The sequence below is a fragment of the Canis lupus genome, chromosome 28 (assembly GCF_048164855.1).
Source record: "Canis lupus baileyi chromosome 28, mCanLup2.hap1, whole genome shotgun sequence".
Lineage (NCBI taxonomy): Eukaryota > Metazoa > Chordata > Mammalia > Carnivora > Canidae > Canis > Canis lupus.
Window position 1 is genome coordinate 28,461,391 of NC_132865.1, and position 72,089 is coordinate 28,533,479.

The window sequence follows — 72,089 nt, forward strand, 5'->3', positions numbered from 1 at the left end:
TGTGCAAAAGATGTATTCCCACTAATTTAGTTAGTTGTCCTACTAATTAATTTTTGCTTTTATTGTTTGTGCTTTTGATGTCACATCCAGAAAAGTTGCTGTGAAGACCAATATCAAGAAGCATTTTCCCATCTTCTTCATAGTTCCAGGTCTTATGATTAAGTCAAATCCAGTTTGAGTTCATTTTTGTGAGTGATACAAGTCTAATTTTATTCTTCTGTATGTGGTTATTCAGTTTTCCCAACATCACTTATTGAGGAGACCACCATCTTCCCATTTCCCATATTCTTAGCTCCCTTGTCAAATATGAGTTGACTATATATGTAAAGGATTATCTCTGGGCTCCTTAATCTATTCCATTTGTCTTGTGTGTATTTTTACAACAGTATTCTACTGCTTTGATGACTAAAGCTGTTTTATTTCAGTCTCAGCCTGTTGATAGTCGTGCTATAGGTAGGAATGCCTGGTGTCCTCACCTAGGCCCATATTACTTGTGAAAACCCTCATAACATTTCCCTGACCAGAACTAGTGTTGTGGCTGATTCATCCCTTGTGGTTCTAATTATAATTGCAAGATGTATGTCAACAACCACCGGAGAACTTTGAAAAAACAAGGTTTATTTCTCACAAGTCCTGTAGGCTACAGGGCACACTTGAGGCCACACAGTAAAGTTATGAGGTGAGAGAGAGAGACAAAGAGACAGAGAGAGAGCACAGACCTGGGGTTCTATGTCTATTGGAGTCAAGGGTAAGGTGCCTAGTGTTTCAAGGGTTCACTCTTTATTGGTTAATTTAAAACATAAAAGCAGTAATTAAAATGCAGACAGGGAAAAGCAAGCAATTTTCTAGGCCACCCAGGACTTTCTAAAAAGGAAAATTCATGGATGGGGCATCCTGGTTCTTTATCTAGTAGTGTAGCTGGCAGTGTGTTTATTCAAGATGGATGTCTTTGAAATAGATGCCTTAGCAATCAAAAGTTTAATGTCAGTCACTTAAATTATAATTTAAAAACCTATTGCCCTGCACTTGGCACTAGGGCAGTTTAGTATATAGTTTGAAATCAGGAAGTGTAATGCCTTCATTTTTGTTATTTTTGTTATTTTTGTTGTTATTTTTGTTATTTCTCAGAATTGCTTTGGTTATTTGAGGTCCTCTTTGGTTCCACACTAATTTTAGGATAGTTTTTTATATTTCTGTGAAAAATGCCCTTGGAATTTTGAGAAGCGTTGCATTACATCTCTAGATGGCTTTGTGTAGTGTGAACATTATAAGAATATTAATTCTATTCATCCATTGGCATGGGATATCTTTCCATTTGTTGGTGTTGTCTTCAATTTCTTTCATCAAAGTCTGATAGTTTTCAGTATACAAAAATTTCTCCGGGGATCCCTGGGTGGCACAGCGGTTTGGTTTAGCGCCTGCCTTTGGCCCAGGGCACGATCCTGGAGACCCTGGATCGAATCCCACGTCAGGCTCCCGGTGCATGGAGCCTGCTTCTCCCTCTGCCTGTGTCTCTGCCTCTGTGTGTATGTGTGTGTGACTATCATAAATAAAAAAATAAAAAAATAAAAAAAAAGATTTCTCCTCCTTGGATAAATTTGTTTCTATTGTTTTTGATGTTATTATAAATGGAATTGTACTCTTTATTTCTTTTTCAGGTTTTTCCTTGTTAGTGTATAGAAATGCAACAGATTTTTGAATAGTGATTTTGTATCCTCCAACTTTACTGAATTCATTTATTAGTTTTAAGTTTTTTGGTGGGGTTTTTAGGGTTTTCCATATATGATATTATGGAAATACTGACAATTTTGCCTCTTCTTTTTCCATTTGGATGCCTTTATTTTATTTTATTTTATTTTATTTTATTTTATTTTACTTTATTTATTTTATTTTATTTTATTTTTGCCTGGTTGTTCTGTCTAGGATTTCTAATACTATGTTGAACAAAAGTGAGCATCCTTGTCTTATTCCTGATTTTAGAGGAAAACTTTGATTTTCACAACTGAATATGATGTTAGCTTAAATAAATAAAATCAGAAATGAAAGAGGAGACATTGCAACTGATAGCACAGAAATACAAAGGATCATAAAACTATTACAAACAATTATACACCAATAAATTGTATCAGAAGAAATGGATAAATTTCTAGAAATATACAATTTGCCAAGACTGAATCATGAAGAAATAAAAAATTTAAACAGACTAATAATAAGTGATTGGCATTATTATTGACAACCTCACTTGTCATATATGGCCTTTATCCTGCTCTAGTATATTCCTTCTACACTCAATTTGTTGAGGGTTTTTTATCGTGAAGGGATATTTGGTCAAGTGGTGGGTTTTTGTTTTTTGTTTTGTTTTTTTTTTTGCATCTGTTGAGATGATCATAGGATTTTTATCTTTAGTCCTATTAATCTGGTATATCACATTTATTCATTTGCATATATGAAACATCCTTGCATCGTAGGGATGAATCTCACTAGATTATGGTGCACGATCCTTTTAATGTGTTTTTATATTTGGTTTGCTAATATTTTATTGAGAATTTTTGTATCTGTATTCATCAGGGATATGGGCCTGTAATATTTTTTCTTGCAGTGCCCTTATCTGACTTTGGTATCAAAGTAATGCTGGCCTTATAAAATTAGTTTGGGAGTATTTGCTCCTCTTCAACTTTTTGAAAGAGTTTGAGAAAGATTAGCATTAATTCTTCTTTAAATATTTGATAGAATTCACCATTGAATTCATCAGAAACCATCTGATCCTGGGCTTTTCTTTTTGGGAGGTTTTCGATCGTCCATCACTCATTATTAGTCTGTTTAAATTTTTTATTTCTTCATGATTCAGTCTTGGCAAATTGTATATTTCTAGAAACATATCCATTTATTCTGATACAATTTGTTGGTGTATAATTGTTTATAATAGTCTTATGATCCTTTGTATTTCTGTGCTATCAGTTGCAATGTCTCCTCTTTCGTTTCTAATTTTATTTATTTAAGTCTTCTCTTTTTTTCCCTAGATAATTTTGTTTATCATTTTAAAAAATCTCTTAGTTTCATGGATTGTTCTACTGTTTTTCTGGTCTCTATTTCCTTTTTTTCTGTTCTGATCTTTATTTCCATCTTTCTGCTAACTTTGGGTTTAATTTGTTCTTTTTCTAATCTCTATGGCATAGTTATCTGAAATCTTAATATAGGCATTTATCACTACAAACTTCTCTTTTAAAACTGCTTTTGCAGCATCCCATTGGTTTTGTTATATTGAATTTCCATTTTCATTTGTTTCCAGGTACTTTTTATTTCCTATTTGATTCCTTCTTTGGCCCATTGGTTGTTCAAAAATGTGTTGCTTAATTTTCATATATTTGTCAGTTATTCTGCTTTTATCCTGTAATTGATTTCTAGTTCCATACCATCATGGTCAGAAAAGATACTTGATATTATCTCAGGCTTTTAAATTTTCCACAACTTGTGTTATGGCCTGACATATGATCTATACTGGAGAATATTTTGTGTGTGTATGAGAAAAATGTGTATTCTGCTGCTTTTAGATGGAATGCTCTATCTATGTGTATTAGGTTCTTTTGGTCTGAAGTATGGTTCATGCTCAATGTTTCCTTGTTGATCTTCTGTCTGGATGATCTGTCTGTTGTTGGAAGTGAGTTATTAATGTTCCCTTCTATTCTTGTTTTGTTGTGTATTTCTCTCCCTTCTGACCTTTAATATTTGCTTACTATATTTAGGTGCTCTGATGTTGGATTCCTATATATTACAACTGTTATATCTTCTGGATGAATTAATCCTTTTACCATTATGTAATTACCTCCTTGTCTCTTGCTACCACTTTTGGCCCAAAGTCTATTTTGTCTGGTATAACTATAGCTACCCCTATTCTCTTTTGTTTCCACTTGTATGGAATATCTTCTTTCATTTCCTCACTTTAAGCCTATGTCTCTCCCCAAAGCTAAAGTGAGTCTCTGGGAGGCAACATATAGTTGGATCTTTTTTTAGTCATCTAGCCACTCTGTCTTTTGATTGGAGAATTCAATCCATTTAAGTTGGAGTAAATATTAATAGGTAAAGACTTAACTAATGCCATCCTATTGTTTTCTGGTCTTTTGTGGTTTCCTTGTTTCTTTCTTGTCTTTCTGCCTTCCTTTGTGAATTGATGATTTTCCATAGTGATATTATTTGATTCCCTGCTATTTCTGTTTTGTGAATCCCCTGTAGATTTTTGCTCTGTGATTACTATAAGGCTTACATAAAGCATCTTAGAGATATAGCAGTCTCTTTTACATTGATAACAACGTAACTGTGATCACATACAAAAATTCTACCCTTCTTCTTCCCCCCTTAATTTTATGGTTTTAATATTACAATTTACCTCTTTTTATATCATGTTTATTAACAAGTTATTGTAGCTATAGTTATTTTTAATACTTTTGTCCTTTCACCTTTTTACTGGGGTAAGTGGTTAACATTCCACCACATTACAGAATTAGAGAATTCTGAATTTGCCTATATATTTACCTTTACCAGTATGTTTTATACATTCATAGGCTTTCATGTTACTAATTAATATCTTATCATTTCAGCTTGAAGAATTCCCTGTCAGCATTTCTTTTAATGCAAGTTTAGTGGTTTCAGCCTTGTTTGCCTGAGAATGTCTTTATCTCTCCTTCCTTTCTGAAGAATAGCTTTGCTGAGTAAAGTATTCTTGATTGGCAATATTTTTTCTTTCATCACTTTAAATATATCATTCCATTCTCTCCTGCCTTATAAATTTTCTGCTGAGAAATCCATAATAGCCTTGTGCAAGGTTACTTGTAAAGTATAAGGTTTTATGTGGGGTTTTGGTTTTATTTTGGTTTGAGTTTTTTGCTGCTTTTAAGATTTTCTCTTTGTCTTTGATTTTTGTGAGTTTCATTTTAATGTGTCTTAGAGAGAACCTTTTCAAACTGATTTTGTTTGGTGACCTCTGAGCTTCTTTAACATGGATACCCAAATCACATATAATATTAAATTGACATATAATATTAAATTAGTTTCAAGTGTACAGCATTATTTCTTTAAATAGCTTTCTGTCTCTCCTCTTCTCCTCTGGAACTCTAGTTATTCACAAATTAGTCCTTTTGATGCTATCCCTTAGATCACATGGACTTTCTACACTCTTTTTCATGTTTTTTTTTTCCTTTCTACTCTTCTGACTGTCCACAGGACGGAGAGGTGGAAGGGGTGGGTGAGGCATGTAGGGCACTAGGTGTGCTCATAGGCCAATTGAGAGGCTCTGCAGGCAATACATTCTCAGTGGCACATGTACAGGCTTCTCTAATGTGATCCATGATGCAGTTAGGATCTGTATCCCTTTAGTATACTCTGAGATTTCTATTTGACACTCTCTTTGCCTCTTCTTGCCTGCCAATCATGTAGCTCATGACTCAGTACTCTGGATGGAGTAACAGAGAAATAGGCCCCTTTGGCAGCCTCCATACAGCTGGGAAGGTGGGTACTCACCCACTCTTTCTCTTTCCCATGGGAGATATCATGAGCCAAAGAAGATTTTTCTCGGCCTTTAGCTGTGTCACCTTGGGAGAGGGATGACATAGATAAAGTCAAATTGTCCCTCTTATACACTCTAGTTCCTCCAAATTTGTAAATATTTTCTCCAGTAGAGTGCTGGAAGCTCTCTGGAAACTGGGATTTACACAAAGGCTCTCTCGTCTGTGAGTGATTGTCTACGAGTGTTCTCCAGGGGTTCCCAGAACATGGCCAATAGAAGCTGAGAAGTTCATAGGCCACTGCACATTCTACAGCTAGGCTTGAGGTCTGTTTGCCTATCACCCAATGCGTGACTTATCTCAGATCCCTGGGCATATGGTGCTGGATCCTACAACTCTCTCTCAAAGGTATTTTTGTTCATAAATGAATGATGAATTTTTACTATTGTGGGGAAAAGACATGAGGTATCTTATGTCTATGCTGAAGTCACTCTTGACCATTAAATTTTGGCTTTCTGTATTAATCCTCCTTTAGGAAGAGAAGGTACTGACCATGCAAATATGAGTGTTTTAGTTCAGTGGCAGTTATATATCAGTTACTAATAACTGATAATTCTTAAGTCAAATTTAAATAGTGACCATACAAAACAGTTGTGAACAAAAATGAAATAAAGACAAGTAGTATAGTATAAAGGAAAATCAGGGCATGGGCTTTAAAAATCAGACCTGAGATTAAATTCTACCCGTTCTAATTTATAAACTGTGTGACCTTGGGCAAGTCACTTGATCCTTCAGAGTCCTAGCTTCCTCATCAGCAAATGTGGATTGTGACACAAGATTCTTGGGAAAGCAAAAATGGTGTATTTCTAATTCAGATGTCAGTCTATGCTTCCTTTCCTTTTCATGATATGACACCAGCCCCCAAGTTCTTGTCAGTCCCACTGGGGCTGAAATCCCATGGTCCTCTTCCTAAATTCTTGTTTCTACTCAACATTTTATCTCTTGTGCATCCTGCCTCCTGTACCATTTTCTTTTCCACCCCATAAGAAGCACAGCACTTTTCCTCTCATTTCTTCAAAGCACCACCACTCACACAGGGCTCTGTACCTAGGAGACACGAGCAGAATAATAGCAGAACTTAAAAATAAATATTAAAAATGTGGTGAGCTATTTTCTGTTCCCAATCAACTTTCCTATTAAAATTGCTTCCTCTTACTCCCAACATTTTCCTCATGTCTCCTTCTTTAACTCCCAACTACCAAAGTTTCTGCTATATTTCTTTTGAAAATCAGTGTAATTACCTTTTCTTCTCACTCCCAAGGACATTCTTGTTATGTCCGGAGAGGCTGATTCTGAGAAGAATTTGGTGGTCAGCGATTAAAGTAATGTTGTTTTCTCTTAGCTACATTCCTAAAGTTCCTGTAAGAACAGACATTCAATTAGTAGTAGTTATTATCATTATGTGGATAGATCCCCAAGGTAATGACCTTGAAATACTATTCTCATCTGAATATATAAATTCTTCTACATTTCTTAAAAAGCCAGTCCCTGTACTTTATGGTTGCCCTTCCAAATTACCATTCCAGAGATCACAGAGAGTAATTCAATGCTTTTGTTTTTTAGAGTACTGAAAAGTAACTCACTAACATTATTACATTTTTACTTATGTCCTAACAAATGACATTTTTTTTCCCATGTTTTGCTTCAACAATCATTTATTTGTCTGCATTAGGTGTATTCTGCTTTGGATTTCAGAGAATCATTCCTGGACATTCTGAACCTGTATGCTTCCTCTTGAATTGCTGATACTATCCCAATGGCCAGGGTATGTTATGGGATCTGGGCCTGGGAAATAGTACATTCCACTCCCTAGCCACAGACACTGGTCAAGGAATAGACATAATAGACATGTCAGTATCAAGTGAACCAGACCAAATGAGACTTAATTCTAGATACTTTCAAGGAAAACCTGTGACTTACCCCTAGCTTCAGGAAAAGTTGTTGAGTCACAGTTCCTAGATGTCAGCTCTCACTGGTGAACTGTCTCAATTGAAAAGACACACCTGCTTTAGGGCTTCCCAGGATAGCCTGCATTTGATAACTCATTCATGAAGTGGTATAAAGCCACCTTGCTTCCATATGGGACAACCCTGAAGGTCATCTCAGATTCTTCTTTCTGTTCTTTTTTTTTTTTTTTTTTTTTTTTTTGGTGATTGGTACCAACATAAAACTGAAAGTCATCTTCTAAATCTTCCTGTACCCAACTCACAATATCCAATAAGTGCTTCCTATGCATCAAAACCTATATTAAGTGCTTTTTTTGTATTGCTTTCTTTAGACCTCACCACTGACCTCTAAGATAATGACTGTTCTTATCTCCACTTTACAAATAAGAAAAATTCAGTTTAGAGATACTAAGTACATTTTCAAGGTCACACAGTGAGTAAATGAAGAAAACTGATTGAGACTGACTTCTATCTTCTCTAGGACCCACACCCTGAGCCAATTCTTTATAGTGCTTTTGCATCAGAAAAGCCAACACATTCTGCTTTTTTTTTTTTTTAAAACACATTCCTATTTTTAACTTTGCAACTTTATCCAGTCACTTTTGGAGAGGAATATTAATTATCTGGAGGCAATTTGTAAGAAAATGTTCTTGTTTGCCATAGGAATGGAGATTCATTCAAGTTACCTCATGCATAGTTAACATGATACATATGCTAACTAATAATGGACTCAAGGTCTCTTAGAATCTAGAAATAGACATACAGTCAGGCCTCTTTGAAAGACAAAATGGATATTTAGGAACCAAGAAACTCCAATCTCCAGCTTATGTTTTTGCTTTTTTTTGCTTTTTTTTTTTTTCTTTAAAGATTTTATTTATTCATGAGACAGAGAGAGAGAGGCAGAGACAGGCAGAGGGAGAAGCAGGCTCCATGCAGGGAGCCTGACGTGGGACTTGATCCAGGGTCTCCAGGATCAGGCCCTGGGCTGAAGGCGGCGCTAAACCGCTGAGCCACCCAGGCTGCCCCATGTTTTTGCTTTTTATCTAAGGTTTGTTGATGTTCACTCTAGTTCTCATTGATTGACATGGCTCAATTCTTTCTCTGTCATTTCTTTTTCTGTGTATATCTTTCCATTTATACTTCTGCTAACTCTTGTATTCCCTCTCTATATCTATAAGTCAAATTCCTGAAGGATAAAAATGGTATATTGTTTAGAGCCTTCTAGTCAGATCTTCTCAAATACTGTTGACTGCCTGTGATTGTTGCCCTTGGGTAAATTCCAGTTCAATAAGCTGTGGCTGAGAATATGAGGTTAGGGAAGACTGGACACTAAAGGTAAAGGAAATGGCCACCTATGCCTAAAGACACTCTGGGAAAGGTGCCCTCAACCAGCAATGACAGTAGAGACATTTTTCGTTGAAGAAGACTGAGAAGAGGCAGGCATCCACAGGTTTGACTTGCCCAGTATGATGTGGAACAATTAATTGGGATTAAGTGCATATTTTACTCTTTATTGCTAGGGTAAGACTTCCCACACATTAGAAGAAATGATCTAGTTCACTTTTTTATAATCACTACTTTATACAGTAGTTTCAAAGTGTGATATAGGTCATGATTTCAAATGTGTTTCTTATATAGGCTTATAGGATATGATCATTGAAAGGGACCCTAAAAGCCATCTACTCCAGGATTTTCCTCTACGGTAAATATGACATTATGAAATAGTCTGTATTGTTAACAGATTTACTTAATGTAATCAATGTCAGAGGAATAATATGATCCCATCATTGTTTTAGGAAGATAATCTAGACAATGAGGTTAATGAGATATCAAAGGAAAAGAGACTGAAAGAGAGCAGTTAATATGCTTTGCAGTAGTTTGGATAAAAGATATTAAGAGTCTTACTAAGAAAGAGGCAATGAGAATGGAAAGAAGCACAAACCAGAGGTATTTGTAATAGGTAAAAATCAAGGTGCTAATGACAATGAGATAATGACATGGAGTGGAAGGAGTGGCAGGAGTGACAGATACTATGACATGAAGATAAGTGTTGATTTTAGGGACTATGGTGCATGTAGTTAAGGAAAGAAATACAGGTGGAGCACAGGATTTTTCTGTAGGAAAAGGATGGCATCTGACACATGATTTTGAACATGTTGCATTTGAGTTTTCTTCAAGTGATCCATGTGGAACTTTCCAGAAGGAAGTATAAATCTGGGTTTGGAGCTTAGAATAGAGATTGGAACTGGTCATATACATTTGGCAGCATATGGTCTATTCTAGCCTTTCCACTTTGAATATTACTTCCAATAAACAAAACATGCCAAAAATAACGTGCATTTATTTCTTCTTCTGATCTCTCAAATACAGGTTAACTCTTCTTTTTAATTCCTTAAAATATGCCAAATTGTTGAAAAAGAAAAAAATATCCCAAAAGATTACATACTAAATGATTTCATTTTTATAATATTTTTGAAAAAACAAGATAATATAAAATTTTAGAAATGGAGAACAGATTAATTGTTGCCAGGGTTTGAGCAGGGGCACTGGAGGGCAGTAAATGTAGCTATAAAGTTTTATGGTGATGGAACTATTATGTATCTTGATTGGTGATCTGTCAACATACACCTGTGATAAAATTACATAAAGCTAAACATATACACATTAGTACAAGCAAAACTGGGGAAATTAGAATTAACATTGATGGATTGACCAACATTAATATCCTGGTTGTGATATTGTACTACAGTTTTCAAGATGTTATCACTGGGGGGAAACTTGGTAAAGTGTACATGGGATCTCTGTATCATTTGTTGTCACCGCATATGAATCTACAACTATCTTAAAATAAAAAGGTTAATTTTTTAAAATAGATAACTATAGATAACTTTGAAAAAATTCCCCTTATCTTTCCTCCATTTGCTTCCTTGATTCAGGAAAGATTTGTGTCAAGCTCCTGGAAATAATTGGGTTTAAGGAGAAAGGAATGCCCCCTGAGTCTAAGAATAATTTGACCTGATTGAGAAGGAGTGGGGTGAGGAAATTTGGAGGAAAAAAAAAAAAAGAAAGAAAGAGAACAAAGGAGCAATTGAAGAGTCCTTAGACATCACCAGATAATTGGGACAGGAATAAGGGATGGTTCATCTTCTTAGAAGGAAAGATGATGCTTGAGGAACCAAAAGTTACATGGTACCTAAGCCATGGTCCACAGACTACCCAACCCTCTCTAAGGTGTTCACAACCTACCTCTAGCCTATGCTAGCTGTCATAACCACCAGGGACTTAGGAGAGCACCCCTTGGTTAGCATCTAGCACTTTGTTCAGTGAATGTACAAAGTAATGCTTATCCCTAACCCAATATCTTTTGGCCTTGTCCAAATTACCCCCCAGTAATGTTCCAACATATCTGTAAAGCCAAAGAAAGGAGAGTGGAACCTAGACATCCAGTGAAGAGAGATATTTGAAGGAGGTGCTCTTCCATCTATATTTAGGGAATGATGTTAAACAGGGCCAATTTGAGACTACCACCCTTCACTCTCAGAAAGATTCAACCCAGCCAGGTACCCAACAGTACCTTTCTGTTTCTTTAGCATTTATCTTAAGCCTATAGAAAGTCTGTATTCCAGTTTTGTATCATTCTTTATGTCTTTTGTTATGTAAGTCTCCTTCCAATACTAGTGAATTTCTTATCAAATTGGAACTCAGCAAAGAGATTTTTTTATGTAGTCACATTAGTTTATTTATATACCTCTACCTTTTATAGTGCATTAGGACTATGTGTATTTTGTTTTCTGAATTTCCATTTGGGGAGACTTCTACCTATCTTAAGCCACATTCTTCTCTACAAACACCTGCCAATGAACTACACTTTCCTCTGATTTTGTTTTAATTTGATTTCCTCCATGTTAATCCATTTGTCAGATTAACCTAGGAATTACCTTACTTTTTCTTATTATGAAATCTGTTATGTCTTCTATTACTTCTGCATCACCAGTGAGTTCTTCCTTCCTGGTAAGCTTTAGCTCCAAAGTTCTACATGTTACTTCTATCTTCTTGAAGAACAAAGTCTCATCAAGGCAATTGAAGAGTTTATCAAAGCCCTGGTTTCAGCAGAATGAGGCTTTCAGCAGATGTCTGGGTAGTTCAAGTTTTTTATCACAACCAGATCATATTCCTGCACCTGTTTTATAGTTTGTATGAGGAGTGCGTCATTCCCTTCCTCTAACTGCCCAGCCATCCATAGTAGTGATATCACATCTGTTTCCTTCCAGTTTACCCTTAACCAGATGTTCTCAGCTGTGTTTCCAAAATCAGATTTATTAACTTTCTTCTGTAAAAAACTTCTTGAGAAACAATGATAACCTCCAGCCATTTCTATTAGTTACATTTCTCTTGTAAATGTTTAATGTCACTTTTATCGCTCCTTATGATATTGGTGATTCTTATGAGCATGTGTGTATCAATTCGTGGTGAAATCTTTGGTTATTTTATTGCTCTATGCAACAGTATGTAGGTACATGTACCCATAGAGTCAATCATGACCTTCTTATTCACTTTTCCCTGTGACAGTTAACACATCCTCCTTCCTCTATGGATAAAGCTACACCACAACAGTAATTCTTGATGATATCAAAATTTTACAGAGTTCTTTGGGGACATTTCCTTTCTCTCCCCTCAATTTTCACTTTTTAGAGGACTTTTTTAACAGGTTGCTGATACTCCTGTTTAAATATGTTCTTTTCAGGCAATTGCCCAATGAGTCAGAATGACGGAGTTTATGGAATGCTAAGAATAATCATTCTCATCTAAATCATTGTTCAACTTGTTTGATAGCAAGCATACAAATTTAAATGGGAGAGAAAAAATCCAATTCTTCTTATAGCTTCAAGTAATTTTGAGAGGACAAATTGCATTATATAGATGAAGCATGAATGTTTAAATAAAAATATTTTCTTTATTTTTAGCTACCCTTCTTTTTTTTTACCATTTTGATATATGCTTTATGAGTGACAACATCATTGCACAAGCTTCTCACAAATGTTAATGATTCAGAATAAGTTTTATTATAATCTCCTCTCATAACTTCTTCATATCTTTTCAAAAGTTACCTCATAATTGCTTATATAACATAAAGTGATTTGTAGAGTTTGGGTTTGGGTTATTTGTACACTGTTTGGGTTATTTGTACACTTGTCTTAATGTTCAAAAGAAAAAAAAATTTCTGTTAATACAATACCATGACAGGTGTTTCCTTTAATCCTGCTATGTAGCAGTAGGGATGGATGTTCTAAAATGAGAACATTGGTGATATTCAGATAAAAGGGATCATTTGTTTCCAATTCCCTTTGACAGCCAATTTCTCCCTAAAAAAGTCATAGTGACAAATAGATAACAGGAAAGTCAGTACTCCAGGTAATTAGGTGGCTAGTGTATAACACCTTAGTGGGCCAAGTTACTCACCTGTTTTCACATGTGGCCAAAGCATAAGCAGAGACCAACAGAAAATAGCAAAGTACAAAGAACAGAAATATGAACACTACCTAACTTGCAATGAATGAATTTCAGCAAAAGTATCAAAAGCAACAGTGCAGAGAAAGGTTAAGAGATGTAATCACAGAAGACGAAAAGGTTGCAAAAGAAGGGGAAAAAAGGAAATATAAAAGTACAAAAATACCAAGGAGGGGCAACAAAGCCATAGCCAAAGAAATCATAATATGTTTTCAATCTTTAATAGTCCAGGATAGTAAGAAATAGGCCAAATCAAGATAAGCAGTTCCATTGAGGGAGGGGCAAGTACCCAGTGTTCCAAACCACAGAGTCCAAAGAAGTATAGTACACATCAGCTTGGTTCAGAAGAACTCCAGTGGCTGTGGAAATTTATTCTCTGAGGAAAGGCCAAGCAACAGAAGGTTCCAAGAAGAAATAATATCATGGTTTCAAGAATTCAATTCACTCACTGTATGACCCCAGGTATCAAGTAAGAGTTGAAGGGACAGGGTCTATCCCTACCTAGAGAGAGCTAGTCAAGAGATTCCTGTTGTCAAAGTGAGAAAAACAGCTTCAACAGAGAAATACAGTGTAAGACAGGAATCAAGGGATGGGCAACTAGATGTCAGCATTAGACAAACACCTAGATAAAGAATACATTCCTAGAGCTCTTCTTCTAGGCTTACTAGCAACAAGATAACCTGAAAAGTGACTGCTTACAAACTCTACCAATAGGAGATGCAAACGTTGCTTAAGGCTTGGTCAGTATTTATACAATCTATACAAATTGAACATGTAAAATGAAGGGAAGAAAAAAGAAGTTAGGATGAGTCAACTAACTGTGTGAAGCCCTTACAACAAAAGAATGAAGATAATAAAAAAAGGACAGAAAAGGAACAAACTGGGTAAAAGAAAAACAATTAGTTGGGATGTAAGACCAAACCAGTGACAAAACTTTATAACTAGTGAAGATTTATCATAAGGTTTTTCTTACATAATATTTTTCTGGTTACTTCAACTCATCTTTCATACAATTTAATTAATATAGATATGAAAAATGATAAAATTAGGAATAATTACTCATAGGTAATTAATCCATTTATAAGCAAGTCACTATTTGTTTAAATGTTCCAGTTAAGAAGCCAAGTAAAATATTGTTTATATCATAAAAAGGGTAAATAAAAGTACTTCTGTTTTTAGTAATGATGTACTGGGTGACAATGACCACTCCTCCCTGCAAGAAAATAAAAAACTTTCAAGAGCTATAACACAATATTAAGTAATTATGAGTTGGTGATCCAGAATACGAAGGTGAGATAATACTCAAGGCTACTTTTACTAATTAAAAAGAGAAGACTGAGAAATTAAGATGAACTTTTGGTGGATTTCCAGGGCTAGAGGGGAAAACTCAAGGTTTTGGTCTCCCAGGATGGAAATCTTGGTACATAACTTCATTTGAGCCAAGTCCGTTAAAGACTGTATCTGAATAGTTAATGGTAGCCATATTAAATTACCATTGGAAACGTCTTCAGAATGTCTTTTTTCATCTCGATATCTCAAGATATTTTATCCCATAAATTTGGGTTAAGGTTATCTTGAAATATCATCACACCCAGGCACGTTGCAAGCAAATATCATCTGTTAAAAAGATAACATTATCTTAGCCCTCAAATTATTTATATAAGTAATTTTTCAAACACAATGTCCAGTACAAAAAAAAGGCACCTACAAAGCCAGTACAAATACTAAGATACAGGACAAACTACAAAATACCAGAAGAAACAAATAGAAAATAAAAAGGTCAATAAGAAATTAAGATATTAGAAATAACAGGCACATTCTGTAAAATAAGTAGGTTTTCTGTGTTGTAAGAGATGAGCTTGAAAATTTTAGAAGGAAAAGGAAATCATAAAAAGTGACAGAATATTTTTTTTTCTTTTTTTAAAGATTTTATTTATTTATTCATGAGAGACACACACAGAGAGAGAGAGAGGCAGAGACACAGGCAGAGGGAGAAGCAGGCTCCATGCAAGGGAGCCCGACGTGGGACTCGATCCCAGGTCTCCAGGACCAGGCCCAGGGCTGAAGGCAGAGCTAAACTGCTGAGCCACCCGGGCTGCCCAGATATTTTCATTAGTAGATAAATTTAACAGCAGACTAGACATAGCTGAAAAGAGAATTAGTACATTTAAAAATATATCAGAAAAAAATCCACAATTTAATAATGAGAAAAAGGATAAAAACTACAAAAGACATGACAAGATACATTGAATATGCCAAAATGTCTAATAAATGTTTAATTGGAGTCTCCAGTGATTAGTTTTATCTGTCAATCTCAACCTGGCTAAGCTATTGTACCCACTTACTCAATCAAACAGTGATGAAGGTATTGCTATGAACATATTTTGTAAATATGGTAGACATCTCAATCAGTTGACTAAAAGATTATTGTCAATAATATAGGTGGACTTCAACAAATATATTGAGAGGACTTAAATCAATACTAAGGTTTCCCTGCCAAAGAAATTCTGTTTCAAGACAGCATTATCAATTCTTACCTGACAGTTGCCAGCTTGCCAGCCTGCCCTGTGGACTTCAGACTTGACAGCTCTCACAATTGCATAAGCCAATTCCTTGAAATAAATCTTTCTGTTGCTCTTGCTTTCTCTCAGCATGTGTGGATAGACAGATAGATGATGAGAGATGATAGATAGATAGATAGATAGATAGATAGATAGATAGATAGAGATAGATAATACATATATGCATATATATATACATGCATACCTACACATATATGTGGATATTTAATTAACATTGAAAAGCTTTGTTAATTTTGACTACGTAAAACAATAATATTGCTTTGACTATAAAAATTTTGTTTCATTCTATGTAAAAAAATAATAATGACATATAATGTCAGTGGAATTTAAAGTATATTTTGAAGGAAAATGAAATATACAAAAAATATAACAAAGTTTACATAAATTTTAAATGGCGTGTAGGTGATCTAATATTCTTATATTATCTAGAAGAGTAAAAGTTTTGACTAACATTAGACTTTGATAAGCCAAGAAGGCTTCTAATTTCTAGGAGTAATTACTAAAAGAATAGAAAACAAATATATAGGCTTCCAAATTTATAAGGTAAAGTTAAGAAAATGAACTATGTTTTTAAAAAAATATTCAATTCAAGTGATAGAAAAAGAATAAAATGAAAGAAAAGGCATGACCAAAAAAATGCATAGACAGATGGTAGTTTTAAACTCAAATATATAAATAAGTGCATTAAATGTAACTGGATTAAAAAGCTTTTTTAAAAGACAACACCTGTTACCTTAGATTAAGGGGGAAAATGTATACTGTTTAAAAGAGACTTCTAAATTATAAGGCTACAGAAATGCTTAAAGTAAAGGATGTAACAAGATATACCAAGCAAACATGAACCAAAAGAAAGCTTGTGTAGCACATAAGTACTGCACAAAATAAAACTTAAGGCAAAAGGCACTGGTAAAGATAAAGAAGTTCCTGTGTAATGATAAAATGTTCAATTTGCCAGGAAGACATAACAATTCTAAATCATACACATCTAATAATATAACCCCAAAATAAAACAAAAAGCAGCAGAAATGCAAATAAAATGGTTAATTCACCAGCATATTAGTGAATCTTAATATACCTCACTCAGTATTTGAGAAAAGAAGCAGACAAAAATCAATAAGAAAATGGCAAATTTGAAGAACATGATTATCAAACCTGAATTAGTGGGTAATATAGAACAACCAAATTCAGTAATTGCAGAATGTATTTCCTTTTCAAAATATATGAAACAGCTTTAGAGAATGAATAAACTAGACCAGAAAGACCATCTCAACAAATCAAAATCTCAGAGTATATTCTCTGAGCACAATGTAATTATGTTAGAAATTAATAAGCAGAAGATGCTCTAAAAATCTTCCCATATGGTTTAATATAAGAAATATACTTCTAATTAACCAATGAGTCACAAAAGAAATCACAAAGTTAATTAGAAAATCTGAATTCATGGATAACACAACTAGTATATATTCAAACTCATGGAACTCAGAAAAGACAGAATTCAGATGGAAAATACATATGTCAATATTAGAAAAGCCTAAAATTTAGTGAGCTAAGCTTTCAGATCCATAGATAGAAAGATTACATTAAACCTGAAGGAAGTAAAAAGAAGGAAATAATAAAGGCATGACCATAAATGATTGTAACAGAAAACAAATAAGTAGAGGGACCCAAGAAAAGCTCAATTTATAAACACCTTGAAACACTGATTATGGGTGAAAAAGGAAAACACAAAGAATATCAGGAAAGAAGAGGAAAATGCTGCAGATACCAAAAATGATAATAGGAGGAAAACATAATCTTACACCAAGAGTTCTGAAAATTTAGGTGAAATTGACCAATTATAAGAAAAACACAACTTAGAAAACTGACATAAAAATAATAGAGTTCAAAACATTCCCATAGAGAAAACTTCAGGCCTACATGGCTTCACTAGCAAGTTATTCTAAATATTTAGGAAAGAAATAACTCTAATCTTTCAAAAAATCTTCTAGAGATCAGAAAAAGAGGACACACTTTTCAAATAATTTCAAGAGGTCAAGATAACCTTCCTCTAAAAACTGGACAGAAAAGAAAAATTGCAGGCCAATCTCACTTGTGAACAGAGATTCAAATATTCTAAATAAAATATTAGCTAATTGAATCTAGCTATACAAAGAAATAATACAATATGACCAGCTTTGATTTGCCCCAGGAATTCAAAGTTGTTTTCACATTAGAAAATCAATGTAATTCAGTTCATTTACTGAGTATTATGATGATTTGCAGAGAGGCAGGAAAAGTATGTGATAAAATTCAACATCTTGTCAAGATAAATATTTAGCAAGTGACAAAAAATATCAAGCATTATATTTAATGGTGAAATATTAAACATTTCTTTCTGAGATTGAGGAAGGATGAAAATGCTATTGTTCTCTCTATTCAACATTATGCTAGAGATTTTAGCCCGTACAGGAAGGCAAAGAAAGAATAAAAGGTAAAAGGATTAGGAAGAAACCAAACTTCCACTTTTCATGGATAATATGTGTGTACAGAAAAAATCCAAAAGATTTCACTGATTATTAGGATTCATAAAGATGTAGTAAGTTCACCTGATTAAAAATCGATGTACAAAAATAACTGTGCTGGCAGTGTTCTGCTTCTTTACCTGGATAGTTGCTGTATGTTCATTTGCTTTGTAATAATTTGTCAAGCTGTATGTTCATCTTTTGTGCACATTTTCTTTTTTTTTAAGATTATTTATTTATTTATTCATGAGAGACACAGAGAAAGGGAGAGAGAGGCAGAGACACAGGCAGAGGGAGAAGCAGGCTCCATGCAGGGAGCCCGATGCAAGGACTCGATCCTGGGACTCCAGGACCACGCCCTGAGCCAAAAGCAGGCGCTAAACCGCTGAGCCACCCAGGGATTCCCCTGTGCACATTTTTATTAATCCTTACCCATTACCAGGACCTTAAAGATATGCTACTGTTCCTAATAGGATCTATCAACTTAGGAGAGACAAAAAAAGAAAAAAGTATGTAGCTCTTATACCTGAAAAGCAGCAGTACACATAAATGAAAACATTTAGAGCCTTCTTTAATGGACACCCTTGATGCTCACAATTTGGATTAATTTCATTTGTATTTTAATGTTTGAGTTTCTCCTTAAAGCAACAATTTCCTTTATATCATTTACAATAGACCCTGTAAAAGTATGACAGAAGCTATTTATCCACCAAAGCATACTACTTCCCTTTAGATATTTTCTCTCAAAATAGACTTTTGCTTAACAATTCTATGTACCTAGCTTTCAACCAAATTATCTGAATGTTTCACTTGGCACTCAAAGCACTGATCTATACATTACCCTTTACCCAAAGGAAAGGGTCACTTAGAAGCAAAGAATGATTTGATAAACCTATACAGCAAGACCATTGTCAATAGAACTGAGATGTTCTCTTAAAGACAAAGTATAACAATTTCTTTTCATTCACTGATCAATAGATAAAAATAAGTTGGATATTTATGGAACAAACAAGCACTATTTGATTCACTTATTGCTAGTTGCATTGAACATTGTTAAAATCCATTGGAAGCCCAAAGAGCCATTAGCAGAGGGTGGCAGTCACAGCATCCCCGTCATTGGGCCTAAAAGCAGAATAGAAAAGCAATACCAGACCTCATGTAGGGATACAGTTTAGAACTCTGGCAAAACTCCCATGCTCCTAGGGTACCTGCTTCCTTTTACAAAAACATCATGTGCTTTAAATGCCTGAACCACTTTTCATCTAAAAAATACCATCCACTATTGCACAGTTATTGTAATAACCTATATTATATGTTCATTAGACATTAAAAATACAAACACTGACATTCTTTGCCTTACCTGTTATGGCACAAGAAAGCATAAACGAGTCTGTCAAGTAACAAAAGGATTTTGTTAAACATCCCAAAACTAATCTGTTATTATTCTGCCTGTCAGGGAAAAAAAAAACCAGAAAACACAAATTCATATCATTTTCTATTAACCAACTAAAAATAGAGGACAAAATGTAATACCACTAGAAAAATGAATAAGTACTTGAAAACCATCACATTCTATAAAGGTCTAGCTTTTGGAAACTGTAACCCTGTCATTAAATTATTTCCCCAAATCCATTCACACAGTCATGTGCTGAGTCTAAGAGGAGGAGGAAAGATCATTTTTTTCCCCAAATTTGGTATCCAGCTTTCTAAAAAAAGACAAAGGCACATTTTATCATCCTGGAAAAAGTGACTTCAGTGAAGCAGATAAAGTGTCTAATAAGGCCTAATTATCTCATGTTGTGATTCTTTTTAAATCACTTTTAACCTCAGGAAGAATTTTAATTATCTTGTATAATAAAGTCTTTCCTTATTTCACCCCCTCTAGGAGAAAAGGCATATTAAACCTTATTTTTGTCAAAAGATAAGAGCAGTATTAAGTTTAAATTGATGTCATTATGAAATATTCGATATCAGGATTACAAATTTCAACTTTAGTAATTATTCGATTGGTCACAAAAAGAGTATCATTTCACCACCAACTCCTAGAAAGAGGCCATCACTGCTCTCAGCATGCATGTGATACACCAGGGACAGTGGGAGAGAGAAAAATGTATTCTTTCTATTCCAGTAGAGTCTTGTGATTCCAAGGTTAAATTATTGAAGCAGTTTGGGAGGTACTTTTTAATATGATTTTCAAAAAGTTTTCTCCTCATTATCAACTCTTTAATAAACACTTCAAAGTTTCTGTGAGCTTCTCTACTGGGAAAAATATTAATTCATGAGTCTTCTTCCCAAACATACGCTCAGTTCTCTCGTTGGGATTCAAGAACTCAAGAAGGAAATATTATGCAAGTGTCTGCATATGGAAAGACAAAGTTTCCCTTCGTCTTTTTTCTATTTCTCCTACAAATGCACTCCCTTCATGCTTGGCACATAACCTCTATCCTGCAATATGATTCTGGCACGAAGCACAAACTTTCCAACTCGGGGAAGGGGTGTTGGGGGGGGGGGCGTCAGGGAGGCGCTTCTGAAACAGGATGTTAATCTCTTTTTCTCCTCTTGACTCCGAATCTATATAAAGGAATAGCAATAGTTAGCACTGACTACCTGCTAGGCATTGTGATGAGCACTTCCAACACATTTATCTCATTTATCATCACAACACTGTCCCCAACTACAAATGAAGTAATTGATCCTTAGAAATGTTCAGTGGCTTTCCCGAGGTTAGGAGACTAAGTAACTGGTGGAATTTGCATGCCTCTCTGTACCAATACAGAATCCATTCATTTAACCACCATACCAATTGTACACAACCCTTTATTTTGACAGAGAGGAAATAGCTGCAATGTGGATATTCACGATGCCCTGGAAAAGCATGGATTTTTTCATATTTTTACATCTATGTAGTCATCTTTGAGCCTTGCCACAGAAATACATTTGGGTAAAACATTAAAGCAGACCATCCTAGCATTAAAACTCATGCTGGAGAATTACACAGATGCAGAACTCAATTATGTGATATTTTACTCAAAGGAATTCAAGTTCTCTTTGGCTTACTCAGTAGAAGTCTATGTTTTATTCTGGTCAAATCCCATTGGGCAGCATGCAGGGAGAGGTCATTTGTGCACTTAGGGGCCCAAATGGTCAGGGGCTCTGACATCTCACAAAAGCACCTTAGGTGCCAACCTCTAGCCTGGGGCCTTGGAAAGAAAGAGTAGGGCATTATTCTGTGTCAGGCACTAGTCTCACTAGTTTACACATATCAACCCATTTAATAAAACCACTTATGATTAGTCATTTATTATGATTTTGTAAATAATGTTGCCTTAAACTGTGCTACTCAGTTTTGTACTGGGAAGTTTTAACCACCACCTCGTATCTTTCTTGAACTATTCATTTGATTAGGAAGCCCATGTTTTATTTCAGTCAACACAAAGGTAAACTTCAGATAAGTTGACCTATCTAATCTGTTAAAACATAGACCACAGGGCTCCATTCCCAGAGAGTATGATTCAATAGATCTGGGATGATGTCCAAGAATTTTCAGTTTCCCTAGGTGACATTGAGGCTGTTGATATAGATAAACCAAAAGGGCTTAGCTTGCAAAGGTGTGGTAAAACCCCACGTAAAGAATATAGACCCTCAGAATCTCTGGGGTACAAGAGAATGCCTTATAAGAATGGGTACAACTTATTTTGATTAGAATCATAGAAAAAAAAGTCCCTCTGGGTTCCTGTGTGGCTCAGTCAGTTAAGCATCCGACTCTTGATTTTGGCTCAGGTCATGATCTCAGAGTCATGAAATCGAGCCCCATGTTGGGCTCCACTCTGGATGTGGAGCCTGCTTAAGATTCTCTGTCTCTCCTCCCTCTGCCCCTTTCCACTTTCTCTCTAAAAACAAAACAAAAAAAAATCAAAAAAAGAAAAAAGAAAAGAAACCAGTGCCCCTGGATATTTATTATAATAAAATTTCCAAAAGTCATGTAAGCAGACGAGGCTTCAGGTGAAATTATGTCGTATTGAGTTTTCACATCTCCATGGAGGAAGGAGATGCTGTGTTCTGCTGTGTTCTTTACACTTGGCAGGACTTCCCAAACTCCTTCTAAAAAGAAAACTTCAGAGATTGTAGAGTAACCTGATTTAGAGCCACCTTGACATAGAGAAATGAGAAGGCATACAGGAAGAAATCTCACAGGCCATCCATCTCTCTGGCCAGGAGGAAGGGATGCTGAGATCATCATGAGAGATGGGCTCTCTGAAAAGAAGCCCTAGGAAGGCACTGCCTAGCCCACCCTCATAACCCACGCAGGGTGGATACCAGCAGAGTAAGGACACCATTCCTCAACTCTGGACTGCTTCTGACTTTGTAATTTGAGAAGAAGGCAGAACATGACATTGTGATCGATACCCCATTCCTCTTCCTCCATGGGTAATATTGCTTAGAATCCCTTCAGTGCCATAGTCAATTTCAAGGGCCTCTATAGAACATGATTGTATCTGGGCCCTTTCAAGTTCCAATTGTGAGATTGCTTTGTAGGACATTTTTCTAAAATAAATTGTTACATGTTTTGGTTTCTGATTCTCAGTGCCTTTGCTAGATTGGTTATTTTAAAAGTCCTGTTTTAACCACAAATGAGCAACTCAATTCTGTCTTCCATGCAGTGAAAGAGATTGTTATCGTTATACCAAGAGCTGGTCTTTTCCTATTCTTCTAAGATTATGGAGGATTGGGAAGGGTGATCAGTTAGTCTGTCCTCTCCATTTTTTCCATCTGAGAAGGTCCTGGAACAGACAGAGAGAGCCAGAGTGTTACCAGCAGTCACAGGGCCTTCTCACTAAGCTCAAATATGTAACAAAGCTCTTTAAGAAAAAGAAGTTGCTCCCTGAGAGTCTCTCTGAGGGTGTCCTTATATCAAGTATTTCTATATGAAAAGGGGACAACGGGTTACAAGCTGTCAGGTCTCAAGGAAGAAATAGTCCATGTTAGCAATTCTACCATTAGCATTTCACTTATTCACTCAGCATATCATTATCAAAGGCCACTGTGTATATATCAGTGTATAAACCAGTATACCAGCAGAATGCTGGACTCTGGAAGTACACGAGGGAAAAGAGACACACATATAGTCCTTGCATATACCTTATATTACAACAGGAAAGCCAGATATTAAACAACTATGCATATTGTTAACTAATTGTGATTGCAGTAAGGCTTGGGGAACACTGCTAAAGGCTGAGGAGCTGAGCTGGTCCTGGGAATGGGAAATGCTTTCCTGAAGAACTGACACCTATGCTAAGTCCTAAAAAGAGGAATGGAGTTCTCTGCTAAGAGAACTTGTATCAAGCAAGGCAAAGACCCAAAGGCCCAAATGTGGGAGCAGATTGGGATATTTGAGGAACTAGCAGAGAGCTGTGTGAATGGGTTAAAGACAACAAGCATCCAACAGGAGATGGGGTTCCTGGGAGGTCAGGTGGGGCAATTGTGGGACCACAATCAAACGTGAAGCCTCTCCAAGCATCAAGGATATTGTCCAGAATAATCAAAGTGCTGTCCTCTGATCCACTTTTTTAATCCACAACATCTAGTGTAGTGCTTGGCAGAAGAAGATGTTCAATGAATGTCAGTTGAATAATGAATAAATTAATCAGAAATGTAAGCATGTGTGTAAAATCTATCTTTCACATATTGGAATCTGTGCTCTGGTCCATTTGCTGCAATATTGCAAAATCATATAAGTGTCTGGGTTTCTTGAATTTGAAAAGGCAGCCTAAAATAATTATTGAATTCTAAGCCACTATTCTCTCCAGTTAATTCCCAATGTAGCATATGCACTCTTATCCAGCATCTTTGGTTCTCGGTCCAAATGAAATAAGAATATTTTCAAAAGACATATTGGAGCATTTATATCATATCAGATACCAGAAAATCCTAAAATGTTTATTTATAAGAGCCAGAAGAGATAATAGTATCAGAAGCAGCTGAAAACAATATGGATGATGAAATGAAAGACCTCCTTCCTACAAAATTTTCCACCCTTTACACACATTTTTTTCATATCTATCCTCATCTCTGAATACATTCATCCAAAAACTTTATTTTTTTTTCAAAAACTTTAAAATTTAAAAGCAAGAGGTAGTTGATGATGAGGTAGTTGATGATGTTTTCTCATTCACTTTATTCCTGTTTTTATATGTCTGGAGGTTTTTTTGTATATTTTTTATTGGAGTTTGATTTGTCAACATATAGTATAACACCCAGTGCTCATCCCATCATCTGTTTATATATACTGAACTGTTATCATCTACCAGGTACCATGCTAAATGCAAGAAAATAAAAAATGGCTGTAACATATTTTTTACTGTCAACAGTGTTAGAAGGAGTCAATAGACAAAAAGTATTGAAAATTTGGGTCTAGGGCAGTGGAGACGTCCAAGAAGGAATGGTCAGTTCTATCTGTAGTAGGGTAGACAGGGAACATGGAGGTCCAGACAGGAAAGGTTCATAGGGGAGCTGACATTTTCCTTTCAACTAGTGTTGAAAATGTTCACCATACAACCAAGCGACATAGACAGGTAGCATTCCAGGCAGAAGGAACAACCAGAGCAAATACAGGAGGATCTGGAATAGCTTGCAGCTCTCCAAGGACTGCATGGCTTGGTACAGAAGAGCACAGGGCTTAAGGTAAGAATACACTTCGTGTTGAAGAGAGAGCAGCCACCAAAGATACTTACAGAGGAATGACAAAGCTAAGAATTTTATTTCCAAAAAATCTCTCTGGTAGCAGCATAAAGGTGGGTTGTGTGGAAATTAAGAATAAAGGCGATTGGCCAGGCAAGAAATATTACAGAGCTAGAACTGATAGAATTAAGATGGCTTTGTGAAAATGTTGATGTAAAACAAAAGGATAGTTAATGCAACTTTCATAACATTAATACATTGGTACCTTTGTATAGAATTATTCAAGGCTGTAGTTGGCTAGACTTAGAGGTCATCTAAAACTGGTGCCCTAATTTGCTGGAATCTGAGACCCAGAGAAGTAATGATCCCATAGCTAAGCAACGCAGAGTAGGCTCAGGTATCCTCAGTGTGGGCCAGCTCTCCTGAAGGCACCTGTCTCTTCATCTCTCCCTCCTTTATTAATCAGTTAGCAAGCAGCTGTCAAATAGCACTACTAGGATTCTATTCTAAGGAGCTATGCAATAAATTGTTTACAATACAAACCAAGACTTCATTTTATATTTGTACACTCACTTGTTCATATTGCATCATGCAATGCCTAAAATTATTTTTTAGGCTGTTGAAAGTGCTCCTTCATGTAAGACCCAGAGAACAAGGACCATACAAAAAGTGGTCTTTATTAACATTTATAATGTTCACTCATATTCACCTTTCATTCCTTGGATTGTGGTGATCTAAGGGAGTCTTTTGCTTTACAAAAATTATAAACCTGGGGTGCCTGGGTGGCTCAGTCAGTTAAGCAACCAACTCTTGATCTAGATTCAGCTCATGATCTCAGGGTTGTGAGATCAAGGCCCCGTGATGGGCTGCATGCTCAGCACAGGGTCTGCTTGGGTTTCTCTCTCCCTCTACCTTTGCCATTCCTCCACTCTCTAAAATAAACAAACAAACAAACAAACAAATAAAATCTTTTTTTAAAAAAATATAGGCCTGTGTTTGAAATCTAGTTCTGCCACTTGCTAGCTGTGCTATCTATCTTCAATAAGTCACTTAATTTCTCTGTGCTTCAATAAAATAGGCATAATAATAGAACCTCTCTGATAGAGTTGTGGAACCCTTAAATGAGTTAATGTACTCGAACACTGTTTGACATATGACATATAACATATAAGTGGTAGTATTTATCGACATAGATAAAAAGGGTTGCTAACCATGAGGTGGTCCAAAATGGGACCCTAACAGAGACAAAGCCTGGCTTTGTATTTCACCAGAGGTTTATCTCTGGCTATTTTCAACCTTACATGAGTCTATTAGGATATTTCATGTGATCAAGTTAAATTTGGATGAAGTGATTCTTCCACTCTCTTTGTTTGTGATTATTTTCTTCTGACTTCCTGACTCTTCAAGTATTATCTTTTCTCACTAAGGAAATAGTGTTGTACTACTTTGCAAGAATTATGCTAAACTTACCTGAAAATATCACAAACTCTGCCAGATATTTGCTAATGATGGAGTCGAGTCTCTTCAAATAATGAGAAATGCATTCTCATATTTCTCCTGTCTATAGCCAAATGCTAATGTTTATTGTTCTAATAGGAGATACCCATTTGTTCAACAACAATCAGGTACTGAGACATATTATGTGGTGCCAATGCAGCTAGGAATGCACAGACATTATCTATACTCAAGGGAATCACCATTTTATAGATAATTTGTTCATTGCACTCCTAGCCATAGAGTATCTACTGGGACCCAAGCCCTCTTCTTGGGAATGGTGTATAGTGCAAGAATGGGCTCAATGTAGCCTCTGTCTTCATGGAGCATCAGGTCTAATGAAGGATACAGACAAACATAGGGAAACAAAAAGGTTTATAATTACAAACTGAGAAAAGGCTACATGGGCAAAGAACAACTTCTCCCACCCCTCCAAGAGAGCGGGTCTATGAAAATAAGGTGAGAAGAGAAAGCCACCATGAAAAAGCAATTACAAGAGGGACAATAGCACAGGAGGCTGCCATAAAGGAACAGAGGAAAAGATGGTTGAAGTAGAAGGAGTAGTATAAGCGAAGGCCCCGTGATAGGAATAATTTAACTCTTTTCAAGCAGCAGAGGTAACCCAACATGGCTGGAGCAAAGGCAGCATGGGACCATCTCACAGATGAGACCACAGAGATAAGCAGGGACACAACCTGCAGAACTTTGCAAGCCATGAAACCATGGCCAAGGGTATGTGTATGTTAGTCTTAGTGCAACAGAAAGTCATTAAAATATTTTAAGAAGTGATGTTCAATTTACATTTAATTAATCTTCTACTGGATGCTTTAAGAATGGATTGAAGGGCTGAACAGTAAGATAGATGGAAAGGGCTGAGATCATGAGGCAGCCCATATAACTGCCCACTCTAGAGCTAACACTGGGAAAGTAGAGCACAGTTGAAAAGAAGCAGAGGAATTCTGATTCATTTGCAAGTAGAATGTGTGATCTCACTGATGAATTAGAACTGCAGGATGAGGAATAGGGCAAAATCAAGGACAATGCCTATGTCTGTGGCTCAGGCAACTAAGTAGACAGGAATGAGAAAGATTAAGGAGGAACTAGTTTTATGAGAAAAAAAAAATCTGTCCTTTTTTTTTTTTTTTTTTTTGGTCTTACACAGAAAGACCCTTTTGTAAATAATTACCTTGTAGTAGTTAAGTTCTAATAGATTTTCATATCAATAATCCAGAAGATTGTTTTACATACTCTGACTCATACTGAATTAAATGCAAGGGAGGGTTGCGCTCATCCCTGGATCACCTTCTTCTCTGGACAGTGGGCATCCATTAGTAAATGTCTGGTAAAGTGACTCTTAGAGTTGATAATATCCCAAAAAAGCTTCACCTCCCCTCCTACCAGCCTGACCTTTGCTTGGTACTAGTATAAGCTGCCTGAAAATATGCTGAATCCTAAACAAATCTGACATTAGAGGATGAAATGAATAACCATCTTAGAATACCATGTTACACTGAAATTTTAGTGTGTCTTCACAGCTATGTGGCCACCCCAAACGATTAGCCTGACTGAGGGTAAATGAAATGAGAAATCTGGAAGAAGGGTCAAGGCCTCCAAAATGATTAGCCTAACCCAACCATGGCATTAAATTCCCTTTGCCAATAATTGGGTCAGGGGTGAGCATGTGATTCTAACCTAGTCAATTCCAGTGAAGGAAAAACTATTTGTGGGCTTTTGCAAAAGTGTTTTACTTGGTCCTAAGGAGGAGACACAAGGAGACACAGCCCTTTCTTGGTCCCCTGGACACTGCCATATCCAGAGCTTGCTCACAACCTGAGAATGAAGCCAAAGCACAGGTGAAGGCAGATCCAACAGAAGATACATGAATTAAACAGGAGCCCCTCCTCCTTCCCAGGATGCTGTGCTATTCCTCTGCTTCTTGTGTGTGACACAGGACAATCAAGTTCCTCATTGTTAAACCAGTTTGAGTAAGGGCTTTCTCTTGCCGATGCTAAGCGTATCTTTACTAATATATAAGCCCTATCACTTAGGGAAATGATCAAATCATTGTGTGTTCTACTTGAGGGGGTGATACTGTATTTTTTTAATGCTACACCTACCTATTTTTGAGAAACATGTCTATTCTCTCAAGAGTTTATAAATCAAGGTGACTAGATTAAGTTTAACGACAGAGGCAAGCTGTCAAAGAATTAAAATACTTTTCAATAATGTTTCTTCACAATTATAGAATCACTTTCAAAAGAGAAATAAGTGAAAGAAATTCACAAAATGTGAAATATAAAAGTAAGAACATATTAAGACCATATTTGAGTAAATAACCCCTGAAAAATGAAAAAAATAAAAGAATCGACAATAAAGGAGGTTTTCTTTCTCTCTCTTCTGTCTCTTGATTTATTAGCTACCAAGTCAGATGAAAAGTAGAAATGGTACTATTGAAGTTAAGAGGGGAAAATTATTTGGAGGACACCTCTGATGTTGTAAACAGCAGGGAATTGTCTGAGCATCAAAAATGTCTTTGGATGGCAGGTTATACAGAGAAAGGACTTACTGGCCTTTGTGGTCCTTAAATCCTGAAACAGGTAAGTCACTAGAGCAGGGAGAGATTAGTATGGATCACAAGATAAACAGAGGGTATAAAAAACTATATTTTTTTGTGCAGCTGAGCACTGAGGGCCCTGAGGACAGAGAGACCTAGGCCAGAAACAATGAGAAAAGGGAGAAGGCTGCCCCTGCTCCATACCCTTCCATTGGGCCATGTCATAGCACAGGCTGGGCTCCAATCTTCGAGGGTTACCTCTATGGGAGGAAATTTCAGCTCTCACTGTGTTAAGTCTGTACATTTCAGATTTGGGCCACTCTAGAGTTAGTTTATTTCCCTGTTTTTTTCTTGAAAATCTCACCATAGGTATAAAAGTGATAGTGGTTAGAATATTTTTGAAATATTTAACCTCTCAAAAGCATAAAGTCAAACTCTTCATCTTCTAGAAAGTGAATGAAACAGGCTACTGTTTTTTTTCTTCTTGAGATTAAGTGAAAATTCAACTCATTCTCCTATTTCATACTACTTGTAGGAACTACAGTTTATTCTAAGTTTCCCACTAAACTTAGTCAAATGCACCCAGATAAGTGCTCATGTGTGTGTGAATACATGAAAATATAATTTATTGTAAGCAAAAATGTGAAAAGAACAGATTCACCTAGCAAATAAATTAAGGGATTTTTAATCGCTTTACAAAATTCACCATTATGGGAGCTCTTTAAATACTGAGTTTCTATGATGAATTTTTATAAAATTATTAATTCATAAGCATTTATTTACATAACATGTCACTGCTTTCTCAACTGCACCCCCTTCACAGTACCAGGCCTTTTATGATATGGAATATATAATAAAACCTCAATTACCTATGTAACTGATTATTGTCCTTTAAAAATAGCTGAACACATTTTATTTCCCACCCCCCACAGGTAAAATAGTAACTGAAAATATGACCAAATAATCTAGACTTTGAGAAATGATCCAATGCCAGACTTTCTTGATTTTTTTTCTTTGGAGTCATAACAAAACCACAGCCTGTTCTCTCCTGGAAAAAGTGATGACAATCAATATGCCAAGTGGTTGTTCCCAGAGTGGAAATGAGATGAAACTTGGCTGGGGGCTTCTCCTCTCTCTAGAAAGACATTTTATTTCCTGTGACAGGCACCACCTGCCCCTAACTTCCATCTAGGAGGGGATGAGTGGGGATGGGAGTTTCTACTGCTTTTCCAGAGTTAGAGGTACAATGTCAGTGAGCATTGATGGGGAGGCCACCACTGGATGATAGTTATCAGGTCCTGTATCAACACAGGAGCAAGACAAGAGCAACAACACTGATCCTCTGGACCTAAGATGGGAAGACAATGGGATATCTGATACCACCACAGGAAAGCCAACTGTCCCCAACAGAGCACAGACTTCTTGGGTCCTCAGCAGCAGAGGGCTTGAAAGCCAGAGCAAAAGCAAGTGAAGATTCATTAAGGAGCTCTTGTGAGGACACCTGTGAGGACATCTGTAAGGACACCTGTGAGGCCTCCCCTGAGAGGAAACCACACAAATACTGGGAAACATTTGAAAGGAGGCCTATTTATATCAAAGGAGTTAATAGGAGATCTTAGGCCAATTACATGGACTTAGGGCCTTTGTACTGAACTACTCACTCTCCCTTTCTGAAATGTCCTTCCAGACAGATACATAGCTTATCTCAACTGCTTTGAGCCTTTGGTTGAATATCATCTTATCAAGAAGTACATCTCATGGAGTGCCTAGATGGCTCAGTCTGTTAACCATCTGCCTTCAGCTCAAGTCATGATCCTGGGTCCTGGAGTCGAGCCCCACATCAGGATCTCCCTCCTCCTTGCTTGTGCACTCTCTCTCTCAAATAAATAAATAAAATCTTAAAAAAAAAAAGAAGTACATCCTATCTTTCTTAAAATAGTAATACACACACATAAACAGTACCTAACTTGTGTCATTACTTTAGTTTTTCTAATGCACAATTACAACCTGACATATCTAACATATAGACATATATAGATATGTATGTAGATATATCTAGATAAAGAGACACATAGAGATACATATTTTATATATTAGATATTTATTTATTTATTTATTTATTATTTACTTTTATTTATTACTTGGCTATTTCCCCTGAAAACTCTGCAAAGCAGAAATCTGTATTTACTTTACCTACTATTTTATTCCCAGAACATAGATTGGTGCCTGGCAGAGAGTAAGCACTCAATTATTATTTGTTAAATAAGCAAACAAATCCACCCCGCACTGTGGTGCAATTGTCTCACAGTTCTTTGTTCCGGTCTAGCTACACTAACTGTCAAATCTTGAACCTTATCATCACCCATAATCAATTGTCCCACTTCCACGTCTCTCTCTTCTATTAGTTAATTCAACATTTCCCACCACAAACATTATTCAGACTTGGTAAGACTCTTACTTTCTTCAAACCATTGACTCTATCCCTCAAACCCGGTTCTTTACTTCTCTCAGCTCAGCCTCCATAGAATATTAGTCAGTAACATTTCTCGATGCTCTATATTTCAGTTGTCCTGTCCTGCTGGGCCCCCAGCCCTGGGTGGCCCAGTCTCCACTTCTTTGTGACTGCACCCTACAGCTCAGCATTACTGAAGACAGTCCCATAACAGAGCCAATTAGCTGATGGGATTAAACTCTACTGCCAACTTCACATGGATCCTCAAAACTCCCATTTTATTCTTTTACTTTCACCACATTATATATCCTCCTAGTTTCCAGAGAAAATAAAAGCCATCATATGGGAAACCCATCATCTTTTCAATGACAAACACACAGGTCTACTCATATCTCATATATTCTATCAACTTCCTTATCAACTTGGATCCCATTTCACTTATTTTCTGAGGAACTTACACTACCAACTATCCTTTGTATATTCATCTTCTTCCTGTGATCTTATATTAGTTTTCTAGGGTCGCCATAACAAATCACCACAGACTGGGTGACTTCAACAACAGAAATCTGTTGTCTCACAGTCTGGAGGCTAAAAGTCTGAGATCAAGGTGTCAGCAGAGCTGGGTTCTTCTAAGGAATATAGATTATGTTCCATGTCTCTCTCCTAGCTTCTGGTGGTTTACTGGCAATCTTTGGCAATCCTTGGTGCACTCCTGAAGCATCACCCTGATTTCTGTCTTCATCTTCACATGGCATTCTACTGTGTGTGTCTCTGGATCCAAATTTCCACTTTTAATAAGGACACCAGTCATTTGGATTAGGACCCACCCTACTCCAGTATAATCTTGTCTTAACTAATTACATTTGCAATGAGTCTGTTTCTGAATAAGGTCACATTCTGAGACACTGTGGGTTAGAACTTAAATCTAAGAATTTTGGGGGGCCCCACTCAACCTGTCACAAATCTGTATCCTCCCCAGTGGCTTTCAAATATGCTTAAATCTCTCCCCTTAAAAAAAATTTAACACATTTCACTCTATATTCTGCCCCTACCTCTGTTCTTTTCCTAACAGTTACTTTTAAAAAAAATTGTTTTCTTTACTTGATGTCTCTATTTCTTCATTTCCCATTCTCTCCTTGATCTACTCCAAACAACCCTCCAGCAGCTCCCACAAAGGTCAACAGTGGCCTCCTGTAGATAACATAATGCTTATTTTTAGTCCTCTGAGTACTTGCCCCCCAGAAGCATTTGACAACACCAAACATGCCCACCTTCTTGAAATAGTCTCCTCCACTGGAGATACCACTGGCATTGTTTTGTTTTTATCTTTCTACTCACTTTTCCACTTTCTTTGCAAATGAATCATCATCTATGCAGGCTATAAGCAAGCCTATAGTCCTTGGTCATGGATCCACTCCATTTTGCACTCTGTACTCTCTTCCTAGGTGACCCTGTACATAACTCTGGCTTCATTTACCTCCCAGACACAAGTAACTGAATCCCACTGACTACTTGCTTCTTCTTAAATTTCCTAAACTTTTGTCAACTTCACATTTTTAAAACTGAACATAAAATCCTCACTCCATCACCACCAATACTATAACATTCCTCTGCTTAAGTTCATGACACCAATGAATTGAAGCATTATGCAGGCTTGACTAAAGGATCATATACCAAAACTGTTATTTCTTCCTTTACCTTCTGTCCTCCAATTCAATCAGGTTTAAAATACTTAAGCATCTAGAATTAGGATTTTTCAAGATGAAACATCTTACATGCAAAAGTTCATTAACTCTCATCACCATTCTATAAGGTCATTTTATCTATTCACATTTTGTAGATGAGGAAACCGGGCTTGGAAAAGTAATAATTCCCTTAGAATCACCTAGATAGCAAATAAATGAAGTCTTGTGTTGACCTAAATCTGACCTGAGAATCTGAACCCTTAGCCACCCTACTAAGCTATGATCACAATCATAGTTCATGTTGAAGTCATCAGGAAAAAGTAAAAAGCTGCATTTAATCCTGGTTTTAAGAAATCAGAGAAAATATGGGTAGAGAAAGAAGTGAGAGTTGTGCTGTCTGAGAAAAGGGAAGATTAAAGTGATGCTGACATATGAGAGGGACAGCAGAATCCATTCCATGGACCAGAGTCCCTGTTGCAGACTATTCTATAAAGCTGAACATAGAAGCGAGGGTCATAAAATGGAATTTCTTGAACACCAGGCTGAGAAGTTAAAACCTGAACCTCTAAGCAATAGGAAATCAAGAGCGAAAGCACAGTGATTTTGAAAAGCATGAGATAATATGGGCTGTTTTAGTTTCCACTGTTCTTCCTGGCAGCACCCAAATCTCTCATAGCCACTTTGGGTTCAGAGGGACAGTGAGGACATAAACACCTCCTTTCTGAGTTATAACTGATAACTCGTAGATAGGCACACTCCTGCAATCCCATTCACAAACATGCATTCAAGGTGGTTAGGCTTTCAATACTAAATTTCTAGGTATTTCATAGGAATATACAAATTATTTATAAAATGTACCTTCCTTGACCTGGTTATCTCTTCTTTTGTATAGTAATGCATCTTTTTCTCCATCAAAGATCTATGCCAGAAATCAATCTGAAGAATGGAAGGTAGAGATGCGCACCATTGTTCTGGGAGATGGTAATGCATTTCTTATGGTGACCACACTCAACTTCCAAAATGCCTTATTCTTACAGGGGGTTGATGTATCAGAAGATGAACTTGTTGACTCACCAGAAGACTAAGACCATTCCTGGATAGGTTTACCTAAATTAGACCAGGCAATTTGCTAGGGACTGGAGATAGATGGAACCAAATGGCTCCTATCTTCATAGAGCTTACCATCTTTGGGGGAAGACAGACTAATCATATAGACACAAACACACCAATTGATATTGATGAAGACTCATATTACATCATTCACTTTAATGTGACAGATTAAAATTTGTTTTGCATTTTATGTGCCATCATCCCTGAAATGCAATCGTGGAAGTCCTATAGTACATGATCCATTTGCATGAGTCCTCAAGCAAGTTACTTAATTTCACTAAGGTTCAGTTTCCTCATATATAAAATGGGAGCAATAATAACAATTGGGGAGTTTCATGAGGATAAGTGAGATAATTTACGTGAAAATGCTTAGCATTGTGCCTAATATAGACTAAATACTGGAATATGTTAGCTATTGTTACTTTCAGAGCAGTGCTTCTTAGAAATCTGCATCTTTCATTCTACAGGATACAGAATCTGATTAGTCAAATAGTTTTTAACTGAAACATCAACAATGTTTTGTTCTACCAATAAATGTTGACTAAAAATCTCTTATATGCAAATCATTATATATAACATTTTGGAAGTAGGGAAAGAAGATGGTAGCTTATTATCTAGTAAGAGAAGCAGATATGAATATAGATCAATATGGACACAAATATATATACCATGTGGGAGCTGGACATGCTAAGCGTGAGATGGAGATGGAAAAAGCCAGACTGGAGATGATTCAAATTGGAACACTGGAGTGATCCTCATATCAACAGTAGCAAGCCTTGCTTGGATCTGGAGGCGGGACAGAAGCCCAGATGGAGGCAAAAGAGAAGAGTGATCAAAAGGGAAAAATTTCAATTTCACCCCAACTCCCTGCTGGGGAAAGCCTCTTAACCAATGTCACCGGGCATGGGGTGGGGAGCAGGGGCACATATTTCAGGGAATGTTTCTATTAAAAGCACTATGGCCATGATCATCCTAAGTGCTCAATGCCAACATCCACACAGGATGCAGGTAAGAGATACAAAAGAGTCCTAATCGCAAGTGGTTAAGATTTCTTAACCTAAAGCAACAACTTTAAAAGTTTACAAAAACGTGCACCTAAATGTTTCTAATGGCTTTATATGCAACTGCCAAAACTTGGAAGCAACCAAGATGCCCTTCAAAAGGTGAATACAAATAGATGAAGATGAACATCCAGATGAGTGGATGAAGACATGGAAAATTTAAATGCATATTAATATTAGGAAGATGCCAGAATCTGAGAAGGTTATGTACGGTGTGACTGCCAGTAGGTGACATGCTGAGAAAGGCAAAACTATGAAGACAGTAAAGACCAGTGGTTGCCAGGGGTTTGGTGGGAGGCAGAGATGAACAGATACTGGAGCATAGGCAGTGAAACTATTCCTTATGATGCAGTAATGGTGGATATATGCCTTTACGTATTTGTTGAAACTCACAGAACTTACAATGCCAGGAGTCAACCTTGACATCAGCTGTGGACTTTGGATGAGGATGGTGCGTCCCTGATGGTTCATGAATTATAACAAATGTTAACTCTGGTGGGTGATGTTGACAGTGGAGAAAGCAATGCATGTATGGAAGGTGGGGCATAACAAGACATAACCAGCTTTGTTGTAAAACCAAAACTCAAAAAAATAATCCAATGATTTTTTTAAATGTCACTAGGGGGGTGCCTGAGTGGCTCAGTCAGTTAGGCATCTGACTCGGTTTTTGGCTCAGATCATGATCCCTGGGTCCTGGGATCCAGCCCAGTATCAGGCTCCATGCTCAGCGGGGAGGTCTGCTTTTCCCTCTCTCTCCCCCTGTGCCCTCCCTCTATTCTCACACATGCACTTTCTCTCTCTCTCTCTCTCTCTCTCTCAAATAAATAAATAAATAAAATCTTTTAAAAACACTTTAAAATCTCAGTGGATGGACACTGCAGATTGATGACAGGTATGGAAGGGAAGCTTATCTTTCCTTGTTCATCCTTTTTAGCTTTTTCAATTTTCCTCATGACAATATATTATCTATTCGGTGAATAATTTCTTTAAATAAAGAGGTAAAAATAAATATCCACACCAATGAAATTTACTTGAAGTCTACAAGTAGTTAAATAGTACTTAGTCATATATCATATCTGAGAATGTGCAGAAAGCACGATTGGTGATTCTGAGGCAGCTTTGAATCATCATACCCATTTTACCACTCGAGGAAGCCATACAGACACATGAAGTACTTCGCTCCATGTCGCACAGCAGCGTGCCAGGACTACTTTTATTATATTTATACTTTGTCTTCCTGCTATTTTGCTGCTTCTTCATATTGCAAGGCACAAAGAATGGCAGTTCCACGGGATCTGCTAATGTATCATGAAGATAATCGAGTTAGCACAACAGATTGTTCAAAATTAATAAGCTTTAAACCAGTTATATGGTTTGAATACCTTTACCACTTAGAAATTACAATCGACCTTCATACCTGACCTCTGACCTCTACAGCCTGGCTAAGCCATGTCATTCAGCCAGGTGAGGGGTTTAAAGATAACATTATAAATCTTCCAGCCTCCCAATAACACTGCAAGAGGGCACACTCCCAGGAGCTGAGAGGCTTCTTAGTTCAAGTTTCCATATAAGGAGACAGACATTAAAAGCAAAGGTGAGGGATATGGCACAGCAGATATTTAAGTCATTAAATCACTGTTCTAAGCACTGTTCAGGTATTAACTCACGTAACCCATACAGCCACCCAGTGAAGTAGGTATAGCCCTTGTTCCTACTTCATAGATAAGAAAATAAATGTATTCATGGGGTAAGCAACTTGTTGAGGTCACTCAGAGATGGAATCAATCTATAAATTCTGCAAAACAGTGTCTAGTTGGTATAGAATATGTTTGCTCATTCTTTCCCCATGCATTAAGATCTGAAAACAGAGGCCACAGCTGTCAGCAGGACTATGGAGTTTCTTTCAGCTCAGAGGCCTGAGGTATTCTTGAGGAAGAGAGGAAGCAAGCTAAAAGTTTCATTTCATTCAGAAGAGTCGCCTTTTGGAGCAAGGAGTCTGCAGGGAGGTCTATGTGTGGTATAGTCTTAGGACCTTAATAACCAGGCTGGAATCTCAGGTCCTAACCACATCCAATACTGGGACTGGTGTGCTGTAGATGCCCAGGTCTAACCTCAGGAGTAATTTAGATGACTTAGTTACCTCAAGGTGTGGTCCCCAACCAACATCAGCATCACCTGAGAATTTGCTAGAAATGCAAATTCTCAGGCCCCATCTCAGACCTCTTGAATCAGAATCTCACAGTGAGTCCCAAAAGTCTGCATTTGAACAAGTATTTGGGGATAATTATGATGTATGCCCAAGTTTGAGAACCTCCACCCTATAGGATCCCCATAACTGATCCCTGTCCTCTATCCCCAGAGCACCTCATCTGACAGCAATTTTCTCTCCGTATCCTTGGAAGCAACCTGAGCCCTTCTAATTCTGTGGGACACTCACCTGTGACAGTAGCACAAAATGGGTGGGACTCTGACTTCCTATTCTTTTTTTCTTACTATTCTAAAGAAAAGATGATTTCTCTTCTGAAAATGCCGAAGGCAAAATAAATCATCAAGTTGGGTTGTTTTTTTTGTATGTGTGTTTGTTTTGGCAGAAATGAATCACTGCAGGAAAATCTTTCAAGCTTGGAGTGATTTATTCTATTCAAACCCCAAGTCATTTCAGTAGCCTTGGCCATTTCTGGCGTGGTGAAAAGTTCCAACTAAATCAAATGGAGTGCAAAGCCTGCATGAATTGGTTTTCCTGACTCTCTTCCAGATTGTGGGGAAATCCAGGAGAGACTATCTCACACCACCTTCGGAACCTTCCCTTTTCCCCCTTTCTGTGTAGACAGCATGTTAAAAAGATGTGTAAGTGACTGTTTTAAAGATCTGTTCCACCTGCTTGGGGAGACAGGAAACTACAGATGCTGCTGCCTAATCAAGGAAATGGCTTCTGGAATCCCAGTTCCAAAGAGGATTATGTTCTTCACACGCCCTCTTGTGGCGACTGTGAGATAATGCAAGCAGGTAAGGCCTTGGCCTATGCTCCCTGTACAGGGCACACTTAGAGAATTAGAAAGCTAGGAATTCGGGATTTGGGGAGCTTGTCTTACCCTACATTATGCTTGTTTGGAGCCTTTTTGAAATCTATAGACTATTCTTCCTAAGAGGATTGTGATGACATGTCCCAATTAAAGCCGTTTTGCAAAGAACAGTGAATCAATACTAGCTTTTCATTTAAAGAATTTCTAACAGTGCAGGAAGCTGCAAGCTTAGAGGCAATAACTGGACAGCTCGTAGCTGTGTTTACATGGGCAAAGCAAAGTCCGAGGAGAGTTTCTTTTTTTTTTTTTAATTGAAGTTCGATTTGCCAACATATAGTATAACACCCAGTGCTCATCTCATCAAGTGCCCCTCTCCGTGTCCGTCACCCAGTTACCCCATCCCCCTGCCCGTTTCCCCTTCCTTTGTTCATTTCCCAAAGTTAGGAGTCCGAGCAAGAGTTTCTATCATTTTCTGGATTATTCATCAGTTAAACCAAAAACAAGGTATAAAAGAAATAAGGATGTCTGTAGGTATGTAGGTATTGACATACACACTTAGTGTGCATCGTACACAATCCTCAGAACAAAGCCCTTCCTCTTCTTGGCAGTAGGGTTCTGAAATCCAGCATTCTCCACATGGCTATGCTGCTTTGAGCAGGGAGGAGGTGATGACCTTCCTCAGCTTCCCCAGGGAAACATGGCACTGCCCCTCCCTTAGCCCTCCTTCACCTGAAAAACATCTTTCTGCCCAATTAACCTCTGAGAATGAAAAGCCTTTCCTGTTGACACACATGAGTTTGGCAGTATTGTACTCTTGCTGTTCCTCTTCTAGATTTAAGAAAGACATCTGCCTCAGGTTAGGAGCTCCCAATAGATACAAGAGATCCAATGCACTGGTGTCTAGCTAATCACCTCCACAAATAGATATTAATGAAAGTTTGATCATGGGAAGATTACATTAATTATTCAGTTTTTCTAATCGCCTAGAAATAAAAATGGGTTTGTCAGAAGCTAGACAAAGATTTCCAATATCAAGAAACACAGGGATGAGTGTGGGGATTAGGAAGCATGGAGGATTTCAGACAGGGCTCTGGACTCAGTTTTGTCTCTTCAATTCGACAAGCCTTTGTTGTGGGGGCCATCGTGTGCATTGTGGGATACACAGCAGCGTTCCTGGAGCTTCCCTACTAGCTGTCAGTAGCCTCTCCCCCAATTGTGACAACAAAAAAAATGTGTCCAGGCATTGCCAAATGTCTCCTGGGGCAAAAAACAACCCCCGTGGAGAACCACTGACTCATGAGGGTGCTGTGTGTAGCAAAATTGTTACATATTGTAATGGGTGAACTGAGATGGCACAGGAGATGTCTGACTGTAGGCACTGGGGGATACAGCCTTACAGAGAGGTCAGGAGACAGAAGGCGCTTTGGAGTTAGTGAGACCAAGTCTCAAATTAAATGATGTGAATTTAGGCCTCTTTTTTACCCATTAAGCCTCAGTTTTTACATATGTAAAACTTACATATAAGATCAATAACAATATAACAACAGTAATAAAGTAAGAAGGTTATTGAGAGGTTAAATGGAATAAAGCAAAGAATCTGGTATATTGTCACATATGACAATGTCAGTAGATAGTGTTCATGCTTCCTCTCCAGAAATTTCGAGAAATAAAAGGTAGCTTTTGGGATATAGTCCAAAAGAGTCCCAGGAGACTGATCTGGGAGGGGTAGAAAGAGCCCTATGCTTGGGACCCTTTGTGAATAATGTCACCCTGGCTTCCTTCTGAAGAATTATTCCTGCAACGAAGGCTATGCCCGTTCAGAACAAAGTGCAGTGCAGATGTGTTAGCTCTCCAGATAAATAATCACTCTAGGGCAGCAAAGCATATAAAATCATTCCAGAAACGGAAATATTTATAGTCCTTAAATGTCCACTTTGGTCTCTATTTTTCAATCAGAAAAGTGCAAAATCACCCTTTTAACATGCGGAGCAAAATCATTACACTTTTGTATCAAGGAAACATTCTTGGAGCAATTTAAAGCAGAAGGAATGTTTGCAATGTTATTTGTGTCTGATAAATGCCCCTTTCTGAAATAATGAAAGCTAAGTTTCCAGATGATTCCTATAATGTTTCAAGGAAACCTTAAGTGACTCGGTGAAAGCATCTTCATTGCCCTTGCTGCTCCCTACAGCTTTAATTATATCATTTGTTTTTATCTTATAGAAATTGCCAAAAAATAGAAAGATGTTCAAAATGATTTAAAATTCCCACACATTAACAACCATGGCATCAGTAATTTCTTTGTGAACTTCATCCCATTGGAGATTAATTCTCTTTTTCTCAGGATCCCTATTCCCTGATCTATACACATTTTTTATTGTCTCCTTTCTCTCCAACACCCAGGAGTCCTCATTGAAAAACTGGGAGAGGATTCAAATTCTTCATATTTTAAACTTTGCCCATGCCATTACCACTGTCACAAATTATTCTAGGTTGAACTACATGAAAATAACAATAATCAACTTTTTTTTTCCTACAAAAATGATGAGTTCATATGGGTTCAGACCAGAACTCTATCCCTATTTCTCTCTCTGTTAAAATTCTGCTCATCTAGTGTCATTTTCCCTGTGGAATCTTCTACAATGACCCTACCTTGAAGCAATCTCCCCTTTCTAAAGACATCTGCTCTGCAGTAGTACTGTTGTTGCTCGCTCATTACATCACTTTTGGAGGTGTTTCTTTAAGAGAGAACATAAATTACAGAAATCAGCCAGGAGCACCGTGTCTGACTCCCAACTCCTCCAAGTGCTTCCTGGGTGACCTTGGGGAAGTTGCATGGCCTCCTAAGTCTCAATTTTCCACTTACAAAAGAGTTGTCTTAAGTATTGACCAAACAGATTCAATATTTGGTATAATGTCTATTAGGTAAGGGCTCAGTAAATGGCCATTTATAAAAATGATTAGAGGTTGTTATCTGTGAATTCCTGAAGCTGGGCCTTATCTATTGCACCCTGGCCATAGTTCTTTGCATACCATGGGTATTCAACAAATAACAGTAAAAACAACAACAACCATGTAATAACTTACTTTTATAAGGCACTCACTCTACCTGGAACTATGCTAAATACTTTCTTTGCATTATCTCATGTAATCCTCACCACAGTCTTGGGATGTAGATATTGTCATTATACCATTTTAAAGATAAGAGATTTGAGGCAATGAGAGGTTAAATAAATGGAACATAGGGGCACTTGGGTTGCTCAGTGGTTGAGTGTCTGCCTTTGGCTCAGGTTGTGATCCTGGGGTCCCAGGATTCATTCCCGCATCAGGCTCTCCCTTTGCCTATGTCTATGCCTTTCTCTCTGTCTCTCATGAATAAATAAATAAAATCTTTTTTACAACAATGGAACATGGCCACCCAAGGGGGAGCCAGAGCTGGAATGAGGGTTGTCTGGCATCAGAGTTCATAATCTGTTGGGTGTCTCCCCAAGAATGCCCTAGATGTATTGGAAAGGCCTCAAAAATCTCTTTCTATTTTAAAGTGTCCATGATTCAAATGTAATATTCTTTTGGCACTGGTTGATATTTGTATTCCCTTAACTAATCGATTGTCTCATTTTTTTTCTTTGTCTCATTAAGTATTTGATATTTGGGTTGTAAGTAGCTGTAGATTTTGTCAACACAGCTGAGCAATACTAAGTCATGGTTAAAATTTAGAGTTCAGTTCATTTCTACAATTTACCTTCTGGATGTGGGGTAGCCTGTGAGGCACATCACAAATGTATATGAATACTTTAAGGTCCTTAGCTCAAAGTATTTATAGCTGTATCATATTGAAAGACTAAACTTAGCATCTGTAGAGGAGGTGCCACTGAAATCTCAAACATAACTGAACTTTGAGAATCATTTCAACAAACATCACATATATACCCCTGTGTGCCTAGCCATGGGAGCCCGTGGTGCCATGGGAGCATTGGGAGGTGCCATGGGAGTTCAGCAAGAACACATGACCCTTGACTGCAAGGAACTTATAATTAAGATATCTTACTTATGAAGACAATAACATTCTCATAAGCAATTAGATGATTATTTAAATCAACACATTCATTCCATCAACAAATACAGATTAAGAACCAGCTACCTGCCAAGCCTGTGCTAGGACCTGGAACAAGGATAACCAAGTTGGGCCTGGCCTTGCCCGCCGCCCCCCCACCTGAGCCATACTGTCTGGGAGAGTACATGACCAATATGCAGGAAAGGTAAAAAATAATATCACAGTTTAGAGATTTCATGGAAGACTAGGGTAATTGGGAAAGGTCTCTGGAGCGAGAGCAGGCTTTTGAGTCTGCTCTTCAACAAAATATGGTAAAATGCCACTTGGTGACTTAATTCCCAAACACGGCAATCAATACAAATGCATAATGTCGTCTCATCAATTTCACACTGGTGGTAGAAGACATCCGATGAAACATGATTACACTTCCAAAATCTGCATTCCTGTTCACATCAAACTTAATAGCATTTTAAGCTTAGTATTCTTATTTCATTTACTGAAAGAACTAAGGCAAAAATAACCTCAAATTTGAAAACGTTCCCTGCAAGGATTCTTATAGAACTATGCTAAAAAGACAAAGTTCTGCACCATGGTTAAAATTGAGGTGTTTTCCTTTCAATTCAAAACCTCAATTTTCAGACCTTAATATCTTAGGCTTTTCAATCACAGGAAGTTGGTTACAGAGAGTAGTTACAGGGGAACAGGAGACAGCTGATAGCATACTTCTGCCGTACAACCACTGCCTGTCATCTTTAAAATGGTTAAGTAAGCAATCCAAAGAAAAAGATGTTGAGGGTTAAATTGCTAACTCAATCGAGATGAAAGACCTGGGTAGGTCAAACTGTATTTTTTTTTTTCCATTTCCTTTAATACTAGCGGAGAGTGTAAGAAGCCCCGCTATTTCCTTCCCCATATGATGGTTTAGAGGAGCTTTCTACAGTGTAATTCACCTGGTATCAGGGATTATCTTTTTATCTGCAAACTAAACAAGATGAAATTATGTCAGCACAAGTCTCTGCAGACAAGATATGTCAAAAAGATAAATTACATAATTTATATTTGCATGCCTCTGCATTTTTAATATTGTTATATTCTTTGCATTTCTAATTATATTTGCATTTTAAGTATTGAATTCATTTTTAATTTCAGGGGTAAAATGATACGAGATAATTAGGAATGGATGGACAAGGGACACTTTCAGATCCTTTTCTTTGCCACAGCTACAATCAAAGGCTTCTTTCCTTCCCGTGATACACCCAGAGACCCCAAAGACCAGTATAATAAAACTTAAGGCCTAGCTTATTATTAATATGGTGCCTCTTGCTATTGTCCAAATTATTCTTTCCCTGTCATGTGAGCAGATTATACACCTCTGCCCTTGTGATGCCTCCTGGTAGGAGGTAGAGTTTGCATCTCTGCCCCACCATTTAGCCTGCGTATGTCAGCGGATGAGGAAGTTTTCAATATGCCACCACAGCCTCTGTGCCCTTGCTCTCTGCCACAAGAACACCATGTCCCAGACAGGGGCCGCTCCTTCAGCCTGGATCCAGGAATGAAGAGATATGGGGAGTGGAATTACAGATGGCCTACAACACTGAGCAGAGCAGCAGCCAACTCACAGCCTTTATGCAATGAGAGAGAAATGAATGCTTATTTTGGAGACCACTAAAATTCTGAAATCTTTACACAGAAAACCTGACTGATACAACAAGCAGTGGTTATTATTCTATCATACTGTCGTAGTATTTGTATACAGCAAAAGAAACAAGCAAAATGAAAATGCAGCCTATGTACGGAACGCAGCAGAAATGTACAAAACGCAACCTACAGAAAATGCAAACCATGACAAAAATGTTTCAAACCACCTGTTAAGGGGTTAATATCCAAAATATATAGGAAACTCATACAGTTCAAGAGCAAAACAAACAAACAATCCAATTATAAAAATGGACAGAAGACATAAATAGCCCTTCCTTTAAAAGAAGACAGCCAAGTGGTACATGAAAAGATGCTCAACATCACTAATCATCAGGGAATGCACATCAAAACCGCAATGAGCTATCACCTCACACCTGTTAAAATGACTGTCATCAAGAAGACAAGAGATTGCAAGTGTTGGTGAGGGTGTAGAAAAAAGGGAACCCTTGTGCACTGTTGGTGGGAATATAAATTGGTGCAGCTACTATGGAAAACAGTATGGAGATTGCTCAAAAAATCAAAAATAGAACTACTATATGATTCAGCAATCCCATTCCTGGGTATATATCCAAAGGAAATGACAGCAGGATATCAGAGATCTGTACTCCCATGTTCATTGCAGCGTTATTCACAATAGCCAAGACATGGAAACAACCTAAATACACACACACGCATGCGTGTGCGCGTGCACACACACACAATATAATATGATATAATATTACCCAGCCATAAAAAAAGAAGGAAACCGTGCCTCTTGTGACAATATGGATGGACCTTGAGAATTTATGCTAAGTGAAATAAGTCAGAGAAAGACAAATACCATAGGCTCTTACTTATACATGGAATCTAAAAATGCCAAACTTATAGAACTAGAGAATAGGGGCAAGGTGTCAGAGGAATTGGGGAGGTGTTGGTCAAAGGGTATAAACTTCTAGGGATGGAGGTGTTAACTAACCTTACTGAGGTAATTATTGTGTAATTTAAGTGCATCAAATCATTACATCATACACAGGAAACATGTATGTTGTAAGCCAACAATGCTTCAGTAAATCTGGGGGCAGGGACAATGTGCTACAGAGTTATCTTCTGCCTCTAAGAGCACGCACAGAAATCAGTAATGGCTCCTCTGTCTGCACCCACCACGCACACAAATGCTCTGAGGCACCAGGCCCATCTTCATGTCTGTCTGTCAGCCTGTAATGTGGACTCACATTCAAAGCAGTCTCAAAATCATGACTATCAAATTTTAAAATAACATATATTTCACAGATACTGCCGAATTGTTAGGACACATTGCATTTTCAAATCTTAAGCTCCTGGGGCACCTGGGTGGCTCAGTCAGTTAAGCGTCTGCCTTCAGCTCAGGTCATGATCCAGGGTCCTGGGATCGAGCCCCACATCAGGCTCCCTGCTCCAAGGACACTCTCCTCTCCCTCCCTCTGCTCATGCTCACTCATGCATGCTCTTTCACTCTCTCTCTAAAATAAATATCTTAAATAATAAATTAATTAATTAAATAAAATCTTAAGCTCCTTTTCTCTCTAGCTTTCATCTACTTTATTTGGCCCCTTGAGAGTGTTCCCTTCTATCAACTTTCCTGTTCACAAGGCCATTTTTATTTTTGCCTTTCTCCATACGGATGCTCTCAACTCTTCTCAGGCAGTTCTTTCCCCTCTATGATGTCTATTTCAAGATTCCTGAGAGATTGACAACTCCTAGAAATACCATCACCCATCTGCTTTCTTTCCCGTCTTTCATAGTGGCGCCTAAATTTTCCTCTCTTAAACACGGCTTCCTAAATGCTGCATGACTATGACAAACCTGACATGCTTCTAGCTAGCTGACTGACTCTCGTCTAAGTTTTGTGCACCTGCCAATTTTCGGAAAAGTGCTGAAGTTGCTATGTGTGTGCATTTGTGTGTCTGCGCCTACACCAAAATGTGAACTCCACTTCTCTCTGGATGCTGAGCTAAGGGTGATTATTTATCGCCCCTTCCCCTCTTCCTCGGCTTCCACCTCTTCTCTTTCTACTTCTTCTTTTACTCCTCCTTCATCTTACTCTTCTTATTCTTCTCCTCCTCCTTTCCCTTCCTCTTCCTCTTCCTCTTCCACTAATTGGAACCTCACTCCGAGTTACAATTCTACCCACACTTCCAATGTTGCTTTTATCTTCTCCATCTGGTGGGAGGGGTTCATTCTTTGTTACCATCCCAAGTTCTAGAAAGTCCATCACTGTCAACACTTGAAAGTTTTTATTTTCATTTTTCTTTGACTTTTCTTTTTTTTCCCCCAGCTTTATGGAGGCATACCTGACAAATAAAACTGTATATGTTTAGGATATACAACATGGTGTTTTGATATGTGTAAACCTTGTGAAGTGATTGCCACAATCAAGCTAATTAACACACCCGTCACCTCACATAGCTATGCCTTTTGGTGTTAGTGGTAAGAACATTTAAGATCAACTCTCTTAAACAACTTCAAGTTTGTACTACAGTATTATTAATAACAGTCACTATGCTGTACATTAAATCTCCAGAATTTATTTATCCCACATAGCTCACCCTTTGTACCCTTTGATCAATATCTCATTGCCCCTTCCCCTTAGCCCTTGGTAACCACCATTCTACTCTTTATTTTTATCAGTTAAAATGTTGGGATTCCACATATAAGTAAGATCATAAAATATTCATCTTTCTGTGTCTGGCTTATTTCACTTGGCACAATCTCCTTCAGGTCCATCCATTTTGTCATAAATGACAAGATTTTATTCTTTTATAAGATTGAATAATATTACGTGTGTGTGTGTGTATATATATATATATATATACACACACACACACACATCACATTTTTTATCCATTCATTCATCAACACTTAGGTTGTGTCCATATCTTGGCTGTTGCAAATAATACTGCAATGAACCTAGGGATACAGATATCCTTTGAGATAGTTATTTCCTTTCCTTTGATATATACCCAGAAGTGAGATTGCTAGATCATCTATTTGAATATTTTTAGGAATTTCCATAGTGTTTCCATAACAGATGTACCAATTTACACCCCCTCTAACTCAGGTGCAAGAGTTCTCTTGGCTCTATAACCTCACCACTTGTTAACCATTGTCTTTTTGTTAGACATTTTAATAGGTGTAACGTGACATCTTATTGTTGTTTTGATTTGCATTGCCCTGATTAGTGATGCTGAGCACTTTTTTATATACCTGTTGACCATTTGTATGGCTTCTTTTGAGAAATGTCTACTCAGGTTTAGCCTTTTTTTTTTTTTTTTTTTCTGAGAGGGGGATAAAGTGGGGAGGAGTAGAGGAGGAGGAAGAGAGAGAGAGAGAGAGAATATCGAGCAATGAGGGGCTTGATCTCACTACCCTGAGATCATTACCTGAGCCAAAGTTAAGAGTCATCAGCTTAACTGACTGAGCCACCTAGGTGCCCCCAGGTAAGCCCATTTTTAAATCAGGTTATTTGACTTTTGCTATTGAGGTGTAGGATTTCCTTATATAGTTTGGATATTATCTCCTTATCAGATAGATGGTTTGCAAATATTTCTCCCATTCTGTCAGTTGCCTTTTTACTTTGATTATTTCCTTAGCTGTGCAGAAGCTCTTAGTATGATGCAATCCTACTTTATTTTTGTTTTTCTTGCCTATGTTTCTGGTGTCATGTCCAAAAACTTGTTGCCTAGAACAATTTCAAGATTTTTCCTTATGTTGTCTTCTAGTCATTTCACAGTGTTAGGTCTTACAGCCATTTTAAGTTGATTTTTATATATGGTGCACATGAGATAAGGATCTATTTTCATTCTTTTGAATGTAGATATCCAGATTTCCCAAAACCATTTACTGAAAAGACTCTCCTTTCCTCACTGTGTGTTCATGGCATTCTTGTTAAAGATCAGTTGACCATATACATGTGGATTTATTTCTGGGCTCTAGAGTAGAGAGCTCAGACACACAGGATAATTTTACACCTAACAACTCTGCTACTCACTGTAATCTTCCATGACAGCTTTGTGCCGTGTTTACCACAGGACTAAAAATCCCAAGGTTCAAATCTTGAATTGGTATTTCTGGAGACCAAACCCCATCCAGGAGCCCACCCAGAGTCACCTCCCTAGAACAAAAGATACTCCTGGTGCTCCTGGTACTTAACACTTTACAAAGGTTTTAGGAACAGGCAGCTTGGATGGCTCAGCAGTTTAGCGCTGCCATCAGCCCAGGGCCTGGTCCTGGAGACCCAGGATTGAGTCCCATGTCAGGCTCCCTGTGTGGAGCCTGCTTGTGTATGTATGTCTCTCTCTCTCTCTCTCTGTGTGTCTCTCATGAATAAATAAATAAAATCTTTAAAAAAAAAAAAAAAAGGTTTTAGGAGCTCTTTGCAGAGACCAACATATGTATTTTCTATTATCTTACAATCTCCCTCATACAACTTGACCTCCCTGTGTATGAATTTCTGCATCCATATATGGACTGCTCCTGCACTAAGTGAATATAGTGTTAGAGACGCTATAATAAATTTCTATCTCCAAATATAAAACACAGTTATAAAGATAAATAATTGATGTCATTTAACTTTTCAGATGTAACCCAACTTTTCACTGGATAACTGATGAGATGGATTTGACAACTGACATCCCGCTAAAAGTGACATGTGAAAGTGTGTCAACTAACACCATGTGGTCATTCATTCAATATATTTATTGAACGCTTACCATGTGCTAGGTAGGCTTGAAACTGTTTGCTTTTCTTTTCTTTTAGATATAATCAATCCCTTTTATTTTATTTACTTTTCTTTCTTATACATACTTATTTTTTAACTATATTGAAGCACAATTGAAATATAAAATTTTGAGATATTTAAAGTGTACATTGTGGTGATTTAATATATGTATATATTATGAAAGGATTTCCCCCATGTAGTTCACTAAAACACACATCACCTCACATATTTATCTTTTTTTTTTTTTTTTTAGAATCACATATAAGTGAAAGTGTCCAGCATTTGTCTTTCTATCTTATTTCATTTAGCTTAATGCTTTCAGTTCCAGGGGTGTTTTTGCGAATTGGCAAGATCTCCTTCTTTCTGATGGCTAAATAATGTCATGTTATATATACTATATATATATATATATACACACACACACACATATACATATAAGTCTACCACAATTTCTTCATAAATTTATCTCTTCATGGACACTTAGGTTGTTTCCATATCTTGGCTAAATGAATAATGCTGCACTGAATATGGGAATATAGTTATATCTTCAATATCCTGCTTGCATTTTCTTTGGATATATGCCCAGAAGTGGGATTTCTGGGCCAAATGGTAGTTCTAGTTTTAATTTTTTGAGGAACCTCCATAGCATTTTCCACAGTGGTTGCACCAATTTACATTCTTACCAAGAGTGCACATAGGTTCCCTTTTCTCCACATCCTCACCAACACTTGGTATATCTTGTCTTTTTCATGATAGTCAATTAATATTCTGCAGAATAAAACTTTTGGCCACTGATAAAAAGTATTTAAAAAGGAAAATTGGGGCATATCCACATGTCAGGGCAACACCAATTGCGACCAAGCAAAAGAGTATTCTGGTTGCAAACCACAACTGACCTGGTCCACCTAGAAAGGGCAGGCCAAATAGGCACTCTTTATTGTGATTATATCCATTAGGACATTTTTTCATAGTGGATGTATCTGTATTCAAGTGTTTCTTTCTTCTAATTATACAAGATCTTAAAAAAAAATATCCAACATAGAGAAAGTGGAAGTCCTCTTATTTATAATGCCAACCTCCACCTGTAACTACTGTTAACAATTTGGTATATACCTTGCAGACTGACTTTCTAAACTTATCTAAATACACAGTCTTTTTTAACAAATACAATTCAGTAACTTAGCAAATAAATTGATGATTTCTAAGTTTATTTGTGAAGCAAGCTTACCTCTTATGAAGAAACAATATTTTGAACCACGGACAATCATTTTTCTTGATGTAAACAAATACTTTTTCATTGTGATCTAAAAGATAAAGGAAATTCAGGATCAAGGGTCAGATCACCCTAGGGGGAACTGATAAAAATCAAAGTCAATAGAGTTACAAATGGCATGGTCTGATGACCCTATATCTGATAGAATAATAAAATCAAATTTTCTAAATCCACAATATTAAGAACCAAAGAAATTAATCTTCAGAGGAAACGGGAGAATTCTGAGCTGTTAGAACTCTATTGGAGAGACCTGATGTTAAAAACTGAAGACTTCTGAGGTGCCTGGCTGGCTTAGTCAGTAAAGCACATGGCTTTTGATCTCTGGGTTATAAGTTCAAGCCCCACTTTGGGTGTAGAGACTACTTAAAAAATAATAATAAAATCTTTAAAATAAAAATGAAGACTTCCTTCCCATCAAAACTACACTTAAGGAGGAGGGGAAGAAATAACAATGATTTTGAAGCTTTTGCAGAAGAAATCCTACTTACAAGCAGTTTCAAACAGATGTTAAGTCTTAAACAATACAAGAAGTGAATATATCAATAAAAACATGAAGTGAGATGACCATTTTCAGATTGGAAATATAAGGCATTGATCTCCTTTCCTCCTATTCATAACAATCTTAGGTTTCACAAACCTATACTCCCATAGAGAAAGTTTGGTTTACTGATTGTACTTTAAATAGTATCGAAAGTAGTTTTCTTACTACTTTGAATCTATTTTTCATCCTAAAGAGAAAGTGGCTGTCTTTTTAGGCCTGCTTTAATCAATTTTAAAACCTAAAATGTCAAGTGACTGGTATGATTTTTCTTTTTCTTTTTTTCTTTTTCTTTTTTTTTTTTTTTGAAGATTTTATTTATTTATTCACAAGAGACGCACAGAGAGAGAGAGGCAGAGACACAGGCAGAGGGAGAAGCAGGCTCCATGCAGGGACCCCGACGTGGGACTTGATCCCAGGACTCCAGGATCACGCCCTGGGCCAAAGGCAGGCTCTAAACCACTGAGCCACCCAGGGATCCCCTGGTATGATTTTTCTTTAATTTTTCCAATTTTATGGTCTCCCAGAATTCTTTGAATGTGTAATATGATAGTTAAGAAAACAAATTATGGAATCAGATGGACTCTATTAAATTCCAGTCCCATCAATTAATATAAACAACTCATGCTTCTTTGTGCCTAGCTTGGTCTTTTAACTTACTAAATAGATATAAAATAGTATATTCCATGGAAGAGAATTAAATGAGATATTGTCTATGTAATACTTAGAATAATGCCTGATATGATAAGCTAAAGATTCTTGAATTTTGTGGAAATGTTTATTGGGTAAAAATTAACGTGTTTCAGCTATGGGCAGAGTGTGCAACATATCATTAGATATGCAATAAATTCTGTTGATTGAATGTTAAGAAAACACCTGCATTGTCAAATGAAATGTTACACAGTATTGTGGTCTTCTTTGGCAAGTTAGAGCTCTCTCCTCAGGATTATCTCAGCGTTACAAGCATGCTTTTATTACAAGAGTTTTTAACTATGGGGTTCTCTGGGGCAAGGTCTGTCTTGTTTAGTTCTGTAACCTCAGAACCTGTTTCAGGAACCTCTGAGGTTTAATAACCTCTCAATAAATGTACTTTGAATGACTGAATTTCAGTTACTTAAACAAAGGGTAAGACTCACTTGAAACAATATTTGTCAGAACAATCCCTGGCCGAAATTTGACTCTTCCTAGAAGAGGAAGGATGGTTCTGAGGAATGTTAAAATGGGTATATTTAAAATAAGGAAGGTTCCTGAGCTCTGGCCTCAGTTTTTCACTCAATAGTAATAGTACAAGACACAAAAATAAAATAACATTTCCTATTCTCTCCTGTCCTAGGAGAGCTTATATTAGAGAGAATAACATTTTTACATAGGATCACCTGGACGATTCAATCAGTTAAGCAGCAGACTCTTGATTTTGGCTCAGGTCATGACCTCAGAGTCATAAGATCAAGCCCTGTGTCCCGCTCTGCACTGGGCAAGGAGCCTGCTTAAGATCCTCTTTCTCCCTCTCCCTCTACCCCTCACCCTGGCTCATGCTTGCGCTCTCTCTCTCTTTCTCTCTCTCTCTCAAACAAAAGAAATTACATAAATCACTATAAGTAGCATGTGATAAATTTGGTATAATGAAGTTTCTTTTGAAAAGGATGGATTTCCAGCTAATATAATAAGGTTGTACATCTGAAGGAATGAGGTATTTAGGCTGGTAATTGAAGGTAGGTAAGCACTCAGTGCTGGAGGTAGATGGATAAGAAAGAAGATGGAAAAATAGCATGGCAGAAGCAGGAAGGGGAAAGCTGCAGATTGATGAGAATGTAAGATGTGTTTAGAAAAGCTCTAGCTTCTCAACTATGCTTGTAGTGTTTGTTAAATGAATGAGGGAGGAAAGCCAGGTTCAGGGTATATTGTTGAGGAAATTGAATGCCAGCTTGGACTGAGTTCCAGTGATTTAAGAAGATACATGTGGTGTAGCATGCAATGGTTTGGGAGGTAGGGAGACATCTAATGTGAAAGCTCAAGCTAAGATAATTAGTGCCAGAACAAGGAATTAAAAGGAAGAAAGAGAGATGAGAATCATCTCTGAGGTCAAATTACTAAAACTTGGCAATTGACTGGATATGAGAAATCAGTGGAGAGAAGGCAAAGATGAATTTTCATCATTAGACAGTCAACCTTTGGTCAGAAGATGAAGTATTCCTTCCCTGTGACTCACACATTACTGGAAGCTTTTGACTTCCTGGAATTTTTGATGAGATGTCTAAGTCTCTCAAGAATCAATTTTTAACCACAATTTTACCATTTTGTTCATGTTGTAGTATCTCTACAACAGTTTTTGAAGCAGAGACTATCTTTTCCAACTCCTGATGTGAATTGGATCCAAAGTGACCACTTCTGACTAATGGTCTGCAAGTCCATTATCTCAGGACAATCTGTTGCCTGGATGGCAATGAATGAATGGTTGGATGAGTGGTGTTCTGATAAATAAGAAAACTTTCAGATATATTCACACTAGGAAAAAAACAAGATCTGCTAGCTCATCATACTGATTACAGGTTTTCCAGTGTTCAGTCCATGTACATACTATTCACTGTGCCCCTGGAAGTGGATTCAGACACATAACCCCTGAGAAATTACAGTCACACAGCCAAAAGCCATGACTCTGGGTTAGACTTCTCTTCTTAGCTATTCTCTTCAAGATCCAGATATAATACCTATTTAAAAATCTCCACCTAGATGTCCGATAGCTATCTCAAATTCAGCATGTCCAGAAGATAATTGACCATCCTTTATGCCAAACATACTTATTCTCTTGTATCCTTTGGCACTTAAGACTCAGAGCCATACTTCCTCTCTTTCTCTCCTTTCCTTTCCTTCCTCTCTCCTCTTTAGTCTTATCTTACTGTTTTTGTTCCTCAACTAGGACCCTAGTCACCCTCCAGTCTGCCTCCTTGGATCCATTCACTGTATTATGACCAGAGTTATTTCTCTAAGATGGACATTTGAAATCGGAAGATTTTCCTTGAAACTTGTCAATGGCTTCTAATTTCCAAACAAATTAAAAAGTAAAGTCTGAACTCTTAAATCTAGTTTTCTGTGCAGCACTCACTACATCACTTTGTGGCAGCTCCTTTATCTCAATTCTCTAACATACTAAAAGCTACTAAATGTTTGTGGGATGAGAAAATGAAACAGTACTTTGTATGGTTTTATGATATTATTTAATTCTCACAAGAACCCTGTGAAATAAAATTGTTCTTCCTGTTCCCTGGAGAAAGAAAGAAAGACTCAAAGAAGATATTTGCCCTGTTGAGGAAACAGAGAGAGTAACTGACAATGACTGGCTTGAAGAGTAAGTCTATCAAATCCTAAAACATCACAGCTCACCACACTCCATAATGCCCTTTATTTGTATTTGTTGTCTTCTGATTTTTGTAGTTGCTCTAAGTAAACTTAAAATACACCTTTCATTACCATCTGTATGTGTGCATATATGTGTGTATCATTAGATTATGAACCCCCAAAATTCAAAGCCATATTCACTTCCACAACCCCAGGACCCAGCACAATACCTTTTATACATGTCTTTTGTTGGTTCTTAATGAATTATTTATTAAATTTAATTAAATAATGCAATGGTGAAGATGATTTTATTTTAGGAAATAATAAACCTTAAACCAATTATAAAACATAATTTTTAAAGTACCATGTAAGTACCATTATAGATGAGATAAACAGTATATAAAGAAAAAATATTTACTGTATGCATTTACTATTTGTAGCTCATGAATTTTAACTACTAAAGGAGACAATATGTCTCTAAAAGCTTGGTATAAGTAATAGGCCAATGTTCTCAGGGCAAAACTTTCCAGTTATATTATTAATAGGATTTCATTTTGCTTTGGATTCAGATTGTCCTTGGCCAATGTCATTATTCAGTCTTTCATTCTGAATTCTCTGTACAGAAAAATTTCTTTGGGATCATAACTGCTACCAATAATGGAAACTTTCAGGTCAAGTGAAATAGTAAGTTCTAAGGGAAAATATCTCTTAGGAGGCCTCCAACTTTCGATAAGGTGACCTTAATTCTATATTGATCAAATATGTCTGTTGTTCTTCCCATATTTTCATGATAAATTTTTTAAGAGTAAAGAAAGCCAGATGGTGAAGGTATCTTTATGGAAACTGAGTTACCTGAGAAAATATTGGAGAAATTGGATTTATACAGTGTGGTGATAAGATTTAAGAGAAATATTTGCAAATATGTGGTGTTTGTAGAATGTGCAAAATTACCTACCCCATGCTTTTCTTCTAGAAATGGGCCCTATTCTGATCCTTCTTCCACGTAGGTGCAGCAGGAACAGCCATGTTCCTATGTGACACAACCTTTAAAACATGGTAGATATGGGGAGCCTGGATGGTCCAGTCAGTTAAATGTCCAAATCTTTTTTTTTTTTTTTAGGGGGGTGGTGAGGAGCAGAGAGACAGGGAAAGAGAATCTTAAGCAGGCTGCATGCCCAGCACAGAGCCTGATGCAGTGCTGAATCTTAAACTCTAAAATCATGACCTGAGCCAAAATCAAGAGTCAGGCACTTAATTGACTGAGCCACCCAGGTGCCCAAGCATCCAACTCTTGATCTCAGCTCCAATCTTGATCTAAGGTCATGAGTTCAGTCTCCATGTTGGGCTCCACACTGAGTGTGGAGCCTACATAAAAACAAAATAAAACAAAAAAAACAAGGTAGATTTGTTCAGGGGTGGAACTTGATCCAACCATAGCAATAACTCTCCTCTCCAGGAATTATGAGAGAGAGTACAAGTGCAAGAGGGGCACAGGTTAAACCACAGATGAGAATCAAGGAGAGAATCTTGGTGCTTTTGAGCCTCTGATTCCAGATTATTTCTGAAGCTTAATGCATTTGCATTTCTGTTCTTAGTTCCCATAGGAAAACTCTGCATCCTTCTTATATTCCCTTTTTCGCTTAGAGTAAAGTAGGGTTTTGCTTATCTACAAATTAAAAAGTCCACCTTAATACAGTTGTGACATGAAAAAAGGAATTGGACATTCTTCCTGTTTCCACAAGGAGATAAAAACAAGGACCAATGTGTTGAGATTATGAAAAGGCAGATATCAGTGAAAATACGTGGAAGAACTTGATAATCGTTAGAAGAATCTGTAAACATGTTGCTGAATGAACTTTCTGTCCCTGGAAGCATTTAAGAAGAGGCTGGATCTTGCCCTGATATAGACATAGTAGAAAAGACTTCTGATTCCCAAGAAATTGGATGAGATAAACTGTTAAGTTCTTCCCAACTGTGGTATTCCATGAGGTCTTATGAAAATAAATCATCAGTCATCTTCAAGTCCCCTGGTACCTACCTCAAATATATAACTGTGTTCTTATCAAGTGCCACTATCCCAATGTCCCTGTCCCCATCTCGAGTAGTTGAACTCTACTCTGTCACATTTCTAAAAGCTTGGTGCTTGGCTGAAGAGAATGTAGCAGGGATAAATGTCAAGGTGGTTATGGGACCTAGATAGGAATTGCTAACTTGACACTGGGAGACTAGTCTTACAGAGGTGGTACAGGAATTAACCAACAAAGGGGCCAGTATATGAATAAAAAGGATGGAGGAATCACAACTTGGAGATGGCTGCAAGGATGGCTGACAAGCTCCATGACAGTATACCTAATATTCCCAGTATCTAGGCAGTGTCTGGATCATAACAGAAGCTCAATAAAGTCACTGAGTAAATGAATGGATGGATGGATGGATGGATGGATGGATGGATGGATGGTGAATGGACAGATAAATTAGGCAAGAAGTTTAGGCAAGAAAATATGAGAGGAACATGAGTATAGAAATTAGAGTTAACTTACAGTGCTTGGCATAATCAGTTGAAAAACCACTTCTTTTTTTAAAGATTTATTTATTTATTTGAGACAGAGAGAAAGAAAATGTGTGTGAGGGGGAGGGGCAGAAGGAGAGCAAGAGAGTTCTCAAGCTGACTCCACATGAGCACTAAGCCCAAAACAGGGCTCCATCCCACAACCCTGAGATCAAGGGTCAGAGGCTTAACTGACTGCACCACCCCGGCGCCCTGAGAAATCACCTCTTTAAAGCCAAACTGTATGCATTAGTCTCATTTGCAGTTTCAAGGTTCCATTCACTTGATTTCAGAAGTAATTGTTAAATTTGACCACTAAGCACAGAGCCCATTCTGGCTTTCTGGATTCCAGACATATAAACCAAAGTATTCCCATCACAGCCATAATCACAGATTCTTGACCATCATAGTTCAGACTCACTCTCTCAAAGCATCAGACTCAAGTTAACCAATGTTACTTCTCTATCCTTCAATCTAAAGCAAATTTTAAGTGAGGGAGTAATCTCTGAACAAAACAAGAGGTTTGAAAACAATTTTGATGGTTGGAAATAAATTAAGGTGCTTAAAATGCCCATTAAAGTCAGTGAAGAGCTTGAGTCATGCTGGCAACAATATAGAAATCAGGCACTTTGGAATCTGAAAACTCTTGAGTTACATAAGTGACCTGAGAGTACTGGGAAGAACAGTCTCTGAGTGCCTTGTTCAAATCCCTAACCGGAGCGCAGGTGCTCTGAAGATTGGAGGATAACAAGCTGCTCCTTTCCCCAACACCCCCTTTACCCCTCACATGTTCAACCTCTGTTTAAGGGATTAAATTTTTTCTTTCTTTCTACTTTCAAACCCTTGTCTTTCACCTGCCCTATTTTTTTTATTTATTTTTTTTACCAGTGCGCTGAATTCCACTTTAACCATGTGCATCAAGCACTGAAGGCCAAGGAGAATAGGGCAGAGTAATGCCTTCAACCATGGACAGCAGCGTGCTAATCCTAGAAGCCAAGTCTTCCATATACTGACTATGCTTCTTACTTATTTCTTCCTTAATTGTTTTTCCTGATAAGCCATTCCTGTGATTTTTAAATATTATACCAAGTCTTAGGCGAATCAGGAAAAATATTGGCCCCAGTCTTGTGAAGGGTGGTTGGTGACGCTGGGGGGGTGTCGTATTTTGTTTTGCTGGATCCAGTTCACAAAAGGAATTCTACCCAGAAGTCATATAAAAGGGAACCCATGTCTTTCATTTTTGCTCTTGGTGCTAGTAAGATTAACTCACACAGTCCCTTAGAGCATTAACTGTGTAACACTTGTTTGTATCACCAAATTGAACCAGCATGACTCAGGGAAGGACTAATTTTTTCTTTAAGCTCCTAATGTGGCCATGTAAGTGTTTCTGTCTCAGTCCTAGATTAGTCCCAATTCTGATTATTTCTATATAATACCACATCATTTTTCTTCCATCCACTTCACCATGTGGCAATTTATTTATTAAATACATAACCAATTCTGTGTCAAAATTAAAATAAGAACTTTTTCAAATATGGATTTCCAGGTTATTACCACATGCTCTGACGTGTACATGGGATCCTGTGTTGTAAGGTGAAACTCACTAGTACTGAACACAGTAATTCAAAAATCTCCATGACTTCATATAGTCAAATTTGTCTCTAACTCAAATTCAGTTGGTGACTGAGGTAGAGAGGGAGGGTGCTCATCTCCACACAGTCATCCAGGAACTAAGGCTACTTCCTACTTCTTGCTCCACTATCCCTTGTTACTTTGGGCTCTCCTGCTGTGTCTTGGCTTCCTCCACCAGATGGAGGAAGAGAGAGAACATGGGGGTTCACAGGAGGCTCTTATGGGCCAGACCTGGAAGGGGTGTACTCGCCTCTGCCTGGTAAATGGCCTCAGCTAATGCAAGGAAGGTTGGGACATGTCATAGCTAAGGTTCCAGGAGGAAAGGAAAATGGGATTGGAAAATAAGTAGCTAGACTCTGGCACATTTAGTGACTGAAGAATAATAGCAATTCAATTATTATTCAACATTTATTGATCACATACTGTGTACCAGTCACTGTACCCAGTACTTTACATTCATTACTTCATTAATCCTCTCAAAATACCTAAGAACTAAGTCTCATTATTACTATCTTATAAATGAAGATTCTGAGGCTTAGGAATTAAGTATTTGATCAAAGTCCCACCATTATCTGAGATGGGATTGGAGTCCAGACGGTGTTTCTGGAGTACCATTCTGCATCCACAGTCAAGACAGCCGATTCTTCAGCCACCTGCCCTCCAGCCCTCTTCTACAGAGCTCCACATTTCAGCACCATGATGACAGCATCCGTCACTTCCTGGGCCACATCTTCCCATCTGCTCTTGCTCTTGCTGACCAATGTAGCTGAACTGACTAGACCTTGTTTCACATCAAAAGACAGTAACAGGTTTTTAGTACAAACAGCCCCTGTCTAAATATGCTCAGAAGCTCAGTTGGTCCTGCTCTGCTTCACGGAGCAGGTATGATATATATAGAGAGATAGATAGCCTGTGATTTAAACTGAGGGTAAAAAGTGGTTCGGAGCAATTAGGAAACCACAGACATCATCCTCCACAGATGCATCCTGTTTCCTACCTCCTGGATGCCCTTCTGCAAAGAATATGTGTATCTTCTGCACTTCTGGTGGTCAGAGATCAAAGTCCTCTCTGTGTCAAATTAAAGTCCTCTCTGTGTCTATATTCTTTCTCCCTCTCTCCTCTTCCCTCTCCTCACCTCCTCAGCATACACAGGCACACACCTCAAAAACCCCAAACCAAAACAAATAAACACTCTGTGGCTGGAGGAAAGAAAGATCTGCAGTACACTTTCCATCCTCCAAATTTCCAAGGCCCAAACCACCTACATATGGATTACATAGGTACAAACATGAAAAATAATAGAAAAGGTGATAGAATGATATTAATTCTAACTGCTATGACCTACGTCCTCTGGGGGTCTTAAAAATATTGCAAATAGTGAGGAACCAAGGCCGAACAACAGAAATTAGAGAGGAAAGGGAAAAAGTGGTTGCAGCTTTTGAACTAATTCCCCGGCTTCCATCCTCCTCCAAATAAAGACAGAGGAGCCTGAGGCCATACGATTTCAAACCAGTTAAGTGAGCCTGGAGCGTCCTCCCAGGAGCACTGAAATTCGTGTCAGGCTCAAGAGAGATCTTTAATGAATTCAGTTTTTGGACTCAAATGCAAAAGGTGAACCCACATAGGCTTCTCTAAACCTTAAGCTGTTAAACAGGCAAGAACAAAAGCTCACCAAAAGCCTCTTTCAAACTGGTTTCAGCTGCAAAACATTTTTTCCCCCAGACAAACCTGCTTTTGGAGTAATAGCCAAGTTTTCTCTGTTTAAACTCAAGACATGATTTTAGAAGCTGCATGTTGTTGTGGAAAAACCCTAGTCTCATAAAGTAGGTTTTTTGTGTGTATGATTCTTTGTATACCATTAAAGGGAAAATGCACAGGGTCACAAAAGCAGAATTTTAGATGGATATATTTCAGGAAGAAATCATCATAACTGATTTAAGGAGACAATACCTTATTAAGACATTAGGCAACACCACACACTGAAGGGAGGAGAGAGAAAGAGAAAGGCAAATCTTTGGCAGCCTAGATCTTTAGTAGAGATACACACCCTATGAGCCTAAACTACTGCCACAGAAAAACTGAAGGGATTTTGTTTATATAAGGATGATCAAAATGTAAATTAAGCCTCCTCGAATGGGCTTCTAATGTGTATGTAAGGATCCCAGCAGTGGCTGGTTGGGCTCTGTCTCTGTGCACCAAAGCCAGCTCACCCTAAGACTCCCCAGGGACCAGTGATGCAGTGGTTAAGGACCCAGGTGGGAATCCACTGACCTGAGTTGGAATCTCAGCTCTGCCACTCACTAGCTAAGTGACCTTGGGCTCCACTTTATGTTGGAGTCCCCATCTGCAACATGAGGATAATAATAGTAGCTAAATCATAAGTCAGTGGTAGCAAAAGAGATGTTTGTGTGTCTTTTGTGTGTCCACTTCTTAGCAAATGGAATTTAGCAGCAAAAACTTAAAGCCAAATGGCATGAAACAGCATGGGCCAGACCAGAACACACTGCTGTATTGAAGCCAGCCCGGGGTGCCAGGGAGCAGGGACTTCTAGACACCCACGAGAACTGCAATTTGGTGAGGATTAATATGCAACCATGGCAGCTGATGATTTGGATCTTGTTTATTGCATTTCCAGTGTCTAGAATATGGTAGAAATAGTCATTCAGTGAATGGAGAGTACATGCATGAGGGTATCCATGCATGAACATCATTATCTTATAAATGCTCCTCTACATTTTGCTCAGCTTGCAATAAGCCTTTCTCTGACCAGTCTGCTAATGGCTGAGACATGGAATGTCCATCTGCTGTGGTTATGCAGAGCCTATGGGGATGGCCAAAATATATCTGGCATCTTGGATCTGTTCCATAAATTCTCCAGAATACCAAAGAGCGTCTGACTACTTGAGGAAAATGTACTGTCTGACAAACACCCAATATTTTTTTTTACGTGAATAAATGAAGATAACAAACCTGATTTAATTAGTACCTGTGTATCTAACCTTCTTTCCCCAGCCTCCCTTGCCCTCAAGCTTGCTGAGGACACTTTTCTCATTATATTCTGGAGCTAAGGGATCTGCTGAGTTGAGCTGGAAAACAGGCTGCCTTTGCAGTGGCCTCTCCTCTGCCAGCTACAGGCCAACAGAGATTCTCTGCAAAAACAGGAGAACTGCAATGCAGTATTTTCCTCTGGAACTTTGAAGCTGTATTAAAGATTTCAGACATACAATGAAAGCATATTTGTTTTCAGTGTTCAAATGCAATTTAAATGGTAGCTGTTAAAGAAAGCAGATGAATTATTGCCAGCTCAGCAGTACTTTTTTGAGCTAGCCGATCATAATGGTATTTTGCTGAACTAAATTATTTTGGTTCCCCTTGAAAATTATGTAGCTCTTCCCCAGAAAGAGTCTGCTGTTAATAACTGTAACCCTTTAGTACCATTGCAGGGACGAAAGCTGGGGAAAAAAAGCTGTCCACTAAAAACAACCAGCCCTGAACCTTCCAGAAGCAGAAAAAGAAAACATAAAGGACCAGCAGCAGGGAACTCATTGCAAAACAATGGCAAATTACAAGCTACTTCTTCCCTCTAAAGGTCATTTTTCTTACTGCTACTGATGCTAATCACAGGGATTCGGATTTCTCACTGGAGACTTGTATTATTCCGCGCAACATTACTCCTGAGTCCTATCTCGCTTCTGCACATTGTGTAGTCCAGGGAATGCATTCCTGTCTCACACTCCAGCACATTCTTCTTCTTCTTTCTTGCCTGTGTGCTCAGAGGCTGGCCACTCAATTCTCTGGTCTCAATATAACTAAAATCTGTCAACACCCATGAATAGAATACACCCCAGTCCCAATTCCAAAGTCCAATTTAATCTGAGAAATCAAAAGAGAGTTCTGGCTCAGCAGAAGACCCACAGGATCAGAGCTCAATGCCCTGGGTGGAGCGTGAGAGTGCAGGGGAAGAAAAGCCAGTGCTCCTTATCCACTCCTCCGTTTAGGAGGTTGGTATGATTTGCTATGGAAAATGGAGTTTACTTCTGCACTTTGGAAGGCCGATATTCAGAGCCAGTGCAAGATTCCATTAACCCACCTAACCCGCAGTGAGACAGAAAGCCAGCAATAGGAACTTGGCTTTATAAATATAAAAATGAAACACTAACAGGTTAAGAAACATGGCCAGATTAATACCAAAAAAGACACTGTGCTCATGCATACGTGTGTGTGCATGTACGTGTGTGAGAGAGAAAGGGGCAGAGAGACAGAGGGACAGAGAGAGACACAGAGAGATTTAGATCTACTATTCTGTTACTTTTCCTTTTATCCTAGATGATTTATTTTCTCTTTCCTTCTTTTTCTTGCCCTTTTATTTGAACATGTATTTTTGGCTCTCTCTCTTTGGATTTTACAAATTTACATACACACATATAAAAACTTTGGATAAGGCCTTTGACTCTTACCAACATCTGCCCATTTCCAGAAATTCGTGCAATCTTATCAGAGAGTGAGAATGAGTTAAAATGTCTTCCAGAGATAGCCAGCCTTTGTTTTCTTCATTTCCAGCTAACTTCGTTTCCCCTCTTCCGTCATCTCATAACTGGTAAAACCCCAGGATGGTTCGTCATCAAGTCATTAAGCCCAGTCTATGAAATTGCCACTTGGTTAGCTAACATTATCCTGCACTCAGGGGTGAAAATGTTGAATCTTTAATTAACCTGCGCCTTTTCTGCAAGCAACTAGCCTCTTTCATTCCTGAATGTTAGATTCTAACTCCTCTTCCCATAACTAATATCTAAAGAGAGGATTTCACAAAAACCAAAGAGCTTGCTAACTAAGCTCTCTGTTTTCTTTTAGTGAAATTGCTTCTGCGGTGGGGACTTTGCATGTCCTTCCCATTTACCGTACCTGAATTAATTCGTTGATGCCTTGTGAGAGCAGCCGTATAAGGGTATGAGACAGAGGGAATACAGCCCTTCACCCAGAGCACCCCTGAAATGCAGCGATGGTTCAAACTAACTAGCCTGTAATAATATTGGCAAGTTTATAGGGTTCTTTTATGAGCAAGGTAATGACAATCTGCAATGGTCACCTTGACTTCTTCCCTGTCCCTTAACTCTTTAAGCCTATTATTATGAGGCAAAAGACATGAAATATCTTCTCCTGAGAGGCATATAAATCATTTGTACAGAGATCATAACAGAGTTCTGACCGAAGCAGCACTGGCCGTCCACTCACAGTGGTGTGGTGACAAAGCCACTGGCCCCATGGATGATGAGACCTGTGCCCTTTGCTCCATTGTGCATCAGGCTTCCTTTACCTGGTGACACTCACTCTTTCATTGCCTTGGCTAAGCTCCGACACCGCTAGGTAGATTTTCCACAAGAATTACTCAGCAGAGCCAGGTCTCTGGCCCCTGCAAGTTCTCATTCAATATATAGTTTTTGTCTACCTCACAAAGAACATGAACTACATGAATGACATACTCTGATTTCCCATCAGAATCCAGATTTAAATTTCCTATCCTGTTGTCAGCAGCACCTTTCCTGTTATATAGGTTGTATACTGGCATCTGTGCAGCAAGTTCGATGCTGTGACTACACCATGCTTGTGCATTAACCTTAGACAGGTTTCTCTCTCCCCACACCCTTCCAGCCATTTTGGCCAAACAGAAGAGGGCAAGGCAAGTGCACATCAAGAAGACCGGCTTTACGGGAAGTACTTGCCAAACAAGAAAAGGCTGGGCAATCATGGCCCTTCTTGCCCACATGAATATCTTGCATGACAGAAAAGGAGAAAGTTGAGAAATCAAATAAGAGCCTTCACATCCCCACCCCACCCCCGAGATGGAACCCCAAACGAAGACATAATAGAAGCATCCAGACAGTGAGCAAAAGCCACAGAAGCAAGGTGATAGCACACCGACCTGTGTGTTGTGGGAGGGTGTGGAGCCCAGGAGGCTGCACAGCCACAGCCAGCCTAAAGCAGAAGCAGTGTCACAGCACAGAGGCATGATGATTCCATGAGCTGCACGGGCAGTACTCCTGGCTCCTTAACAGCCTGTCCAGTTCCTGCAAAAGCCCCAGTCTCCATTTGTCTCGCCTAAGGGTGGGTACTGCTGGGGAAACAGCAGAGGACTGAGAAAAAGATACAACAGCTTCAATATGTGGCGATTTCAAAACCAGTAAAAACAATCAGGACCACGGTCCCTAGTAGTGAATGCCAAACCAGAGAAAAGGCCCGGCAGTCAGCAAGGTTCCTTAGGAAAGCAAAAGGAACTGGCCCTCCTCACCTCCTCCTGCTGCTGCAAGATCACGGAGCCCTACCCATCCTGTAAACCTGGAAGCCACCTTAGCTACCTTAGGGAGATGAGGCAAAAATATGAAAATTTAGCATCTACTCAAAGATATGAGTCATCCAAAATAGACTACTTAAACCAAAGGGACAGGATTATCCTTATTCAGAAACCTTAACTCCTCCACTGTCTAGAGAAATTAATGTGTTTTAGGGAAGGGTAGGGATTGGGAAGCTAAATTGTGAATGCATTTATTCAATTTATTTAATTGAACAAACAAAACCTAAACCTAGAAATCTATTGTTGTGTATAAGAAAATCTTGCTCCTGGGGAGCCTGGGTGGCTTAGTCAGTTAAGTGTCTGGCTTTGGCTCAGGTCATGATCTCAAGGCCCAGGAATCTAGCCCCACATCAAGCCCCTCATCAAGCTTAGTGCTCAGTGGAGAGTCTGGTTGTCGCTCTGCCCCTCCCCCAGTGTGTATGCCCTTGCTCTCGCTCGCTCTCTCTCTCTCTAATAAATAAGGTCTTTAAAAATTAAAAAAAAGGAAAAAGAAAATCTTGCTCCTAGGTGTAGGGAGACAGAGACAGAAACATTCATAATAGAATTACTTGTTATTGAAAACAAAAACAAAAACTGAGAATGACCCAAATGCCTTTCAACAGAAGAATCAATAAATAAATTGGGATAACATCACACAATGAAATACTATAAAAGACAGTTATGTGTATCAATATGGATAAATATTAGGTGATAGATAATATCAAACAAGTAATGAATGTTGCAAAAGGGTACATATACATAGCATTTATAAAAAGCATCACAAACATGCAAAATTATTGGTTCAACATAGTAATAATTGCAAACATTTACTATGGAGATTCCTTTTTTACATATACTAAATGAATTACCTCTACCCCCACTTTACAGATAGGAAAACTAAGGCATATATATAAAGAAGTAAAATAACTTTTACTCTGCCTAGCTAGTAAATGGGAGCCACAGGATCAAATCTAGGCAGTTCATTTCCAGAGCGCATGCTGTTAACCACTATGCTTGACTACCTCTCATATTCTATACATATGAAGTAAAAATATAAAGAAATGCATAGAATGATAAAGTCAAAATTCAGAATGAGTGTTTACCTATAGGGCAGAGAGAGCAATGAAAGGAGGCCAAGTACACAGGCCAGGGAAAAGGGAAGCTTTGGGGCACCTGGGTGGCTCAGTGGTTGAGCATCTGCCTTTGGGTCAGGTCATGATCCTGGGGTCCTGGGATCGAGTCCCACATTGGGCTCCCTGTAGGGAGCCTGCTTCTCCCTCTGCCTATGTCTCTGCCTCGCTCTGGGTATCTCTCATGAATAAATAAATAAAATCTTAAAAAAAAAAAAAAAAGGAAGGGAAGCTTTAATTTTTTAGGCTTAATGATATTCGTTATATTACCATTTATACCTTTATTTCAATATATCTGGCATATTTTGCTATAAGTTGTTAGATAGCTATATTTTCTTTGCATACTAAGTATCATGTACATTAACTTGACATGCTATTACACTGAGGTAAACTACAGACTCTGGGTAATAATGATGTATCAATATAGTGCATCACTTATAACAAATGTACCACTCTGGTGGGGTTGCTGATCATGGAGAAGGCCATGCATATGTAAGGCAGGGCATTTAAGGAAAATCTCTACCTTCCACTTGATGTTTCTGTAAACCTAAAAATGTTCTAAAAAACTTAAGCCTATTTTTAAAAATAGTTACATATAGCAGCAGCATCTGGAATAATACTGGCGTATGAATTGGGGTACACATCAGGTGACAGTGTCTGCAGCTTCTCCACATCAGTTGAGTCTAGACAACTATGAGAACAGTACTTGGGGATTTAAATTAAACTATCCTTCAGTCACCTTTAGTAACTATAGAGAAGAGAGGACAGAGTCAGAAAGCAAGCCTGAGTAACCTCATCAACACTCCCCAAAGGCCTGGGGGATGGGGAGGGGACACTGGGAGACCTAGTGCAGAAAGAGTGGCCTGGAAGAAAGTCAGATGCGGGAAGTGTCTGGGAGTATGGACACTATATCATCCAGGGGCTAAATAGACCTCCTGTGAGAAAATGAGTGAAACTATCAGTGAGGGTGACAAAACATGAGAGACACCTAATTCTGGGAAATGAACAAGGGGTAGTGGAAAGGGAAGTGGGCAGGGGGTTCGGGTGACTGGGTGATGGGCACTGAGAGAGGCACTTGGCGGAATGAGCACTGGGTGTTATGCTATATGCTGGCAAATTGAACACCAATAAAAAAAATTTTTTAATAAAATAATAAAATAAATAAATAGGCCTCCTGACCTGTTGTGGATGAGGAAAAGGAAAATTCATGGTTTTCAGCCTTGGAAGCCCTGCCAGGGATTTTTCCATCTCGATTTATAAATGAATCTCAATCCTGCCCCAGCCTTCACATTGATTTTAAAAGGTTTTTTGTTTTTGCTTTTGTTTTTGTTTTTTTAATGTTCTAAGAAATTCTAGTAGCCACCTCTCCCATGGCAAAGTGTTTCCACTAAGGTATGTATTGCTCCCCACAGCCTGCTCCCTCACCTATGGAAATAAGCCAAAGCTCCTGTGTTTGTGAGCAGTGTTTGCTTACAAGCCAAATAATACAGGCAAAATGAATTTGAAAAAAGAATGAAAGAAAGAATCAGATCATTGTATTGGCATTGTAAGTTTTTTAATGTTCTATTTCGTACTTTACAATAAATGGTTTGGGGGTTCCATCCAAACACGTACAATTTTTGTTTTGCTCTTGGAAAATGGGCATAACTCCCAGTTTCTACCTTCTCTGAATCCATAGAGATATAGGATAGCTAAAATTCCCATTCTTTCTCATATATCTGGGTTTGCCAGGCTTATAGATGCCTTTGGAGCAGAAGCAGAAGAGGAAGACACAAGAAAGAAGAAAAGAAGAGAGAATACAGGAAAGGAGAAGTACTAGAGAACAGAAAAATCAGTAAGAGAGGATAGATGATTACATTTTCCCCATACTGGGCACTGACAAGAAAACCAGGGCTTTGTGTCCTGCAAGTGTGGTTCTTTTCCCAGATAATTAAGAATTGTTCTCAAAACTAATTTCATAACGGTATCAAAAAAGTTTTCACTAAGTTTTTAATTTTTTTTCCTTTTTTTAAAAAAGATCTGATTTATTTCTCTGATGGAGGCACACAGGCAGGGGGCAGGGACAGAGGCAGAGGGAGAAGCAGGCTCCCCACTAAGCAGGGGAGTTTTTAATTTTAATTCCAGTATAGTTAACATACAGTGTTATAGTAGTTTCAGGTGTACAAGAATCATTCAACACTTCCATACATCTCCTGATACTCATCAGGACAAGTGCACTCCTTCATCCCCATTACCTGTTTCACCCGGTCTACCCACCCCCACCCCACCCCACCACGTCCCCTATGGTAACCATATCAGTGTGTTCTCTAGAGTTAAAAGTGTGTTTCTTGGTTTCTCTCTCTCTCTCTTTTTTCCCTTTGCTTGTTTGTTTTGTTTCTTAAATTCCACATGAGTGAAATCATATGGCGTTTGTCTTATTCTAACTGACTTGAGTAACATTTTTTTAAGATGAGAAGAAGTGTAGACATGAAGAAATAAAAAGACCTGAACTCAGAAACAGCTAGATCCCCTAAGAGTGGAAGACAGGGTCTCCCACGAAGGACTCTACCATATGTGCACAGCACTTCTGGGCCTTGTAATAACTAAGAATCATTGTATGTGCACCTAAAAAGCCTAAGCAATAAGCTTGAAAGCCTTGGCAGAGATCATTATGATTCAGCAAAAGGGAAGTGAATGCACAAGCCTTCAGACCCTGAGGGGCAGGCATTGTCAGAGACAAAGGTTAGTAACAGCAAGGAAATGTAGAACTAAAACTAAGCTTCTTCACAGTTGTTCTAGACCAGTGGTCCTCAATCAGGGATGATTAGCCCTCAATGGGATAAATGTCACTGCCTGAAGGTATTTCAGTTGTCCCAGTTGAAGCAGGGAGTGGGAAGTTGGAGAATAGTTCTACTTTTCCCAGATAAGCACCCAAATCTGGCATCTAATGGGTATGAGGCTGAGGATGCTGCTAAACACCCTCTAGTCCCTCAGCAAGAAAGTAGCTGCTCCAAAACGTTGGTAGTGTCAAGATTGAGAAACTGAGCTCTAGACTAAGCACATTCTGCAGCTCCTTTATCATTTTGAAGGAATAGGAAAAAGTGGGCCCCAAATGACCAAGACTGAATTTCATGACAGCTCCGATGAGTAAACATCAAGCCAGATTTTCACTTTTTTATATAAAGATGTGACATATTTGAAGCAAATGTATTATATTGCATAATGGGAATCTCTCTCCACATTACTAAGAATTTTTCTAAACATAATGTTCCCCAACATATATTATAGCTGCTACAGTTGGAGCAAAGTGATTTTGAGAAAATGATCATGGTTACTTTGTAGCTTTGGAGAATACTCAGAACTGCCTGTAGAGTGGAAAGACTAGACCCTGTCTAACCAGTCACTTGGGTATGTTCTTTGGTGGGCCAACATGCAGACACCATGACCAGACAGGATTGAAATCTCTAGAAAAGTGAAAAATATATTTGCTTTGCCAAGGTACAGACATCAACCAACTTCTAAGGAAGCAGAAGTGTTCTTTCGTACTCTGCTGTAAAAATGATGGACACGTCTTAGCAAACATTTCATGGTACCTAAACGAGTTCTACACCAAATTCCAATGTAGGGAGGTTTCCCTAAACTCCACCAAGCAATTTTTCAGGATACCAGTTGGGTGTCCTACCATTCAATTCAATTCTGACACTATCTACCTGGAAATAGCATCAGATTCCGCAGGGAAAGGGCTCAGTCCCACAAGACCACCCTCCACTTTGGATACCAACCACAAGTCCAGGTTATTACCTGTGCTTCTTGATGTGGGAAACAAAGAAGAAACAGTATTAAATTTCCTTACTACCTATACCCATTGGCAAGTCCTTGAAACAGGCAAAGTGACATTCCTCTAGGGACTCAACTGTTTCAAAGTTGATAATTTGCTAAGGGCAAAAAGTAATCTTAGCCCAACCCCCAGGACTCTGTAAATCTACTCAATGTATAAAAATTCTTTTGGGAAAAAAAAATTCCTTTGGAAACTTCCTTTATCTCTACCCCCCAAGATATATGTTGGCAATCATTCTCCAGACCTATGACCCACTGATATATACCTGAAGAGTCTTAAGACTGAGGGTTTACGAAACAATAATAAATGACCTTTCCCAACAATAGCTATGCCCTCAGGGTCCTGGAAAACTTGTTTCCAAAATACCTGAGAGACTTCTGCTCTCTATAACCCCATCCCAACTTGAAAGTATATAATAGGCCACTCCTCAGGATCCCAGTGCAGCTCGTTCTTGTCCCCATGGGCAGAACCTTTAATAAAGGTTTAATAACCCTTTAATAAATAGTCCTTTAATAATAACCCTTTAATAATACCACTTTTTTGCACCAAAGACGTCTCAAGAATTCTTTCTTGGCCATCCGCTTAGAACCCCAACATCTTTCTTACATCACTTCTAACCAATTGACTGTAAATTGGAGGTTCCAATGATCCCCTCCAACTCAGGATGCCAATTGTAAGTCCAGGTTGTTACTTGCCCTTCTGACTGACTGGCTATAAATCATAGGTGCCCATGACCTCCTCCTTGGGTTTGACTAACTTGCTAGAGTGGCACACGGAATTCAGAAAACCTGTTTACTCACTAGATTACCAATTTGTTATAAAAGGACATAATTCATGAACAGCCAGATGGAAGATATGCAGAGAGCAAGGTATGGGAAAGGGCACAGAATTCCCATACCCACTCTGAGTATGCCATTCTCTCCAAATCTCCATGTGTTCACCAGCCAGGAAGCTCTCCAAACCTTGTCCTTTTGAGGTTTTATGGTGACTGTTGTGCCCAAGATTGCAAATCTGAGAAACCACCAAGGAGCCGACACCAATGCAAGCACACGAGGGTTTATTAGCAAGCTCCAGCTTGGGTCCAAGTACACCCGACACAGCAGAGCAGGGACTTGGACCCCGAAGTGGGTGACAGCTGGGTTTTTTATAGGCTGGTCTGGGGGATTTTCAGAAGGGGTGGAGGAATTTCTCAAGTTCTGTTTACATTCTGATATGGGGCTTTCAAGGGCATTGAGCTCTGTTCTCATTCTAATATGGGACTTTCTACCACAGGTGTGGGCTCTGTTGTCTTTCTGATATGGGATTCCCTGCCGAGGACATTCTGCAGTTTTTCCTGTAAAGTTCAGCTCTTATTCACAGGGGCCTAAGATGGCTATACTTGTGCTAATGCTAAACTTTAGGTGGAATGGCCTTAATTTTTCGTGGCCTCCACAGTGACTTCATTACAGAAGCAAGATTGATTAAATCATTAGCCATTGGTGATTGAACTCAATACCTAGCCCCTCTTCCCTCCAGGGATTTGGTGGGGTGAGACTGAATTTCAAACTCCCTAATCACATGGTTGTTTCTCCCAACAATCAGCCACCATCTTTAGGTGCAAGCCAAAACTCACCTCATTAACATAGCAAAAGACACCTTCTGCTCTTATCACTTAGGAAATTCCAAAGATTTTAGGAGCTCTGTGCCAGAAATGGAACCAATGACCAAACATATATTTCTTATAAATCACAATATCATAGAATCCATGAAAATAATCCACCACAAATAATGTGAAATCTAAAAGTAAGTTTGGGGAGTCTTGAAAAAAATCAGGGGGCTCTGGAGGGGAGGCTCTCCTGATCCAACAAGAAAAAGTTTCCTAAAACCCATCTCCATTGATATCACAGATAGCTACAACTCCTTGGGTGGAGAGAAAGGGGAAAAAGTCTAAATATCCATTTGCCAATGGACAGCAGATCAAGGTAAAATTGATCATGGTCATAAGAGCAACTGCTTCACGGTAACAATCCACTGCAGATAGCCAGAAAGACATCACAATGGACTCTCAAACTGAAGCTAAGATCCAATGTGAGAAACTCAAGCTCAGGAGAAGAATATCATTCTAAGGATTGAAAATATTACCATTAAATGGGGCCTGAGCCAAATTTTATTTGAAAATTTGAAAACACAAAGATGTGGCTTTTTTTATGCTTAAATGCCATGGAGCAAATTTATTCCACACCTGCGGAAATACAGACATACAAAACACAAAAAATACATTAAAAAAAAAAAAAAAAACGTAGCACAGGGGATCCCTGGGTGGCTCAGCGGTTTGGCGCCTGCCTTTGGCCCAGGGCGCGATCCTGGAGTCCCGGGATCGAGTCCCACATCAGGCTCCGGGCATGGAGCCTGCTTCTGTGGAGGCCGAGAAAAATTAAGGCCATCCCACCTAAAGTTTAGCATTAGCACAAGTACAGCCATCCCAGGCCCCTTTGAATAAGAGCTGAACTTTATAGGAGAAACTGCAGAATGTCCTCAATGTCCCTCGGCAGGGAATCCCATATCAGAAAGACAACAGAGCCCACACCTGTGGTAGAAAGTCCCATATTAGAATGAGAACAGAGCTCAATGCCCTTGAAAGCCCCATATCAGAATGTAAACAGAACTTGAGAAATTCCTCCACCCCTTCTGAAAATCCCCCAGACCAGCCTATAAAAAACCCAGTTGTCACCCACTTCGGGGTCCAAGTCCCTGCTCTGCTGTGTCGGGTATACTTGGACCCAAGCTGGAGCTTGCTAATAAACCCTCGTGTGCTTGCATCGGTGTCGGCTCCTTGGTGGTTTCTCGGATTCATGATCTTGGGCACAAC

General features: G+C 38.2%; 1 long non-coding RNA gene across 1 annotated transcript; it reads left to right on the top strand.

The window, feature by feature from the left end:
* The first annotated feature begins 5,786 nt into the window (after positions 1-5,786).
* LOC140619995 (uncharacterized) lies at positions 5,787-48,635 on the top strand. Its single transcript, XR_012019751.1, has 3 exons — positions 5,787-5,906; positions 7,231-7,323; positions 48,500-48,635. It is a non-coding gene; the product is annotated as an uncharacterized lncRNA (long non-coding RNA).
* Positions 48,636-72,089: the final 23,454 nt, after the last annotated feature.